Source organism: Coffea arabica, chromosome 1c (genome assembly GCF_036785885.1).
Source record: "Coffea arabica cultivar ET-39 chromosome 1c, Coffea Arabica ET-39 HiFi, whole genome shotgun sequence".
Taxonomy (NCBI): domain Eukaryota; kingdom Viridiplantae; phylum Streptophyta; class Magnoliopsida; order Gentianales; family Rubiaceae; genus Coffea; species Coffea arabica.
Genome location: NC_092310.1, coordinates 41,479,704 through 41,551,792, shown reverse-complemented (window position 1 = coordinate 41,551,792; position 72,089 = coordinate 41,479,704). Strand labels below are relative to the sequence as shown.

Genomic DNA, 72,089 nt, shown 5'->3' with positions numbered 1-72,089 from the left:
CAATCTAGTGCTGAAGGCCGTCGACCTAAAGCGCTAGCTAGGATTTATACATTAGGCTATTAATAGGTTTCTGATCCTGCTAAGGTCATTGAAGGTATAATTCTTGATTTTCATTATTTATCTAAGATTCTAAGTGACCCTAGTACGACATACTCCTATGCAAAACCCTAGATTCATGAGATTGAATCAAAATTTGACTGTTAATTGGGTGAATAGAAATTGTGAGATATGGGTTAGAGAGTGTAAATTATTGATTGATCTGATAAGTATGATTATTAAAGGGTATGATATTATCTTATGTGTGAATTTCAAGGACCGAATTCTCTTAAAGGAGGGGAGGATGTGAGGATCCGAAAAAAAATTTCTTATTTTTATCGTATATTACTCGGTATTTAAATATTTATTCACCCGTTTTTTTCATATAATTTGTTTCAACCATTTTAGATCCATTTACATGGAACTAAGCCTTACTTATATTTTAAAAACGTCCCGTTAGCAAATTTAATTTTTCGGAGACTCATTTAGTAAGGAAATAACTAGTACACTTTTTCGAGACAATATTCGCTCTGAGAGTGCAATGATCTTGAAAATTTGAGGACTCATGTTTCATTCTTAAAATAGTTATTTTTAAGATTAATTACCCTAATATTAGTTAGTTATATTATCGTCACATGAATTCGTTTTAATTTTCGCCTTATAGCGCGAATCGAAAGTTCACTTTTTCGCGTCAAATTGACCCAATGGAGACTTAAGAAATTTATTTTAGACTACTAAGAGTAAAAAATTATAATGTTAAGGGAAGTACATAAGAGGTTTAGTGCATAATTGAAATAAATCCAAGAGAAATCGGACAAGAAACCCTCGCGCGCAAGTACTATTCATAGTTGACTTTTGTGCAAATTTTAACCACAAAGCACCCAAGCTTCTCCAAGAAGCTTCATTCATCAGCACACTCTCTCTCCCCTCCCCTCAAGCTGGCCGAAACTCTTCAAGGAGAAGAAGAAGAAAAGTTCTTCACCACTTCACTTCAAATCTTGTTTCAAATCCTTAACAAATCACTATCCAACCTCAAAATTACTTGGGAATTCATTTAAACTAGAAGAAAGACTTCATCTTGGCGATTTTCTTGGAGTTTTAGTAATAAAAAATTCTGGCTTATCTTAAAACTAGGAGGTAACCATCCAATACCATCCAATCTTTCATTATTGGTTTTAATGGGTTTTATCCTTGGCTTTGAAGCTTGTAATTTCATTATTGTTATTATTACTTGGATTGGAATGGTTGAAGTGAGCTCTATGAATTTTCACCTTGGTTGTATGGGCTGATATGATGATATAATGCTTGATTTGAGTTGTTTAAGTGTTGGTTAAGATGATTATGGATATAGAATCGAAGGAAAGTTGAAGGAAAACTTCGCATGGTTGCTGACCGAAATTTATCCTATTTGTGCCGTGCATTTAGTTCGAATTTTCTATTCTCAAATGACTTTGAAACTGATGTATATATGTTGTATATGGTGTGTAGAAAGTTTCTACCAAAAATCATTTGAATTGGTTGATCAAAACATGAAAATTCGAAATTTAATCAAATCTGGAAACTGTGTGCGGACAACTTGAACAGTGTCCCTTTGATCGAACATATCTTTTTGTACAGACGTCAAAATCGAATGCTGTTTATGGCATTTGAAACTAGACAGTTGTAGCTTCCAACGATATTAAATGCACCATCTTGTTCGAACTTAGTGATCCGTAGTGATTCACCAAATTTTCCTGTTTTGTTCTGCTATTCTGTTCGAATGGCAGTGAGAAGCTACGACTTGTCGCTTGAATTCGATTACCTATGAACTGATTTTCAAAATGACTTCTTCTGATGAAATGTAGCCTTTTAAATTTAATTTTCAACGCCACGACCATTCTCAATTTCAAGTTGTATTGAGTGAGATATGGTACAATTTGTAAACTATAGCATAGCTGGAAAAATCCTACTTTTTGCTGGCCAACTGATTTGATTGTTTGTTAGATGCTTTGGTTTGAAAATTTTGATGTCAACCAACTATCAATTATTTTTTAAATGTTTTTTGGACTTGGGTTTCACAAATTTTTGAACCAAAATCGAACTGATTTCATGGTGCAAAGTGTTTGAAAAGGAAAAGAAAGCAAGAAGACAGATTTGTCTTGAAAATTTCTTGAATTTTGGTAGTTTTGTTAACTACCTTCCCGTACGAGTTTTTACGTGAAGTTGGATAGAGGAGTAGTTCTCATATGGAATTTGAATTGTACCAAATTTAGTGTTATTCTAAAACCATTTCGATGCCCAACTAAAGTCCCAAAATTTGTTTTCAAATCTGAAAAATTCACAGAACAGTCTTCAATTTTGGCCAACTTTGAGCTGCTATATTTTGGCACTCAAATCTCCGAATTTAGTTCCACTTGTTGTGTTTGAAACCTTGATTGGAATTATTATTGTGTTACAAATTTCAGAGGCTAGTTCACTTTTTGTGAATTTTGCCGAATTTCCAAAGTTTACCGAAAAACATGATCGAAACTGTCTCGTATGCTTATATCAGCCACTTTGGGCTGAAATTTGAATGCCTTTTGTTTAGAATCTTAGAAGGTGTCTTCTGGGAACTTTTAGTACTTTGAGCCAAGATTCCAATGGTATAAAGTTTTCTAATTTTGGACCTATTGATTGCAGGTTCTGATTTTTCTAAATTTGACGTGCAAACCTAAAATTTTTCAACACGATAGGAAATGAGTTTTTGGAAACTCTTCCCTACCTTTTGATAGTGATTGATTGTTTTAAATTCAATTTCATGGAGGAAATCAGTTTTTCTTGTCTTAATAAAAACCTCACTTTTGAACTTTTATTTTGATTGGTTAAGGTTCTTTGTTTGAGGTATTGACTAGTCTAAATGAGCGTACCTTCTTTCTTAATTAATACGTGATTGTTAGTGAAAAATACTTGTTAATTGTTCAAGTGCTCAAGGAAATTTCGAAGGAGATCTCGGTGCGGACACTTAAAGCTTTGTTTGCTCACTTACTTTGAATCGGTAAGTGTCAAATGCATGATTTGTCGTGTTTATTTGATTAAACTTACTTGTATACGTGAACATAACTTGATGAGGCGAGTGTATACTTTATCGCACTCGTTCTGCTTTATTTGACTTATACGTGTATTATGCGTGAACATGACTTGTATGTTGATCGAAATGAATCTCGTCGACTATTATACGTGTATTCGTGGGGGACGCCCAAATCTCATTGGCTAATCTTGCGACTCGAGCTGGCATGAGCTTGGTCGAAAAGCTTGATGAATCATGAGAATATTACAAAACAAAACTTGATCTTTTGAGATCTTATTCTGCATGTGTGTTTGGTTACGGATTCGAGAGGGTGGAATGGTGGATGGAGGAAGTAGTAAGTGAAGTTTCTACGGACTTAATACCTACCTGAATGACGGAGTGTCATCACGAGGGAATATCGGATCAAGCCTTGGCGAAGCAAGTGGAAATTAGCTCTTGAGAGCTCTTGTATCCTTAACAAGTGTGTTATATTATAAATTGCGAATTACTTTAAATTTCTGGTTTTAATTCTTGTACATATGTTATTGTTACTTGTTACTTGAACTACGTGTTCACATATGCATGTTTTATTTTTTTCTTGGTCTCACCAGCATCCGCTCACCCCGTTAGATTTGTTTTCCTTAACAGGAGGTGTAATGGAAGGAATTTTGGAGAAGCCTACTTGATGCTCTTTTGACTAGAATTTTGGGAATGTACTTGATTAGACATCTTATGGAAGTTGTTTACTTTGGAAAAGTGGATGTATTTTGCAACTTGTAATGTAAGATTGAATATCTATGTTTGGAAGTGACTTCTTTTCTTACGTCGTATGGTATTAATAGTTTTTATTGAATTAAGTTTGATCAGAAATCAAACCGAGTCCTGGCGAGAGTTGGGCAGGTGTTCCGTGGATACCCTTAGATTCGCTCTTAGGAGAAGTGAGGGCGTCACAGTTGGTATCAGAACCTAGGTTTTAGATCTTTGTAGTGTATCTTAGACTAAAAGTTTCGGATACCGGACCGTGGGATTCACTTGACTATTAACCTATTGTATTCCGATGGTTAAAGAGAATTAGTACTTGAGAGTTTCTTAAATGGCATTTGGTGACAAAGAGCCTAGATTAGAGATTTATTTAGGGAGATATCTTAGAAATTTTACACTTGAGAATCGGGATTAGATAATTTAATTACAACTTAAATCATGTTTAAGCGACTTAGTAACTTTAAATTTCTAACCTGGGAATTGTGGTTGTTTTGAAGGAATGAAGAATGGAAATGGAGGACCTGCTGCTAATGGTAATGGTCTTGCTAATGGCCACGTGGAGCCCCTTAGATCTATTTACTATAGAGCACAGGGTGGAGGAGCTCGTGTGCGTTACTCGTCTACTACTAGGTTTCCTCGATGTATCTGTAGGGCGACATACGCTTATCCGAATGACCTCGTATTTACTCTTGATGATGAGCGTCGCCAGTTAGTGAATACCAACAGATCTTTATTTCAGGAGGTTGAGGAGCTGCGCACCATGGTGGATGCTCAGGCTGACAGGATCGCAGAGCTGGATGGGGCTACGGTAGACGAGATGGTTAGGACTGAGACCGCACATGACGAGGTTCAGAGAGTTAAACCTTGACTCACTAGAATAGTCGAGGAGGTCCGGGATTGGGATTCTGAGATTCTAACCGATACCTCTATGCTGATTAAGGAGATGATGGATACTGTACAGAGTCCGGCTCCTGAGGGTACTCCTGAGTAGGAGGATCCGGAGGAGAACCCTGAGGAGAAGGTCCACCTAATAGCTCTACTGTGGACTAGTCCTAGAGTGACAGACTTTTGACTTTTGTGGTAAAAAATAGCTAGGGATTTTGCAAGGCTGCAAATTAATGATTTTCGTGCCAAGAAAATGGGCACTCCTAATCATCCTCTTGGACAAGCAGATAAGAGTGCCCCACCTTTAAAAAAGGTAAAAGGAACGGGAGGAGTAGAGACATCTAGTACACCAAAAGGGACTCAATCAAGAAGAGGCTACAATGGACGAGGTCAATCGAGGGAGACACCTCCAAGTGATCAGACTGTAGTTCCTCAAGTTATTTGTGGTTATTGTCGTAAGTCTAACCATACAGAGAATGAGCGCAGGAAGAAATCGGGAAAATGTTTGTATTGTGGCAGCACTGAATATCAGATTGCGAATTGTCCGAATATACCGAAGGAAGGAGATAGTTCCCAACGGCCAGACAAGTCGGTATTTAAACAATCTAGTGCTGGAGGCAGTGGACCTAAAGCGCCAGCTAGGATTTATACATTAGACTATCAATAGGTTTCTGATCCTGCTAAGGTCATTGAAAGTATAATTCTTACTTTTCATTGTTTATCTAAAGTTCTAAATGGCCCTAGTATGACACACTCCTGTGCAAAATCTTAGATTCATGAGATTGAATCAAAGTTTGACTGTTAATTGGGTGAATAAAAATTGTGAGATATGGGTTGGAGAGTGTAAATTATTAATTGATCTGATAAGTATGATTATTAAGAGGTATGATATTATCTTATGTGTGAATTTTGGGGGCGAAATTCTTTTAAAGGAGTGGAGGATCTGAGGACCCGAAAAAAAAAATTTCTTATTTTTATCGTATATTATTGGTTTATTTAAATATTCATTCAACCGTTTTCTCCATATAATTTATTTCAACCATTTTAAATCTATTTATATGGAACTAAGCCTTACTTATATTTTAAAAACGTCCCGTTAGTAAATTTAATTTTTCGAAAACTCGTTTAGTAAGAAAATAGCGAGTACACGTTTTTCGAGACAATATTCGCTCCGAGAGTGCAATGATCTTGAAGACTTGAGGACTCATGTTTCATTCTCAAAATAGTTGTTTTTAAGATTAATTACTCTAGTATTAGTTAGTTATATTATCGTTACATTAATTCCTTTTAATTTTCGCCTTATCACGCGCGAATCGGAAGTTCGCCTTTTCGCGTCAAATCGACCCAATGGAGATTTAAGAAATTTATTCTAGACTACTAAGATTGAATAATTATAATGTTAAGGGAAGTATATTAGAGGTTTAGTGCACAATTGAAACAAACCCAAGAGAAATCAAATACGAAACCATCGCTTGCGAGTACTATTTTTAGTTGACTTTTGTACAAATTTTAACCAAAAACACCCAAGCTTCTCCAAGAAGCTTGATTCATCAGCACACTCTCTCTCCCCACCCCTCAAGTTGGCTGAAACTCTTCAAGGAGAAGAAGAATAAAAGCTCTTCACCATTTCACTTTAAATCTTGCTCCAAATCCTTCACAAATCACCATCCAACCTCAAAATCACTTGGGAATTCATCTTGGCGATTTTCTTGGAGTTTTAATGATCAAAAATTCTGGTTTCTCTTAAATCTAGGAGGTAACCATCCAACACCATCCAATCTTTCATTCCTGGCTTTAATGGGTTTTATCCTTGGCTTTGAAGCTTGTAGCTTCATTATTGTTGCTATTACTTGGATTGGATTGGTTGAAGTGAGTTCTATGAATTCCCACCTTGGTTGTATGGGCTGATATGATGATATAATGCTTGATTTGAGTTGTTTAAGTGTTGGTTAAGATGATTATGGATATAGAATCGAAGGAAAGTTGAAGGAAAACTTCGCATGGTTGCTGACCGAAATTTGTCCTGTTTGTGCCGTGCATTTAGTTCGAATTTTTTATTCTCAAATGACTTTGAAACTGATGTATATATGTTGTATATGGTGTGTAGAAAGTTTCTACCAAAAATCATTTGAATTGGTTGATCAAAACATGAAATTTTGAGATTTAATCAAATCTGGAAACTGTGTTCGGACAGCTTGAATAGTGTCCCTTTGATCGAACATATCTTTTTGTACAGACGTCGAAATCGAGTGTCGTTTGCTGCATTTGAAACTAGACAGTTGTAGCTTCCAACGGTATTAAATGAACCATCTAGTTCGAACTGAGTGATCCGTAGTGATTCACCAAAGTTTCCTGTTCTTTTCTACTATTCTGTTCGAATGACAGTGAGAAGCTACGACTTGTCGCTTGAATTCGAGCTACCTATGAACTGATTTTCAAAATGACTTCTTCTGATGAAATGTAGCCTTTTGAATAGTTTTCAAAGCCACTAACCATTCTCAATTCCAAATTGTATTGAATGAGATATAGTACAAATTGTAAACTGCAGCAGGGATGGAAAAACCCTACTTTTTGCTGGCCAACTGATTTGATTGTTTGTTAGATACTTTGGTTTGAAAATTTTGATGTCAACCAACTATCAATTGTTTTTGAAATGTTTCTTGGACTTTGGTTTCACAAATGAATCAAAATGGGACTGATTTCATGGTGCAAAGTGTTTGAAAAGGAAAAGAAAGCAAGAAGATAGATTTGTCTTGGAAATTTCTTGAATTTTGGTAGTTTTGTTAACTATCTTCCCGTACGAGTTTTTATGTGAAATTTTATAAAGGAGTAGTCCTCATATGGAAGTTGAATTGTACCAAATTTTGTGTTATTCTAAGACCATTTCGATACCAAACTGAGGTCCCAAAATTTGTTTTCAAATTTGAAAAATTCACAGAACAGTCTTCAATTTTGGCCAACTTTGAGCTGCTATATTTTGGCACTCAAAACTCCGAATTTAGTTCCACTTGTTGTGTTTGAAACCTTGATTGGAATTATTATTGTGTTACAAATTTCAGAGGTTAGTTCACTTTTTGTGAATTTTTTCAAATTTTCAAAATTTGTTGAAAACATGATCGAAACTGTCTCGTATGCTTATATCAGCCACTTTGGGCTGAAATTTGAATGTCTTCCATTTAGAATCCTGGAAATGTGTCTTCTGGGAACTTTTAGTACTTTGAACCAAGATTCCAACAGTATAAAGGTTTCCAATTTTGGACCTACTGAGTGCAAGTTTTTATTTTTCTAATTCCGACACGATGGAAAATGAGTTTTTGGAAACTCTTCCCTACCTTTTGATAATGATTGATCGTTTTAAACTCGATTTCATGGAAGAAATCAGTTTTTCTTGTCTTAATAAAAACCTCATTTTTGAACCTTTATTTTGAGTGGTTAAGGTTCTTTGTTTGAGGCATTGATTAGTCTAAATGAGTGTACCTTCTTTCTTGATTAATACGTGATTGTTAATGAGAAATATTTATTAATTGTTCAGGCGCTCAAGGAGATTTCGAAGGAAATCTCGGTGCGGACACTTAAAACTTTGTTTGCTCACTTATTTTGAATCAGTGATTGTCAAGTGCATGATTTGTCATGTTTACTTTTTTTTTTTTTTTTTTTTTTTTTTGGCAAAACCCCGTACACGGGGAGGGGATGCCAGCCCCTAAATATTATTGAAAACGACAACTTAAACAAAGAAGGGAGACGCCTCCCCAATGTAAAGACAAGGCATACATAACCTAAACCCCTTCGCTAATCCAACGAACCCCAGGCACACTCCGTGAGTCTAGCACAACCGAGGCCCGGACGATTGCCGGCAACTCCTGGAACTGGTCATATTCCGTGACTTGATTAAACTTACTTGTATATGTGAACATAACTTGATGAGGCGAGTGTACACTTTATCGCACTCGTTCTCCTTTATTTGACTTATACGTGAACATGACTTGTATGTCGATCAGAGTGAATCTCGTCGACTATTATACGTGTACTCGTGGGGGACGCCCAAATCTCATTGGCCAATCTTGCGACTCAAATCAGCATGGGTTTGGTTGAGAAGCTTGATGAACCATGAGAATATTACAAAACAAAACTTGATCTTTTGAGATCTTGTTCGGCATACTCATGGAGTATCACCCATTTTGTGCGTGTTCTTAAAGACAAAATTTGATCTTTTGAGATCTTGTTCGGCATACTCATGGAGTATCACCCTTTTCGTGCCTGTTCTTAAGGACAAAACTTGATTTTTTGAGATTTTGTTTGGCATACTCGTGTAGTATCACCCTTTTTGTGCGTGTTTGGTTATGGATCCGAGAGGGTGGAATGGTGGATGGAGGAAATAGTAAGTGAAATTTCTACGGATTTAGTACTTATCCGGATGACGGAGTGTCATCACGAGGGGGTATCGAATCGAATCTTGGCGAAACAAGTGGAAATTAACTCCTGAGAGCTCCCGTATCCTTAACAAGTGTGTTATATTATAAATTGTGAATTATTTGAATTAATTCTTGTACATATGTTATTGTTACTTGTTACTTGAACTACGTGTTCGCATGTGCATGTTTTATTTTTTTCTTAGTCTCACGAGCATCCGCTCACTCCGTTAGATTTTTTTTCCTTAACAGGAGTTGAAATGGAAGAAATTTTGGAGAAGCTTACTTGATGGCTCTTTTGACTAGAATTTTGGGAATGTACTTGATTAGACATCTTATGAAAGTTGTCTATTTTAGAAAAGTGGATGTATTTTGAAACTTGTAATGTAAGATTGAATATCTATGTATGGAAGCGACTTCTTTTCTTACATCGTATGGTATTAATAGTTATTATTGTATTAAAATTGAACGGGAATCGAACCAAGTCCTGGCGAGAGTTGAGCAGGCGTTCTGCAGATGCTCTTGGGTTCGGCCTTGAAAGAAGTGGAGGCATCACATTAAGTACTTATTTTCTCAGAAAGAGTTGAACATGAGGCAGCGTCGATGGATGAAATTTTAGAAAATTATGACTATACGATTAACTACTATCCTGGGAAGGTTAATGTCGTGGCAGATGCTTTAAGTTGAAAGTCTCAAGTGGTTGGATTAATGATTAAGAAATGAGATATGTTAGTGAGTGGAATCCTCACCTGGAACGCCAAAAGGTGATTTTTGGAACTATTACGGTGAAATTCACTTTACTAAATCGAATAAAAAAACCTCAGAAAAAAATTCGGTGGTACAGAAGTAGATGAAAAAGATGTAAAAAGGAGAATTGCTTGATTTCAATTTGAGTCCCGAGGAAATTTTGAGATATCGGAACCAAGTAATGGTGCCAAATGATGAAATATTGAAAATAAATTTTGGAAGAAACTCATCGGTCCAAGTATACGATCCATCCTGATAGTAGTAAGATGTATCAGGAATTAAGAAGGTTATACTGATGGGATAACATGAAAAAGAAAATTACTCAATATGTTCAAACTTGTCTCGTCTGTGAACAAGTTAAAATCGAACATAAAAAATCCTCTGATTTATTACAACCCCTCGAAATCATTGAATGAAAGTGGAAAAATATCACAATGGACTTTGTCTCAGATTTGTCATGGACATCGAGAGGTCATGATGCTGTTTGGGTAATCGTTGACCGGTTAACCAAATCGGTCCACTTCTTACCCGTGAACATGAAGTATTCTATGAAAAAATTGGCTCAGTTGTATATGGATAAAATTGTGAAATTGCATGGAATCCCAGTGAATATAGTTTCATACAGGGATCCCCGATTGGTATTTCGATTTTGGCAAAAGTTGTAAGAACCCTTAGGGACCAAACTAAACTTTAGTACTACACACCACCCTCAGACCAATAGATAATCAGAAAGAACCATTCAAACCCTCAAGGATATATTAAGGATGTGTATTTTGAATTTTAGAGGTAGTTGGGGCTAGCATATGACGTTATTGGAGTTTGCCTATAATAACAACTACTATTCATCTATTCAAATGGCTCCATACGAGACTCTCTACGGAAGAAAGTGCCGATCACTGATTTACTGGGATGAAATAGGGAAAAAAAGAATTTTAGATTCAACAACAGTGCCATGGATGGAGGATACACATGAAAAGGTCAAACTAATACACCAGAGACTTCAAACAGTTCAAAGTCGACAAAAAAGTTACGCAGGCAATCGAAGAAAGGATTTGGAATTCGAAATTGGAGATCTTGTATTTCTTAAGATCACTCCATTGCGAAGTGTTACGGCGGGGAAAGGAAAGAAGTTTCAACCAAAATTTGTAGGACCTTTCAAAATTCTCCAACGAGTTGGAAAGGTGGCATATCAACTCGAACTACTACCAAGTCTGTCCAGGATTCATGACGTCTTCCATGTCTCAATGCTAAAGAAGTATCATCCTGATCCGACTCACATCTTACAACTAGAAGAAATTGAAATAGTTGAGTCTCTCACCTATGATGAGAAACCCGTGCAGTTGCTCAACCGAAAGGTTAAGAAACTGAGAAACAAGCAAATTCCCTTGGTGAAGATCTTGTGGAGAAATCATGGAGTAGAAAAGACAACCTAGGAAGTGGAGGAGGAAATGTAAAAGAAATACGCTGAGTTGTTTGTTAATCAAGGTGAGAAATTTCAAGAACAAAATTTTTTAAGGGGGAGAGAGTGTGAGGACCCGAAAAATTTTCTTATTTTATATTATTTCTTCTAATACATTTTCTTTACTTTACTTTATTACCTTAATTTTCTAGATATTTTTATAAGTGAGTCAAGTTTTTAAATCATTTTTCTTGTATAAATTAGTTCATGTTAAGTTCATAGCGCATTATAGAAGCGGGACCCACTAGTGAGTTGCGTAATAAATTTAGTGGACAAAATAGGTAATTATTTAAGAAGGTTTGTGTGACTAGAAGTGTTAAGAATGAACTAGAGGAAACCAATTTAGATAAGATCTTGAAGACAAAGGAAAGACAGAAAAAAAAGATCAAGTTTCAAACCCTAGGCCGACACTTATCGGCTATCTAGTTAGTCCTTTAACCAAAACTATTCTTGGCTTTATCTTGAAATTTTGAAGCAAAAATCCTTCATTCTTCTCCTTCTTGTGGCCGAACCATTGAGAGAAAAAACAAGAAAGAAAACTTCATCTTCAACCTCAAATTTCTTGCTTGAATCTTGAGTTTAACCATTAATCTTGTAAACTACTCCATAAAAGGTTTGTAAACTATTCCATAAAAGGTGATACTTAAGGAAGACTAAGGGATTTGGTGGAAAGATTTAGGAGGAACAAGGTCTTGGCAGCCTTTCTTCATAGGATTTTAAGATAATCATGCCTACAACCCATTAGATTTCTTTTATCTTGCTTGTGAGGAGATTTAAGACTTGATTATGGGTTATTATGTGAAAAAATTCATGATTAGTGTAGGGAATCAAAATTTTCAGCTTTAGTTGAGGAATATTAGTGTTAATATGTTAATATTAGATTTACTATGAATTTTTAACCATGCCATGTGATTTTTCCAACTTGTACATATTTTATTAGCTTGCTTATGGAAATTCCAACTTGTAGAGTTGAATTTTTACTTGATGGCCAACGTTGATGTGGAGACATGTTAGTTGAATGCTTGTCTATTTTCGGTGACTTTATGGTTTGAAATTAGTAGCTTGTATAGCCTATCATTTGTGGTCTTGATTTGGATGGTTTGGCCATGAAATTTTCTATTGAGTTTGGAGAGGAAATATAGGACAAAACAGGGGTTATGTTGTCCAAATTTTGGGGCAGCTTACTACTTTTGATTGTGGCTTGATTTGGTGATGTACTTGCCTAATATGCTTAGTGAACTTTTAAGCTTTACTTATGCGTTGCATTTTGGTTGAAATGGAAGGGTTTTCATTGGAATTTCTTCCAAATTGCTGGCTGAAGTGGTGCTTATTGGTTAAGTGATAGTGCAGCCTGTTATCTTGTTGTTTTTTCAACCTTTTCAAAATTGGTTTTGGCCAAAACTTGTTCCAAACATTGGTTGGGACTTTTGTGGGTGAATTTGAGTGAAAACCATGAAGGTTGGAAGGTGAAAAACCTAAGGATTTTGCTTGTGTCATGGCTGGAAAAAAATTCTGGTAGGAATGGCATATTTGTATTTTACTACCCTTTAGCTTCAAAGTCTTTAGTTTTCGAACTTTTGGAATAATCTTGCTGACTTCACTTGCTAAAACCTTGAATAACAAGTGTATGTTGAATTGGAGTGAATATCATAAGTATAAAGTGGTGAAACATCTTGTTTCTTTCACTATTTTGCCGCTGGAAAATTTCCAGCCATGAAGCGTAAGAAACTTGTTGGTTATTCATGTTTTCTTGAATCCAAAATGCTCTCATTCACTCCAAAACCTTACTTGAGTTTTTACCCTAACATATATTTGGATTTTTTCTTGATTTGCATTCTAAATCTATCCGTGTATGTTGGATTTTGGAAATTTAACTTGGATAAGCATACGACTCATAGTCGAGCCTAAATTGTGAATTCCATTCACTTGGCATTGGATGTGGGGACCATAATTATTTTACCTTGTTGATCTTAGGGCTTGTCGGTGATCAAGGGCGTAATCCAGGAGGAAACTTTTGACGCTATTTTTGCTTGAACTGGTGAGTGTATCACTTACATGACTTGTTGCTTAATCGATTTACTTGTGCTTGAAATTTATGACTTAAATGACTGTGATTTTAGTTCATCCTGGATGGATGAAGGTGTACTTTATCACACTCGTTTCCCTTGACTATCTGACTGGTTAACTGTGTAATTTGGATCTGTTACTTGTGTATGAATTGATGTCGTTTAGAGGCTAATATCCAACGACCTTACTGTGAAATTTGAGTTCAAACCTCATTGGTAGTCAATCGAATCGAGCCAATAAGGGTTTGGTCGAGATAAACTGCCGAACCATGAGAAAACTGTTACTGATTCAATGAATATTTCTGATATCTAGTATACTCGAGTATTACCACCACTGTTTTTGTTTGGTGTTCGGGTATGTTCAATGGACAGAAATTGGTGTAAAGTGAGGATCTACAGTCATGATTTTGCTTCTTTAAACGTTGACAGAGTGTCAACGGGTTTGAATCAACTTAATGCAACGGGGAACTTGACTCTTGAGAGTCATTTGTATCATTTTACTTGAACTCCTTTGTCGAAGGAGTAGTGTTTACTTATATCTTTATTTGATACTTATATGTGATCGATTAAAATTGTAATTGTAGGATTCTTGATTACGTGACCCTTTTGGTACCTTATTGGGCGAAAACTCACTTCGTTACCTTTGTTTTCCTTACAGGGGGCAAAGTTTTGGGAGCGTGAATTTTGAGGAAAGAGTTGAGCTAGTTATAATTTGTTTTTGTTAAGTTTCTCTGTATTAGTAAACCTCACTTGTATTTGTATAAGTTTGGATACTCTAGCTTGTACTTTACGTTGAATCATTAGAGACTCTATTGTATATAGTATGGATTGATTATTCAAAGTTAAATTGCACATTTGGGTGTGGTAAATGTGAATTTTGGCTTAGTGATTCTGGCGAGAGTTGGGTAGACAGTCCGCTAACCTTTGGGGTACGTCCTAAGGGAAGGTGGGGTTGTCACATTCTACTCATGTTCAAGGTCTAAAATATCAAGAAAAAGTTAAGATCTTAACCATCCAAAAGAGTTTTCATCATCCTTGGCCCTTAAAGGTAACAAACATGAAAAGGAAACCCCCTAAGATGCATTCAAAAGGAAAAAAATATAAAGACCAAAGTTTGAGAGTATCTACCTAGATGTACTAGTCACAAATTTTTGAAAGATGAACGGATCTCGAAACTAAGAAAAAGCTGAATCCAGGCCTCCAATATAGGCACCAGAGCTATTTTTTCCCAACTTTGATATTGAATTTGGTGAGTTTATAGTTGTTTTCTCAAGAATTTGTACACAAAAGTTCTTCTACTACATCTATAGGGTGCAGAAAAAAGAATCACTCAAAATGGAGCTAAAATGAAAAAGAAACTGGTGTTCAAACAGGGTTGGTCAGTCAGCCCTATTTTTCTTTCTCTCTCTATTTTTTTGCTTTGAGTCTCTCTCTAACTTCTGAGACTAGTGAGTATCTACTTTTCTAAACCCTAAAATTCTCTAAAGATGGTATATATATCAACCCATACTAAGAAACAAAACTCTAAAATCTAGAAATGATGGTTAGGATGATTGGGATGATGTGTTCCCTTCTCTTCCATTTGATGAATTTTTATTAGGTGTTAAAGGATAAAATTTCAACAAAATGAGCTATATTTGTACCAACAAGACCTGGGAAAAAAGAAAGAGACAAAAAAAAATCTTGCTAAAAAAATTTTCTCGCACCAGTCTTGTACTGTTTTTTTTGTTTGCCACTTGCACGTCATGTGAGGGCTCCATTTTTCTTTTTAAGTAAAAGAAATGAAATGGGCTAATAGGCCTCTTCTTATTTTTCTTTCTTTTGGGATTTGCTCCTAGGTTAGAGGTTGATTTGTTGGGTTATTAGAACTATTTTTCACTTGGTTTTTGTTGGATTTTGAGTAGGTTTATTTTAGGGTTTAGGAATTGGGTTTGGGGTTTTTATTATGTTTAAAGCAAACAAAAGAAAAAAAACCTCTACTATTTTTCTTGATTTTTGAATATTCATTTCATTTTTGTTTTTGTCTTTTCCTTTTGTTTCTTTATTTTTTTTCTTTTCTTCTTTTTTCTTTGTTCTTTCCTTTCTTGCACAAACCTACGAGACAAAATTAAAATAATTACTTAAGCAATTTTATTGCAAATAAGTAAAAATAAAGATAAAATAAATAAGAAATAAAAAATAATAGTAAACTTGAAATAAAGAAAAATATTCCTGAAGTTTAATTTATGAATCCTGCATCTGTTGTAGAATGTAATACAAACAATGTAAACTAATAAACACATGATCAATTAATATAAAGCAAATTTAGATTGTTGTCTTCTATTCATAGTTTGTCAAGCAGTTTTAGGAATAGTTTGATGCCTTGTAGTACAATCTAGTCATAGACAAACACAAGGTAGGATGCTGGTTGCCTACTATGTAGTGTAATACTAAGTTACAATTATATAATATTACATATTATGATCTATTAAATTTTGAAGTAGGAGAGACTTTTAATGGATCTTAATATCATGCCAAAAGAAGCAAGATCAATAGTGCAACTATATAACACTGACAAAAGATTAATAAAAATTCTTCATGAAAGTTTATAATACGTCATCATGCTTTTTCTTCAAGGGAATTTCATTTTTTTTGACAATTTTTTAGTGAAAAGACATTATCACCCTTCAAAAAATTTCATACAACCTAAAATATTTCGTAAATTCAACCACTTTTGTGGGCATAAGGATAATTCTTAATAATAATATATTAAAAAATTAAAATTAAAAAACTCAATAAGACTCGATGAGCCTTTGATTCTTGTTACTGGATACTCAAACTTGACTCGTTAAGGTCTATCGAGCTACTCGAACTCGGTCAACCCAAGTTTGAGTCGAGTTTTTGACCAAGTTGCTTGCGAGCAGCTCAGTTCAATTACAACTCTAGTGGCTATAGTGGTGGATGGTGGGATAGGTGCAGCTATCTCTACAGTCACTGAATCAGTTTCATGAAGTATGACTTAAAAAATCAATGACTTCTTTGTTTTGGTCACTGAAGGAGATGTTTTGATTGTAGCAATAGAAGGCTCAACAATGGAATCAAGCAATTTTTTTTATTGATGGAGTGAAGAATTCATCATTAATAGGAGGTTACTGAACGAGAATCAACAGTTGCAATTTTTTTGCTGGTTTTCAGAGCTGTGATTGCTAGTGAAATTTGGGCTAATTCCTGAACAATGTATGCTTTAACAATATTGTTCCTGCCTTTCTTATTGCCTTGGTAATTTGTCTCATATTAGCAAATGAAACAAACTATCGAATATTTTTTGATAGCAGATCCTAGTTCCTAAGAAAGCTGAATTTCTTGCTTTTTTCTTGTTTTAGAATATATACAATTATTAAGCATGCTATGATAGATAAGTGTACAAAAGAATTGTATGTGAAATTGACCATTTAGTGCAATAGTTAGTGTATGATATTTGATTGATATAATTTTTAGTTATTACTACAAAATAGAATAGACTTTTGTATCAAACTAAAAAACAAAACATTGACTTAAATCTATAGACAATCTAGCTACTTTTCACCACAATTTTTCAACCATAGCCTACAATTATTCTATTTAGTAGAATGAAATTTAGTTGATTAGTTAAATAGATTATCATGTGATAATTATTCCCAATATAGTTTATGAAGTCTAGGACTTACTTTAGTCATCATGTTCTTTAAGTTGAAGTCAACAATTCTTTTAAATCATCTGAATACCTTGCTTGAAGTATCCTTCTGGAATGATTAATAGAAACGTATTATATGAAAAAAAAAGGAACCATATTCAAGACAACATGTGTAGTTATGAAACAAGATATAAGATCTTCATTAGTCAACTACTATAGACTAATTCTCCTTATGTACTTATACCCCTTGTTTCTTTTGTTCTACTCTGAACAACTTATCTTTCCTTAAAAAGGTGAGAATACTAAATCCATCCCATCACTATCAAACAGTTTTCCTATTCATCACTCATTGGTTATTTGTGACTAGAAAATAAAGCTCAGTTAATATTCTAAAATAATATGATTATATAGATACGATCCATTGCACATACAACTAAGCATATATATTGGATTCCACAATGTAAATTACTGGTTTCGTAATACAACTAATATCAGAAAATACAAATTTTGCCGTTTAATAGTCATTTACTTAAATGACATGCAACACTGCATAAGTACAAACCTCCCATGACCTTTTGTCATCACTATTTTTATAGTCTTGGGTCTTGAATTTTGGTGCATCCATTAAAAAAATTTAAGCATCATTAAAAGCATTTAAATGTATATTACACGAAAAATACTATCATGGTTGTTTACATACTCAAAGCAGTGATTGAACGTAATTTTGTGCTAGAATAACACTTGCATTCATAGTAACTCTATGCTAGAAAAATACTTGCATTTAGAGAATCTAAATGAAGGAAATCTTCATCAATCAATGGAGTTTCAACTGTTATATATAGTCATAAATCAGATGGACTATCCTAATTCTAGAATTCTCATTTGTTGCTAAAGACATAAATTTAGAAAGATTCTCATTTGCTAGTTAAGCCATGTGAAATGGCTAAAGCCATATGCCAAAGAGAACAATAGCAGTAAAAAAAGGAAAATTGCAAGATAACACATGGCTAAATAAAAAAAGGAGAATTTACGTAGAGAATAAGTGAAAAATATTCATAAATAGAATAAATTAAGGCCAAAAATGAACATTTTGACTTCGAAGAAAACTTCCATTTGGTTAGGATCCACCGAGCAACTTCTCATGAATAAGAAGCGTGCAATTGTAATAATACAAAAAGAACTAAAATGGCAGTATTACAAATATTTAATGGACAAATTTTTTTTAAAAAAATACATAAATGAAAACTAAAATAAACCAAAAAACTAAAGATGTATTCGTCTAATCCATCTTGCATGTCTTATCATATTTAGTGGTCCTATAAGGAAGCTAAACTAATAGGTGACAGTTATACTTCTTCTTGCCAACTCTGAAAAAGAGTTATTCAAACTATCATTTCGGGTATTTGAAACATATATCATAATATTATCTAAAATTCCCATATAGGAAAGACTATATTACAAAATGATATGATATTTTGCTTCCTTTTCATTTACTATACTAAACCGAAGAATACTAACATCAACAGTTGGCAGTAAGCAGAATTTGATAGGGTAAATTTTCAAGTAAACTTCTAAAAATTCAAGAAACTTAAATTGTTTAATATAATTACAAATAAGATACAAAGGATTACAAAAAAAATTAGTACAATAAGTAAGAAAGCAAATGAAAAAGCGCAAAAAAGATGACAAATCTCCAAATGCAACTAAGGGCCATTGAGCTAGAGAATCTACAAAAATTAACCAATTCATACTTAATGGTAAACAATGCAAGTTAAAAGTTTGAAAAATAAACTTTCAGTAGAAAGAAGAAAATAAAACTTCAAATCTGACGAGAATAAAATAAAAGAACCTGATATTAAAATGAATTAGGATTTTAGTGTCGAAGAATCTAATATTAGAACCTGACATTACTTATAAAATTTGATCATTAATCTTTTGTTTTGTAAGCAAAATTAGAAATTCCATATAAGTAAAGTTGAAAAAATTAAATTTAGAGAGAAATCATAATAAGAGGAAAGAAACATGAGAAATTAGACAAAATCATAAAATGCTAAGAAAGGGAAGAGAGAAACATGGAGATAAGGAAGAAATGGAATGGCAGGAAATGTGATGACTCGCAAAATTTATTATTTTAAAATCCATTTCGAGTTTATTTAAATATTTAATTGCCCATTTATTCCGAATATTATTTTCTAACATCTTTAGACCTAATTACATGGATTTATAGGTTCGTTATATTTTTAAAGTGACTTGTGTCAAAATTTAATTTTTGGAAACTCGTTAAGTGAAAATAGTGAATACGCGTTTGGAGATTATAGCTGATTTGGGGTGTAATAAGCTTGGAAAATTAGAGACTTACACAATGGTCCTAAAATAGGTAATTTTATGTTTAAGTACTCAAGTGATAGTTATTAGTACTATCGTTATAAGAAATTCTTGGAGGTCTCGCTTTATCGCGCTTAAATTGGAAATACGCGTTTTCACACGCGCGATTTAATTGAGGGACTTTAGACCCTTATTTTGGGACAATTAAGAGTGAATAATATTTATATGAATGTAAGTGCATTAGAGGTTTAGTGCACTAGTGCAACAAACTTAAGAGGAATCGAACACAAAATGCGCTCGTACGCGCACTATTTGCGGTTGACTTTGGTGCACCAAACACTTAACCTTTAAGTTACCTCTAAGGAGCTAGTCCATCAGATTTTTTTGCCCTCTCTTCCCTCTCTCATCAGCCGAGCAACACAAAGAGAAAAGAACACTCCAAGCTCCAACATTCTTCTTCAAATTCCTCCATCAAACTTCCTCCAATTCACTTCAAATTTTACCCACACTTAGTTTATTACTTGAAGATCATATTAAGCTACAAAAAGGGGGAACTTTTCACGGTTTTCTTGGCCAAGGAAAGGTGTGACGCCCCGAAAACTAGGAGTATGAGAAACCGAAAATTTTTATATATTTTCTCGACATTATTTTGTTTTCTTGTCTCTAAGTTTGTTTTCTTCAATATATTAATTTTTTTATACATTTCTATAAGAAAATATAGTTTCCAAATCATTTTCTTGATCCAAGTTAGTCCACGTTAATTTTGAAGTGCGTTTTGAACGTGGGACCCGCAAGTGCGGTAAATGCATTATATTTTTGACAACTTGTTAGAATTTTGTATTAAGTGATATTATTTTACAAGGTGTTAAGATATTTGTATTGAAAAGACAAAAAGATAAGTTTTAAACCTAAAGGTGACAAGTGTCACCATCTAATTTACTCTTGACTTTGACCATTTGACTTTACCTTTACCTTTACCAAATAAATATAAAAAATTGACCAAAATAAGCTCTTATTTCAAGCTCTCTTGGCCGACTTTCTTGCTCAAAGAAAGGAAGAAAACTCTCCACAATTTTGGTCTCCAATCTTGCTCAATCTCTCAAATCAACCGTTTAATTTTGCATTTGTTCCATAAAACTTCTTCTATTAGTGTTTGTAAGTTGTTTGGCGGAGTTATTTGGAAGGTTAAGGTGCCTAATTGTTCTCTCTCTTCTATTGCTAAGGTGAGTTGTGAGGAACCACTCTCCTTCCTTAATTGATGCTTAAATCATGATTAGTGGTGGTATAAGGTGCAACTTTATGGATTATATTGTGATTTTTGGTTGAGTTGGTGAAGTTTTATAATTATTGGAGATTTTTCTGTTTTAATATGAACATGATTGTGTGGCTATATATGATGATTGGAAATGATGTTTAAGGATTCTATGAGGTGGAAAAAGTGGTTAATTGCAAACAATTTCTGTTTTGGAAGAAATCTTGGAAAGTTAGGGTTTGATGTTCTTCATTCTGCCCGAATTTGTAGCTCATAGATAGAGGCCGAATTGGCCTTGGCTTAAAACATAAAAGTTGTAGATAATGACATTTTAAAGGTGTCTACGAAATTTCAGGTCAATCGGAGTAGTGTGGAATGAGAAAAGTAGAAATTACTATTGCTATTCTGGTTTTACCCGAATGTAAGAATTGCGCGTGTAATTGGTTGTTTTGGCTGGAATTGCTTCCGAATTGGTTGTTGAGGCCTTCTAATGAAATTTAGCCCTGTTTCTTAGCTTTCAGCTGGTTTTGAAATTTCTGGATTTGGACTTGGATAGCCTGATTTATGATGTTTCCGCTAGAATACGTTCTGTGAATCTGTTTTTCCGGTTCTGGTGTAGTTTCTTGCATTTTGACCTGGTTACACTCGAAACTGGGTTGAGTGACCTTCTGCAATATTGTAACCCTGTCTCTTAGCTTCGAAACGGTGGGTCTTGCACCTTCATCCGACAATCGTAACGCCTTTGGTACCATTACCGCAAAATGACGTCAAAACTGTTTTTCTGGTTTTGAGCTTAACTTTCATTTCCGAACTTTTCCCTAGCTTGAATTGTACTCGTATTACTTGGAGCTTGCTGAATGGCTATTGGATGAACTTGTTGTTGTGTGTGTACCTTTGGGACTGGCTGAAGATATAATGAAGCCATGATGGCTGGGAAAGTAAGCAAATTTAGGGGAAGTGCTGTCCGAAGTTTTAAAGGGTTTGATTGCTTTGAGTTTGTGATCTAAGACTTGGATTTGAGCAAGGCAATGTTATATGATGGATGATTTCTGAGCCATGGAAGTGAGTGACCTCAAACTATTTCTGAAGTTATTTATGAACCGTTTCCTGCATTATTTACTTTTGAACTGTTTCCAAAGTTACTTTTGTACCGTTTTCTTGCATTATTTACCTTTAAACTGTTTCCAAAGTTACTTTTGAACTGTTTTCTTGCATATCATGCGTGCTTGCATATGAGTGTTCCTTATTTACTATATTTTCTTGACTTCATGACTTGTATTATTGATTGATAACGTGTTAAGTGTTTTGAATGATTTTCAAAACGAGCTTTCTAGGCGAGTGTGTACTTTATCGCACTCGACCTAAATAACTGTGCAATTTTCAAGGATTTAATTATTGAAATGCTAGTTGCGCATGATGTAAGCCTTTTGGGCTGAACTGGCCATTGCCCCTTGTTACCGGTCGTCTCGAGCCAGAAACGGTCTCGGTCGGGCGATTAGAGACTTGGGTGAACGTTTGGTATACTCGAGTATTACCTTTGTAGGTTGGTGGAGGTTGGTGGAGTCTGGTGAATGAAATGAATGATCAAATGAGCGAGGCATTTATTTATAAAAGAAACGAAAATGCATTTTTCAAAAGTTTGAAGGAAGGAGGAAATGTCAGGAGAACGAACGTATCTTTTTCATGAATGTTACTATCGCTTTCCATTGTAAATGTTTCTTGAATTATTGATACTCCATATTTACTGTTTTGCAAATGTTGTAGTTGTTTCTGGACTTATCATTTGATTTATGACATCATTGATATATGACATCATTGAAATGAACTATTGTGAAACCGATTTGATTACTGATTTTTCTGGTTACTCGCTGAGCTTTTAGCTCACCCCAAAACTATTTTATTCCCCTCCACAGGGCTCGTGGCGAAGGAAGGACTTGTAATACTTGTTCACGTGACTGGATGGCATATATCTTGTATAATTTGGATTTGGAATCATTTTATGTATAGTTGAGAATTGTTCCGCTTCGCTTATGACATGTAAATATTGGAGATTTATATTGTAATATTTGAGGTTTATTCTTGTAATTCATTTGAGAACTGTAGTGAACGACTGAATCCCAGTGAGAGCTGGGCAAGCGACCCGTCGAACCCTCTGGTTCGCCTTCGGGGGAGGTGGGGCCGTCACAAAAGGACCGAAAATTCTATTCTTGCACACCAAGTGAAGTAGGTAACGATCTAACCTTCAATCCTTGTTTTATGGAATAGTAATGCACATTTAAGAGCATGCATGCATATGGGTAGCTTGGATATGTTGAAAAATTGTTGTGTGGGCTCTATGAACTCCCACCTTGGATATATGGATTGATTTGTGGTATTTTACTGGTAATAATGTTTATTTAGTGCCTAAACTAGTGGATTAATGTTGGGTTGTTGATAGAAACTCAAGGATGGTGCAATAACCAAAAGTGACCATTTTGCTCCTGCTTTGTTCGAGCACTTTGGTGCAAAATTTTGAGGTTCTAATGGCTTGTTTATGTTGTTTACATGTTATATTGAGTGTGTAAAATGTTTCATTGAAAAATAACTTGATTTGGTCGCACAAATGTTGGAATTTCGGAAGCTTAGAAATCTGGAATTTGTTCCCGTCACTGCCCAGGCAGTCATCTTGTTTTGGCTATAACTCATCGCTTCGATGTTGGAATCGAGTGCCGTTTGCTGCACTGGAAACTAGACATTCCCATCTTTCCGTTGGTATAAAATGCTTGTCCTGGTTCTACTTGACCAAGCCAAACCATTCGTTTGAAATTCGTTGTCCTGTTTCGTTGCTTCCTGAAAGGCAGCACATGAGCTGTAACTTGATGCTCACGAACAAGCTAGTTATGGATAGATTTTGAAAATGGTTTCTTCTAAGAAAATGTAGCCTTATGAGTCTATTTTCCAACGCCATTAACCATGCTCAATTTCAAGTTGAATTGAGTGATTTATGATCAAAATTTGAATCTGGTCTTGTGAAGGAATACCTTGCATTTGGACAGATTTGAAACTAACAATGATTTGGGACTTGTTATCTGAAGCTTCTTAGTGTAAATCACCTATCGAATGTACCTTGGACATATTTTAGACATTAACTACTGGAATGGACCATATTTGAGATGTTTCTTGACCAAATGTTTGGAAACAGCAAAACGGAAGTTCAAAGGCAGATTAGCCTTAGAATTTCTTGTGATTTCAACGGTCTCGTTAACCGATTTCCGTACATATTTTTCTATGAAATTTTACAGGGAAATAGTCTCTATATGGTATTATTATACTGCTAAATTTGGTACCATTCCGAGGCCGTTTCGCTGCTCAACTAAACTTCCAAAGTTCAAGATTTGAGTTTGGAAAACCCTTGATTAGCAAGGAAATTTTAGTAACTTTGAGCTACCATATCTTGGTGTTCAAAACTCCGAATCTTGTTCAGTTTCTTTTGTTTTAAACTTGGAGTGCAAATCTAATAGAATTCCAAATTTCAGAGGTTAGTTCGGATCAAGTGAATTTTGCTGAATTTTCAAAGTTGGCCAAAAACCAACCTAAATCTGTCTTCAATGCCCCAGAACAGCTACTTTGAGCTAATTTTTGAATACCTTCCATTTGGAATCATGGAAAATTGTCTTCTAAGAACTTTTAGTACTTTCTAAGAGGTTTTCAACGGTACTAATTTTTCTAATTTTGGACTTGTAAAGAGTGAGATACGATTTTTCAAAGATCTCATATTAAAACTGAAATTTCCGAATCTTAAGGAAATGGAGTTTTTTCGAATTCTCCTTATTCCTTCGATATTACTTGAACTTTTTATACTTGATTTTAAAGATGAAAACTCAATTTCTCTTATACCTTAAAAACCACTTTTGAGCCTTAATTGGCGAGTAATTTAGGTTCATTTTAGTGAAATTTCTTAGAACTGTACAAGTGTGCAATCTTTCTCGATAATTGGGGTTTATAAGTAATTGTTCACTATTAATTGCTCAGGCTCGCACGAGAACCTTCAAGAGGATCCTACGGTGGACGCTTGAACTTCAAGCAATATTTCTCCTTGATTGACTTGGTGAGTGTTAAGTGTATATAAACTTGTTATATGCTTAACTGCTATTAATGATTGGAGATTTTGAAAATAGAGTCGCGTGTGTACTTTACCGCACTCGTTCTCATTAGAAATGATATTTAAGGATTGAAATGTATTGAATGAATGAATGAAATGTAATGGTATGCTATGGCTGCATACGTCGCTGGAGTGAATCTCCTCGACTTATAAATGTTAACCGGGGGACGCCCAAACTCATAGGCAAACCTTGGACTCGAGCCGGCATGGGTTTGGTCGGGAATCTTGGCGAGTCATGAGAATTACATGATAAGATTGATCTATTGGAGAGATCTTGCTTGGCATATTCGTTGAAGTATCGCCTTATAAATGACGTTCGGACCCGGTGGGGGTATGTACGGTGGACGGATGGAAGTAAGTGATAATCTACGGATTGGAAATACCAACCCGGTTGACGGAGTGTCATCGCGGGAAGGTATACGAATGACCTTAGTGAAGCAAGTGGAACTTAACTCCTGAGAGCTACCATATTCTTGAATTGTTTCTGTTTACATCTTATTGGAATTATCAATTACTTGTACTTTATCAATTGACCTGTTATTTGGGCTTGTTACTTGGACTATGTGCTTGCATGTGTGTTCTTGGCCTCACGAGCGTTTTGCTTACCCTGTAGATTTGTTTTCCTTAACAAGATTGGTCATGGAATGGACTTGGAGAAACCCTTTTTGATGTACTTTAGGCTTAGGATTTCTAATGTAATTTGGGTTAGACCTCTTACTGGTTGTACTTTTAGGAACCTAATGTAGGATATTTGATGTATCTGGATGTTGTATATTTAGGCATTGAAGTATCCTTTGGATATTCGATGTAAGGCTTGGATAATTATTATAAATAGTTAAGTTGAAGGCTTCCGCATTATTTAATTTGTCTTATTTAATGGTGATGTCTAGTATTGCATTAAGTTTGAATGAAAATTACTTGAGTCCTGACGAGAGTTGGGCAGGCGTCCCGCGGATACCCTCTGGTTCGGTTTAGGGAGAAGTGGGGGCGCCACAGGAAAAACTAAGGAGAGTGATTAAAAAGCAATGAGTAAGGAAGTAGAAGAAAAGTGGGGTTTTTAATTGTAGGCAAAAAGACTGGCTAAAAATGTAAAAAAAGAAAAAGACAAAATGAAATAAAGTTGGCAAAGCTCCAAAAAAGAAGGAAAAAAAAGAAAAAAAGGTCTATTGAATTATAGGGGAGTGACGTGGTAGCCAAAAGAGCTAATACAATAACTTGGCTAACTTCTTACATACAAGGTAGATTTAAGTTGTGTTTTATTTAGGTAGAGTAACATTCATTAATAAGAATTACAAATATATACCAAAGAGATGCATATCAAAAGCATAGCAAAACAATGTATAGTGAGTCAATTAACTAGTTATCTACATAGCACCTAGCAAAGAATCAATTAACTAGCTACCTATATAGCACTTAGCAAAATAAAAATTAAAAATTAAAACTCAAATACATAGGCACAAGAAAACTATATGCAATAAAATATTTTTTTTATTAAAATGCCAAACTGAACTCAACTCCCAATTAACTTTATATCTTATCACCTCTCTCTATGAAGCAATAATATTTTTGACATTAGTAATGATTTGCTACTATACTATAACAAAAGGCAAATATACCCTTAACATAATTTGTTGCTACCCCCCCTCTAAAAATGAGAAACAAAAGTGGCAAAGCATACTTTATGTACTTTCCCAATTAAGAGTTTGAAATTGTTGGCCCTAGAACAATCTAGTTAAACCAATTAAGTTTTATAAGAAATTCAATAAATAGGAAGAATTAAAATTCAAGAATGATAAATAAACTAAAGAATGAGTCACAATAAAATATAAAGAGAGTAGGAAAGAGAAAAGCAAACACAATCAATTTATAGTAGTTTGGCCACTATTCTTGATGCCTACATTCACTTTAGAGTTTCATCCAAATTTCAGTATTTCTCTACTATTAACCTCTTCCAATCATTGAGGTAACAACCTAATAAGTTTGCAAGTCAACTTTTCTCTTTGAATTCAGTAACGCTTATTGCGCTAAGAGTTTTACACTCACTCAAAAGTAATACCTCAATGTAGTACAAGTGAGGATCACTTTGTCTAAAGATTTTACTTCTCCTCAATCAGTAATCTCATACAAACATACAATTGGTCTATAGTACAAGAAGAACCAACACTCTAATAGTGTGGATGATGCAAATGATAGTTCAATTACACCCTTAATGGTGTGAATTTACAAAGATAAGCTCTTAAAGGATGGATAATTAAATGAAAGCTCAATCTAAATGAATAGTAATGACTTGTAAGCTCTTGGACATATTTCTTTACTCATTATGGCTTGATATTAAAGTTGTGGCCTTCTATAGATGTCCTAAATTGATAGTATATATGCTCTAATGCCAATTAAAATTTAGAGTTTTTCATATGTATCTTGATTTTTCATGTTATAATAAACATGTTTATCATTTTGATTACTGATGTATTTACATTTGAATGATAAAGTCTTTAAAATAAACCTAATCTATGAAATCATAATAATTATGATGGTGAAATTCATTCAATATCTATATGGTTTATTCTTAAATATCTCTAATCATAGTATTAACAATATAGAACATTGTTTATACAAATAGACTAGCACATATACTATCTCTCTTCCTATAGAAGAAGTAGTATACCTCATCTACTATGATATATAACATTTAAGATAGTATATGGGTGTTTGATAAGATGGTCAAATTCACTAATTAATCTGCATAGAGATATCTTTTGAAGTATCAAATGATTATTCTCTAAGTGATAGGAGTGTAAGTAATCCTTAGATTTAAGATTATTATAGTATCTTGAATGTGGATTACTATCCTTTGACTCTATTTGATTTCTTCTCATAAATGAGTAGCTCAAATCGCCAGTGATTGAGTATAGTATAAAGTATGAAAAAATTGTGAAAAATCCATAAGGATATATCACTTTTATATTATAGGAGTTATCTCATTATTGACCACTTGTAGAAGTATAACTCAAGAAATCTTAATACTAGGTGGAAAGATCTTAAAAAGGTGTGTTTCAATACTTCTTTATTAGAATTACATTTTGGTACAAGAGAATAATATTAGTCTAAATAGAGTAGGCACATATTCCAAACTTTAAAACTAACACGAGATAAGTATGGTACAGGATATTAATTATACAGTGAACATTCACTGAAAAGTGAAGTGTTATTCTCATTACTTAGATGGTTATGATGTATTCCTATATGCTAACATTGATCTATAAGAATAAATTAAAAGTTCAGTTGAATTAATGATGAGTGAACTAACTCTACTGTACACTTCTAAACTTGTATCACTCTTTCACTTTGCACCCTAAATTTCAATTTTAGACACTTTGCATCCTAAATTCTTAAGTCTATCACATTTAAAATCTAATCAATGACAACATTACCAAAATTAATGGCATAGAAAAACCTGCAAATCAATGATAATTTACTAAAAGTGGTCAAATCTAGTCAATGTATTACAATTAGAACAAAATGATACATTGTCATTAATTTACACTATTTTTTTCTTGTAAAATTTGCTAACAATATTAGTAATTCATACCATACAAATCAATGACAAAATGCTGAAAACAGTCAAAAGAAGCCAGGAAAACAAAATGATATATTATCATTAATTTGTACCGCCATTTATTTTGTTAATTTTGATAATGTTGTAATTAATTGGACTTAAAGAGATAAGCTTGAAAGTTTAGAAAATAAAGTGTCTAAAATTGAAATTTAGGATGCAAATTGAGAAAATGGTACAAGTTTAGGGGTGTAAAATAGAATTATTCCATCATAAATTAAAGGAGTTTAATTTATTTAGTTCTTATTTATTGAACATTATAACTTATTACCATCTTATATGAGAAACTAATGGGTCAAACATTCTAATACCTTCATTAGTTAGATTAAAAGAAATTCAAGTGGGGATTTGAATGATAAGTTTTATTAACTTATACTTTAATTTGCAAGACAGATAAAACTTGATGGACTTATAGTGCAAATAAGGTTAAATCATCTAATACACGAGTTATATTGGAATAAAGAAACTGCTTCTAAATGAAAACACATTTTTAATTTCTATATAGATACAGTTAATCTATTTATATATAAATACGCTCATAGTTTAAACTAGCAAGACTAATCAATGTTAATTGAGTTGTATGAAATTTTGTGACAATCTAGTAAGAAAAATTGGGTGAAAAAGTGAAGAGGAAAAATCATTAATTTCTCTCTCATTGTTGGTTGACTTTAGGGTTCTATAAACCCTAGTATTTCTTCATCCTTTCTTCAACAACTTATGCATTATAGTTTTGGTTGTAAGTTAGCACTTTTCTAGTTTGGATAATTTTTACCTTAGAAGTTCAAAACTAAAGCAACTTGTGCAAATTACTATTAGAGGTTGTGCACAAGTATAGCTTCAAGCGGATTACCAACGACTTCACACACAACTAAACTACATTGTTTAAGAAGATTTTCTACAAATTTTGAGGTAGTCTTCTTAAGCTACATCACAGTCACATGGATTTAATCAAAGATGATGTATAAGAAGGAATAAAAAGTTCCAGATTTCGAGTGCATTTACCTATATAATTCCCTACACAAAACATGTTCCTAATAGTTAAAATTATGGTTATTAAAAACTAACCTTTAGGTTGTTCGGACTTGCATCTGAATAAGTATGCCAAACTCTCTATCTTTGCTTCAAACGGCTGAACCAATAGAGTTCATTTGATCCTCTATGTCCAAAGGTCAAATGTCACTTTTGGCTTTTTTTTTTCCCCTTATCTATGCATTCCTATTCCCTTGAGTTTATTCTATCATATTATTCCACCATGAGTCCATTTGATCATTTATTTTGTTAATTATCAAAACAAGAGAATTAAGGATTTTAGGGTCTTTATAGGTACAGTGCATACTAAGCCATGGTAACTCAACACTCCATAGTAAGTCCCCCTTATGAATTAAATTTAAGTTTAGCACTTCTTCCAAAGAGTAGTAAGAAAGAACTATTCCAACAAGATGTTTATCGATTCTTCAATAGATTGATAAGAAAAACAGCTATCATTCTAGATAAGACCCTTTTTTCGGTTAGCATGTAATCAATCTTCCCTCTCAAGCTAACTTTAATGCAAAAGAAAAATCTTGGAATTCTTTTTCTACACAAGAGAAATTGGTACCAACTGAGTGTAGGTCCTAAAACCCTGAAATTATGCAAAAAATTCTTTTAAAAAGTAAAAAACTATGAGATACCTCATTTATTTGGATCCTCCATACATGTTGTTTAGGAAGAAAAGAAGAGGGAGTGACAACAATTATCTTTTAACCTCATAAGATATAATTCTTCCACATGTTCAAGCCAATTTCCATCTACTATAATATTATACTATTGTGAAAAAAACCATTACCAAGATTAGTTATCACTCTAGAGGTAAAACATTCTATCAATCTTCCTAAGGGTGCCAAGCATCAAATCAAAATAAAGTGAATTCCTCATCACCAACATTTTCATTGAATAATAAGCCTCTCTAGATGTCGCAAATGCAAATTATGCTTCCAACTCTAAAAGTATCATTTGGAATCTTAAATTCCTAGATAGACTATAAATCTATTAAATATACACTTCACTTATAACTTGTATACTCCATTTTTTTTTACTGTTTTACTTGAAAAATACTGAAATCTACATAAATTTGAACTCCTCAAGTTCCCATACAAAAATAGTGAGTTTAGGAATTAAGTCCATTTTAATCTTTCCATCTACTAATAAATATAACCCCTTGTTTGTCATGATGGAATGGGTTGAAAAGGAAAAAACCTTTCGAACTTATCCATTTCATTCTAGTGTTTGGTATAGTTCATTTAGGTAGGAATAACTTCTCTGGAATGCTTATTCTAACTTTTTCCTAAAATCCTAATAAAAAATTTAAGAAAAACTCTTTTCATCTTCATCCTAGAACACCTAAATAATAGGATTTCAAATTTATCCTTATAAATCTTTATACTATATCACTGTATCTTGGGCTTTTTGCAAGTTCAATTAATATATTAAATGTAATTTTTCATAATAATTAATTTTTCTTATATTAAAAATAAATTTTCTTTTATTATAGGAAACAAATGTTTTAAAATACTATATTCTTTGACTTTTGAACAATTGTGCTAGAATTTTTTTTGAATCACATATCAAAATTGAAAATAGATTAAAAATAAGATATAATTGTTTGACTTCATGTAATTTATATTTTATATTACTAATTACATTGCTACAAAATGAAAAATGTTAACTTAAAAATCTATATAATAGAATGAATCAAATATAACAATTGAAGAATTTTGATATGAGTCCTAATTTATTTGTAAACTAAAAATATCAAAATTTCACGTAAATAGACAAATACCATTGTAGAACAAATAAAGCAATATAAGCTAATCCAAGGTAATTAAGTCATATTTGTATTTAGTATATTCCATTTGGATATGTAAATATAATTATACCAAATATTGACAGTGAATAAACATTCAATTTTGGCTTATTTACCAAACCATGGAATAATAATTTTTTTCCTACCATTCTGGATGGAAATATATTGTTGGTGGAACGATCTTTCCATTCTAAACATTCTTGCATATCAAACCAGAGGTAAAAGTAATAGTATAAAAAAAGTAAAAATTGAACACATGATTTAAATTTAATCGACGCTGTCGAAATTTTCAACTCTAAAGTCAAAATAGAATTTCTTATATTTAAAACAAAACCTACACATTTAGACGTACATCTTAGAGTTAAAAAAATACATATACAAATGACAATAAATAATTCAAACTTGCGTTCTCATTTTTAATTAAGCATAAAAGCTAGTTCCTATCACAAATTTCCTAAAACAATTGTTTCCTCTCCTTTTCTTTTCATCTTTTCTTTTGGGAAAATTGAAATATTTTCTTTTGGGAAACATGAGGTAAATTTGGGTAAATTATTAAAACCCTAGTCAGAACTTTTGTCTAATTCAACACTCCACTTGACATAAAACAGGAAAAAAAAAAAGGAAAGAAAAAAGAGAGTGGTATTGAATAGGTAATTAATATGTAGACAAAAAGTCAAAATTGGCAAGTGAAAAGAGAGAAGAGAGAGAAGAACTTTGTTCCAAAGTTGACGACGTCATATGCCCATTTTCCTCTTTCCATTTCTCCCCATTTTCTAATCCGGGTTTCGCTTTCTTTAGCCTTTCGTTTCCGGAAGAATAAAAAGAAAAGCACAGCAACAGAGGAAAAAAGAAGCAGGAAAAAGAAGGAAAAAAGGCTTCAGAAGTTTAGTCACTGATTTTACTGAACTTCAAAAGAAGAGGAAGAAGGAGAAGCAGTGGCTGCTGCAGTAATTAGTTTTGAGTACTGAATTTGAGTTGGGTGGGTGGGCTTTTGATAAAAGAAAAAGGGAAAGGAAAAGGCAAAAATTCTGGGCTTCTGATAGATTTTCCTGGTTCAGTACTTCTTCTGACGGTAAGTTTTTGTTTCCTCTGTGGTTAGTTTTTGATGCCCAGTTGGTTGTTTGCTTGATTGGGTGTTTGTGTGATTTGTGAGAGCTAATTGGGTTTCTATGCTAGTGGGTTTTGATTTAAATTCAAAAAGAAGTAAAAAGAAAGAGAAAAATATAGTGCACTTTACTCCTTTTTTTACCCCTTTGGTGATGGTGGTGGTGATGAAGTATGTTTTTTTTTAGTTTGATTTGTTTGTTTGATGAGAACCCATATGAGACAGGAGTGTATGTTGGGGTGGTAATAGAGTTTAAGAACTTGAATTGGGGTTTAAATTTATGTATACTTCATCTATTTTTTGAGTAGAAGCTATGTAGATGTATATTTGAAATAAAGGTTTTGTTTGTTTGTTTGTTGATAAGTTTAGTATTTGATCTTCACGGGGCAGAATGTGTAAAGGGATCTAGTTGTTGGTTCAGCATTGGCTTAAGAACTGTTAGCAGTTACCTAATTGCAGTGTTGGGAAATAAGATGCTTTTGTATTTGTATTGACTCTGGTCTTTGAAAGAAGCTGAATTTTTGCCTCTAGTTGAATTTGAGGAGTTAGGAAAGGCTGATTTAAATGGAAAAGGGTGAAAGGATGGTAGTTGAAACTGTTTTGCAGATTTATGTACTGTAATTCTTGAATACTCGGAGCTTAATAGCTGATTGAAGAAGATCGAGTAGCAGTGCTTTTGTTGGAATTTTATACACCCTTTTGAATATTGTACGAAATATATCCTGCAAGTCCTTTAGATGTGTATGTAGTTTGGTTTTTTAACTGGTGGATACTGAATTTTAAGGAGCTAGGAAAGGTAAATTTAAATGGAGAGGTGTGAAAAGATGGTAGTCAATACTGTTGCACCGTTTTACTTAATATAACCGTTGACATGGATGATTACTTGGAGCTAAATATCCGATTGAAGAAGATTGAATAGCAGTGTTTTGATTGGAGTTTCATATGCCGTTCTGCAATTTGTACAAATTTATACTCCAAATCCTTTCGATTCATGGGTCAATTGTTGGCTTTAGCAATATTTTGTTTCTTATCATATCTGATATGTACAGAGTACACAAAGTGTTGGACATCTAGCTTTGGCATCTAATAAGTATCCAGTCATTGGGTTGTTCTGTTTGTGAACTACATTTCTAGCTGAGTAACATCTAATAACTTGTTAAACAAAAGACATTCATCTTGGTAGATGCCTGCAGAGCTCCTAAAACGGATGGGAAAAATAGTTAACTAGCAACCACCTGTAGGCAATAGCCAATTGTAAGAGGGCTTGAGCATCTTCAATAGAGAGCAGGAATAAAGTTTTGTATGCCATTTCATCGGGTAAGGGGTTCAGGCCTATTGGGTTTTCCTTTCTATCAGTGCTTTATTATTGAAGAAAAGGTATAGAGCATGTAAACCATAAACTCACTTTATGAATGCATGATTATGATTTAAAAGTTCTTCAATTTGTTTGATGATATTCAGTGAAATATATCTTCAGAGGATAACTAGAAGCTGTTAAGGCTACTGAATACAATTAATACAGTTTTATGCTTGAGAAAATCTCCAAGAGTTAAATGAGTTAAACCGTTAGTTTGATTCATATCTTCAGCATTGCTTCTATAACAATCTGTTGTAAAAGCATTATAATTGAATGACTGCCATGCTTGCTTTGCAGAGTGACAAATTCAATGAAAGTGGGTTTTACTTTCCTGCTGTCACTGGGAGTCAGACTTTTAGTCCAAACTGAATAGTTGTATAAGAAGTTGAGAGCAGAGTCCGTGATGGCAGATGTCAGTCCCAGGACTGATACTTCTACTGATGCAAGCACTGAAGATAAGAACTCAAGGGTAATGATCGTTGCCTGTTGAATTGTATTCCTGTACTAGAATTGTGGTTGTATGATCATATTATTCCACAGTTTCACTGAGCCATTTAGTGTTGGATATTTGGGTTTTCTTTAGCCAAATATTAACATGAATACTTGCTTATTCTGGACACAGTTCCACAATAACCAAGGGCTGGCTGTTGTGGCTTCTGATGGGAGTGACAAGTCTAGAGATCAAAAGGTTGTCACCATTGAGTTGAATATATTCTTTTTAAACTTTATGTTCAAAATATTGACCACGTGACTTTGGGTTTCAAATACGCAGACTCTTCGTAGGCTTGCACAAAATAGGGAAGCTGCAAGAAAGAGCCGTTTAAGGAAAAAAGTGGGTTCTCTTTTTACCTTTATATATATTTGGTTCTCATGACCTGTTTCTACAGCGTCTTATTAAATTTTTTTGCATGTTTAATTGAATTTGCACTGCCCTGTTCAATGTGATTATGTATTAGTATCTGGTGTGTTATTCGGCAGAACAATGGTTCAACATCTAAATTAGTAATCTCTATTTGCTTTCTTTCATTTTAATATTGGAAAATGAACATGAGACATCTCATGAAATTATGGTTCTGTCACAGAAAATAAAATCATGGTATGTATCATAAAGTTTTTGGTAGGAAAGATATTGTAAATATGAAGCAAGGCTCAACTCTTGTGATATTTTTCCTGTAGCACTTTTTCCTTTACATTATTCATATGAAATCCACGAGAGACTTGTCCCTATAGGAAAGCAATCCATATCTGTTGGTTTGAAACAGGAACTTGTGCTACTTGTTGATAAAAAAATGTTCTCTTCGTGACTGCTTGTTCCTTCAACATGTATGCTTTATTCCAAAGTCAATGGAATGGGTTGGTTTATGATTTCCAACAATTATATGGATATATAATCACTAAACTAGACATTCTTATTCCCTGACATCTTTCGGGGCACATATAAATTGGGACTTTTGATTAGTTTGCATACCCCCCAATGCAACAAATTCCCCTTTCTCCAGGAGTTAATTTGCCAACTTCAGGTTTTACTTTCTCAAGTCAAAGTTAAATTTCATTTATGCTGATTTGAAAAGTTTAGGGAGTTGAAATTATTTTCTTTATCTTTCCAGCAAGAAAGGGTTGAAACCACATCTTTAAAGTTGCCAGCAAAAGGAGTTTAAAATAATCCGCTTGCATATTTCGTGAAGTTCTTATCCAAATGAAGGGGTATGTGGGGTTATATATGTGATCTAATTATGGGTGTAGTGATTGCTACTGGCTTTTTGTTTCCTTGACCAACTTTTCTTTTACTCCTTGTGCATTAGTTTGTCCTCTTTTATGGTTGTTCCATGACCATGCTTTCTTTCACTCGTTGTGCACTAAATTATCTTCTTTTCTGGTCATCTAGGCATATGTTCAGCAACTGGAGAGCAGCAGGATGAAGTTGACACAACTTGAGCAGGAGCTGCAACGGGCTCGGCAGCAGGTTTGTCTTGGGTTACTTCTTGATTTTTTTTCTTCTTCTGTCTTTTATGTGTACTCTTGATTCAACTAAATCTATTTTCTTCGTGAAGGGGATATTTATTTCAAGTTCGGGAGATCAATCTCAATCTATGAGTGGGAATGGTATGGTTATCTCTTTCAATTCAGAACTCATTCTCTTGTAACATAGCATTTCAATGATTGTTTGTGTATTTGTGGTTGGTATGCTTGGAATACTTTCTCTCTGATATACATTGTCTATTTAGAAGAAATGAATTTTACAGTAGTGAAGGTTTCTGTGTGAGAGAGCTGCAGGAAAAATATTGAAAAAGTTTATAAGGTGTTTTGTTGTTTTGTGGCAATAGTTCTTAAAAATAAAAAAGGATTTTAGCAATACATACATGTGCTCTCTGTTCGTCTTCCATGGGGAAAAAAGGTTCATTCTCACAAACCAAGTAGAAAACACTTAGGCTTTACATCCATTTTATTCAGTTTTCAGCCCTACAAATCATCTGAAATGCCTATTGGCTCTAACTTCTTTGAGCTTTGCTGACATGTGAAGAGATGTTGATAAGTAATTTGGTCCAATCAAATATTAGCAACATTTTGTTGAGAATTGGGTTAAACAAATGAAATTGCTAATTCTGTGGTATTCATGGTATTGTCCAATTAGGCATTTTCATCTGGCATTAAGTTAACACAGCATGAAATATGTATTCACATATATTGAAATCTACTATAGCTTAATTGTATGAGTTTGCTGTGATATTTTAAGTTCATTTATCCTACTGTCATGTTCTGAGCATCTACTTCTTGCCTAGATTTGGTTAAAAGAAAGCACTGACAACCCTATTCTTTAGGAGCCTTGGCATTTGATGTAGAGTATGCTCGATGGCTGGAAGAGCACAACCGTAGAATAAATGAGCTAAGAGGAGCTGTCAATTCCCATGCTGGTGATGGTGAACTCCGCATCATTGTGGATGGCATCTTGGCACATTATGATGACATATTCAGGATTAAAGCGGATGCTGCTAAGGCTGATGTCTTTCATATTTTATCAGGCATGTGGAAAACTCCTGCAGAAAGATGCTTCCTCTGGCTTGGTGGATTTCGTTCATCTGAACTCCTTAAGGTGAGGTCATACATCATGATTTACTTTTTTGGGTAGAACTTTTTCAGATGATTGGTGGGTAAATAATAGGCGCTCCTCCTCCTACTCCCCTCTATCTCTCTCTCTCTCTTCTCACGACAATTGTTGTATGCATGTGCAATGTGTGGTTTTCACAATAGGGACAACTTACCTCCCCGGAACATCATGCATTTTAGTCTTGCATGGAATCATGCTACGTCAGTTGATCTGATCCCTATAGCTGTTTTCTTAGTCTGTGGGTACTGATGCTCCATCGATATGTTAAGTTGTTGATGAAAATGATAAAAAGAAGGTAGATAGGATTATTTGGCATCTTTATTGTTCATGCTAAACTATAAATATGAAAGTAATTCTTCATTAAAAGAACAAAGTGGAAAAACGGAAATTTAGGTAACTCTTAGTTACCCATAGATCAAAAGGAGATGTAAGCTTAGGATCAATTTTGAACCATTGTTTCAAATGTTCTCGACTCAAGGCTTTTGGTAATCATAAGATCCTTCTGAGCAGAAAAAACAACTTTTGCCTCCAGAAAGGGATTTTGTGAATGTAGGTGCATTGCAAATTGAAAAGATATAAACTTTTAATGTCCATCACTTTGCAGAAGTGTAATGTGCTTGGCATTAACATGATCTTTTATTCTATATCCTCTTCTGCGTTTATGTACATGATTTGGCATGGTTTGTAAATATTGATGTAGTTTTACATTATGGACCTCAAATTAACATGCAAATCTTGCAAATTGCCTGTATAAATATCCAATATTTGTCATCACCTCCTGTCCTTTCCTTATTCTCTTTTATTTTAACTTCCTCTTATCAAAATTTTGTGACTGTTTCTTTTATGGATGTCGTTTTTATCTCTCTGTTGATTGTCAAACTTAACGAGGCCGTCGATCCATTTTAGTTAGAACGTGGTTCCAATCTAACAATGGTTTAGATTTAGACCCACAGGAAAATTCTTTTGTGCTCTGATGCTTTTACTAATGATTAGCTGATGGCTCAACAGTAACGGTGTATCATGTCCACGGAGGATGGTTTTGGAAGACATGGGCTTGTGATACACTTGAGAAAATTAATCACAATCATTATCTGATACGAGAGTTGGGCACAAAATGAAGTAAGGTGGCATTGCAATGTCATGGTTAAGAGAATAAAGATAATGTTGTGAAGTTTGTGATCTGGATAACTGCTTTTTTCTTTTTTTTTTTTGGCGAGAGATTTTTACTTTTGGATTACAGCTGTGTTTCAGCCCAGGATTTATATGGGTTGGCTGACTCTCATGCAAATTGGAAGTGGAGAACGATCAATAGCTAATCCTTATTTTTTCCATCATATCTTAGACTTATCATTAGGAAATAGTTTTGGTCTTAAAAAGTTTCAGAGATGGATAATTGGATGCTCTAAATTATGTTCATATCATGTGATGAACTGCTGTGATTGCCTGACAAAACTGCAAAAGAGTAGTATTACTTGTTGAATATCAAATTCCTACATTCAAGTTTGTTATCAAACATATCACAACAGGTAGTTATGATAAGAGTCATGTTGTCTGTTCTCATTGGTTTTTGCTTTCCTGTCAGGTAAATTTGTCTGACTCCATTTTAATTTTAGTCTAAATTACAGATGCACCCTCTTCCACACAACCCCATCCCACACTCCCCCCCCCCCCCCCCCCCCCAAACCAAAAAAAAAATCCCTTAACACACCATTACAATAGGAAGGTGGATACCAGTGCATTCAAGCATATCATCTTCATACTAAACATCTTTGTTTGGTTGTAGACGTACATTCAAGATCATTGTAACTAGTCAAACCCGACACTTTTATCTTTTATATTATCAACTCAAGGGAGGCTTGTGTAATTTGCATTCTTGTAGTCCACCTTTTGGAGAAAGGAGAAGGGAGGGGCTGCAAGAAGGTTGGTTTTATGCATACGTGTTTTATGGCAATAGGCAACAGCGGCATAACTGCTGATGAAATGATGGTGCAGATTGTGACAATAAGAACAAGTGTTGTCGGATTTTCCTATGTTCAGTTATTGATTCACTGCACTAGCTTTTGTTTTATGTCATATTAGAACTTCAGGGCCAAAGATGGATTTGATTTTTTCATTTTTGGTGTCCTCGGTTATTAAGCTTGGTTAGCTGTTAAAGTTTATACAATCCTTATAAAAATTTTGGTTTCCAAGTCTTAATTTATGTACACCTATGAGTGAGCTTAGCTTTACATAGAGATGGAGTGCAGCAGTTAGTATGAATTTTTCCCACTGGATACATGCACAAGTCTAGAAATGTGTGTGCCTCTGTGTGTGTGTGTTGAGAGAGAGAGATCCATTTGAGAGTAAATTGATGGTTAAATTGGCACTACTGAGCGCAGACATGAACAACAAAGAGCAACACTTAACTTTTTTTTTTTTTTTTTTTTTTCTATTTTCCTTCACTGGGTGCAACTCCAAAGAATTGCTTTGCATTTTATCATAGCTCTGATGATCCTGTGGATGCTCGAGTGCTTGCCATGCTTCAATGTTATTATATGTGTCTTTTGACCGTTCTTGTATTTCTTGGGGTGAAGCCACTGCATTTATTGGTAGCTGTCTGGTAGCTATGAGCTGTAGAGATCTAAGTTGTGCATGAATTCCAAGTATATGTGATCCATTTCCATTTTGCATTTCCTTATTGGATGAAGATTTGACACTTGGAGTGCATGCATCATTCGTTAGCTAAAAATTGACTATTCTGTTTACAGCTGCTTATAAATCAGTTGGAGCCATTAACAGAGCAACAGCTATTGGCTATAAATAACTTGCAACAATCATCACAGCAGGCAGAGGATGCATTGTCACAAGGAATGGAGGCATTACAACAATCATTGGCTGAGACCCTGGCTGGTTCTCTTGGACCTTCAGGTGGTTCAACGGGGAATGTGGCTAATTACATGGGTCAAATGGCAATGGCCATGGGAAAGCTGGGAACTCTCGAGGGCTTTATTCGTCAGGTTGGTCTTTGAATAAATTTTAAACATGTTGATGGAATTCAGTTTGTCTCTTAAGCGTTTGTTTTGATTAACTTGCATTCTCCTTATTTTGCAATAAATATATGGAGTGCTTAGAGCTATAAGTACAGTGCCAATAGCATAAGTAAAAGTTGTGTTTAATAACTTAGCAAATCAGCTAAACGAGCATAAGTCAAATGTGGAACGAGATGATATTAAAAGATTCCTTCCTCAACCCCATGCACAGTGTGGAAGGCATCATAGAGTTATGGAGCTGAACATGTATATTTATTACCTAAGGCTTGTAGCTGCTGAGTGTTATAAACTTGTTTTAAGTTCTTCAAATTCACGAGTCATGTTGCAATATTCAACCTGATTTTTATTATGTACTTTTATTTATGGATTGCTTAAATTTCTGGTTCTTTATCTTCTAGTCTCGTGGAATAAATATTCATGTCCGTTGTTCACTTGTTTCTTCAAATAATATGCTTAGAATGTTTCATACTTTTATTTTCTTGTTTAATTTATAGATTTGTGCAATAGTTTACAGTATCAACTTACACTTGTATTAAATTGTACCACTTTATCGTTTCTTGTGTGCTTTGGCATATGAGAAACTTTTATTTGTTATCTCATTTTAGCCCTCAGGATGGACTTTTTGCTTTAATAAAGTCCCTCTGTGCAACTGCTTCCAGAAAATTATTATTGACCCATCCAACAAAGGGCTAATGCATACTACTCATGAAAATGGGAGTGTGATTTAGGTATTTCCACACTTGTTTTTTCTGTTCTCTTACCCCTCCTATTTCTTCTTCTTTCTTGGTGTTCACCCTGCTCCTCCCCCCAAATTGGCAGCCTGTATCTGCATAGCAACCTCCCATCCACCACTTTCTCCAAGCTACCTCCAACTTCAGTCTTTTCGTGCACTGTTTTACACAGCCCAAAATCTGGCCCCCTCTGAAATTGCACCTGAGACCTGCCTCTCCCTCTGATAAAGTTGTTCATTGAACCACGTCTACTCAAAAGCCAACTGCAAACATGTCCTTCCGTTTTTTGAATTACCTTGTGGTCATTTACTTTGTCTAGTTCATATTCGTAGGATTTAAGTGGCTTTGGTGCCCTGAAGACTTTAGGAAGCTTCGGGTAGCATCAATTTGTATCTTGAATCTAGAGGGGGTCTAGCACTTTTCATTTTTGACGGATTAGCAGTTTCTTTTATTGACTGAGAAATAGTTTAGCATGAAAGTCATAGAGTTTAGTAGCGATTTTTGCAATGATGGAGGAGTTGCTACGACTGCTATGGGTTTTTTTTCTTGACATTTTGACCTGTGTTTTTTCTGTTATTAGGCTCTTAAACCCTTGCTATGTTTTAGTTGGAAGGATTGGTTCAATTGAAGCAATTTTCATACACAGAGGGCAAAATTGAGAAGAGAGTGTTTTTGGAGAAAGGGGGGGGGGGTTCTGAATTGACAGGATAGCATAGTTCAGAGAGCCAAATGGTATAAACAAATGGAATAAACCTCACTTTCCAATAGGTTTTTAGGTGGCACGAATAGATTATTGTAAATCATGTGGATGTCCGATGTCTTTTATTTAATTGTACTTCTTGTAATTTAGTTCTGTTGAAACAAGCAAAGCTGCAATAAATGAGCAAAGTTGTTCTTTAGAGGTCTCCATCGAATAACCAGAAGAGTCTTGATGACCTCTACTGCTTTTATTGTAATTACTGATTACTTTCAGGTGACAAATTTCACCATATCATGCCCAGTCACCAAAAAATGCTCGTCACCTGCCCCACCACCACAACACGCACCCCTCCCCCTCCCCAAAAAAAAAAACTGTGGGAGATAGGCACTGGCAGTCATCATAATCTCTACTCTATAATACATGATTGGCCTTAGATTTTGTCTGATCTACTGTGGTTCCTGTTGTTGCACCCATTCAAAGAATGCTTCCTACTTCCTGGCTACACTAGCTATCTATGTCCAGAACTGCTCCAAGTGCTTTTGCACAACAGTGACCTCTGGCGATTCAATAGCCCTGTTCTTCCATCGGTAACTGAATCTTTATCAGATGGACCTAGTATTGCAGATTTTGACAGTAAATGACATCCCTTGATCTTCTGGATTGCAGTAATTGTGAAAATTTCTTCTTTTTTTTTTTTATCGATTGAAAAGAACTAAATCTTTTCACATCGCAAAACCTTGTGTAACTTACAAAAAACTTAATAGGAGAGAGGTCATTGCAATTGAAGAAATGGGGAAATTTATTAGGGAAATTCGACAAGGTGTTAAATTGAATTATAGATGAGTTTTGTTGGATTGGAAATATGTAAGGTCTGCATAAGTGTAACAATTTTTATGGATGTTAATGTGATGTATTAATTGGGATTTGATATTGCTTGTTTCTTGTTACTATGCCTTGTTTGAGTGTCATAGTTTACTTATTCTTCTTAAGAACAATGTGGAAGCAATTGGATCGTGTTGAGATTCTAGTTGTGAGTTTTGTTTTCTATGCTGGTGAATTTATGTATGCACCTTTTAAATCTCAGGCTGACAATTTGCGGCAGCAGACGTTGCAGCAAATGCATCGGATATTGACAACTCGGCAATCTGCTCGGGCTCTACTTGCAATCAGTGACTATTTTTCTCGGCTGCGAGCACTTAGTTCCCTGTGGCTTGCTCGCCCGAGAGAGTAAGATCTACAATCTCACTTTCTGGTACTGATTTGAAAGCAGAGTAGATCTTTCCTAGTGATTTATGTCTATCAAGATTCTCCCTGGTGCATATATTGGATTATTTCCTTTTTTTTGTCAAAAACTCTGGAAGGGAGCTAGCTATTCATCTCTACAAGCTTGTAAGAATGAGTTTGAAAAATTTTTCCTTTTCCATTGGGTAAAGTTAACATGGTCAGTGAAGTTTTAGAGTCTGTAGCATATCAGTTATGTAATCAAGGTTAGTCAAAGCGTAACTGTAATCTATCTGGGTACTGTGCCAGAGTGCTGACCTTAATTGAGTATTGCCATTAAGACTAACTGGCACTTTTGCATTGCATTCTCCTTCTTGGTATTCTATGCATGCTCATTTTCTGTCTGGACTGCAGGGTACTTGGTCATTGTTCGTTTTGGCATAATTTGAGCAATTGCGGCTGATTCCTTCAGATTATATGCTTTTAACATCTTTTCAAAGTTTAGTCTGCCCCTTTGAAATTGCCTGAAATGATGGTTTATAATCGCTCTCTTTCAGGCCTAGTTGATAGGAAAGAAGTGAAAGTTGTGAAAGAAAGGTAGCGGAGATCCCCATCTCTCCTACGAAGTTTCCCATGTGAAAGAAAATGTTCCCTTATTCTATTGGGATAATTTGAGAAACCTCCCCTGAGGTTTCTAATAATTTCACTTGGCTCCCCTAAGGTTTTAAAAATTACACTCACCTCCCTTGTCCATTTAAAATGATAATACTAACCTTAATATTTATAATAAAACTCTTTTGTTGTCATGTTTATGCTAAGGATGGATTTTATAATTTTTTTACCATTTTCTTTCTTATTCATTTTTCTTATATTCCATTACAAGTATAGAAGAATTATCAATATTGTCCCTACTATCTATTCAAATTAAACATTAAACTAGTAATATTTTTTGATAATTTTTAGTATCCTCCAATTTTTTTGTAGCTTTTTTTGTTTTGGTATCAAAATCAAGGATAACTCAACAATGATTAAAAACAAATTGTTCAAAATCATTACCAGATTATGATAGTTCCACTACTAAATAAGTCCATAAATTTTTATTAAAAAAATAGTTCATAAATTTTAAAAGAAACAAAATAGCACTTTCTTCTCTATTTTAAAAAGAATTTATATACCCAATATAGTACTATGAAAAATATCAGATTATAACCAAAGATTTATTGTTATAACTGATTATTAAATAATAAATATTAGTATGAAAAAAACGACACTTTTTTTGTTTAGAAGAACAAATTGAACTTTGCAAGATAAGAGCATGTTAGGGTATTCATTAAATTTTTTACTCTATTTTAAAGTTTGGTTACCAAAGTGCTAAATTAAGGGAGATAAGTGTAATTTTCAATACAACAAGGGAACTAAGTGAAATAGTAAGATACCTCAAGGGAGGTTTCTGAAATTATCCCTATTTTAGGATAATTTTAGGATAATTTTAGAAACCTCCCCTGAGGTTTCTAATAGTTTCACTGACACTCTTTTAACTTTAAAAAATATCACTTGCCTTCCTATTTTTAATTTCTTGTAACATTATTAACCCATTTTAAAATATATTATTTAAAAATTCATTTTTGGATAGAGAAGATGTTTTCATTTCAAAAGGACCCTTTGTTATCTATTTTGTTTTTCAAAATTGAAAGTATGTAACAGAAGGTTGAAAATAAAGACAAACCATGCAAATATATAATGTTGATGGAATTAATATAACAGTGATATTTTAATGTACAAAAAAATGGTTTAAGAACATATTCAAAGTGTTTTCAAGTAAAAAATGATTATTCCATTATTATAAGTTTTCGATCAATTTGAGTAGTTTTTCAAATGTTTAGAATTTTCAAAATTTTCTGAAATTGTTGTCTGAATTGATGGCTTCAAAAAGAAAAAGACCATTGTTTATGTTTATAAACTCATTTGAGGTTTTATCAAAGACCAAAAATTATTTTCTTAATTTGTAAGTGTTTGTGCATGAATTTTAAGGATTTATGAATGGAGTACAAGCCTTTTGAAATTTCTATTTTTTTTATCCAAATTAATGGCTTGAAAACTTGAAAAAATAAAACTTTTTGAAAGATGTAGGTTAATTAGTCCTTGATTTTAATGATTAATGAAACAAAATGATGGTTTAAACTAATATTTTAAATGATTTTTGTCATTAGTACAGGTGCTCAAACAATTGGCAAAGTAAAGGAAGCAAAACAATAAGGAATAAAGTTTTTTCATTGAGCATCGGATGCACACCAAATGGATCGGACGTCCACCAAATGGATCAGACATCCGAAAGATAAAGTGAAAATTGACCCTAATGATTGGACAATGGGCCAGATGCATAGCTGAACTATCAGACATCCAAAATTTTAAAAGGAAATTTTGGAGCTCTCTATTTCTGCCGGACGCATCTTTTGGATGTTATATCGAATGTTCAAAATTCCTAACAAAAACTCACTCAACATACTTTCAAACGTAGTGTTGGAATAGCTATTGATAGTTTATTTTTTTTTGGAAGCTAAGCTAGTTCCACCTTGAGAGAATACACCTTGAGAGAATTAGGGTTCATACGCCGCCATTGTGATCTTATGGCTGCATGTCCCTCCTCCGCTGTGGGGGAGGGTGTACCGCCTTCGGCAAATACAAAGAATGGCCTTCGTTCGTTTGCGGAGGTGGTTTCGGCAAAGCAGAATCTGGGGTTCCAGTCCAAGTCATTCGCTTCCCTTTTGTCTCCTGCCGCTAGAGAAACAAGGGTTCAGGCTGTTACGTCTACTCATAGAGGGGAGCCAGCAGTGTGTTTTTCCGTGGAAGATATCAAAAGGGTTGCGGTCCCTTTCCAGTTTTCATTGGTGGGGAAGTTCTCTAGGGGTCGGCCTTCGATGGAGGACCTGTGTAAATTTTTTCGTGCACTAGATTTGAAAGACGATTTCTCGTTGGGGCTGATGGATCGTAGGTATATTCTTATCAAGTTATCAAACGAGGCAGATTTTTATCGTATCTGGTCGCGCAATATCTGGTATATTCAGGATGTTCCAATGAGAATTTTTAAGTGGTCGACGGATTTTCATGTGGACAGGGAATCCTCGGTTGTGCCAGTCTGGTTTTCCCTGCCTAAGCTGCCGGTCCATCTCTTCCACAAGGAGTGTTTATTCTCCATTGTGGCATGCCTGGGCAGGCCGTTGTGCGTGGATTCGGCTACTGCTGTGGGTTCGCAGCCAAGCGTAGCAAGGGTGTGTGTTGAGGTGGATCTGCAGAGGGAGATTCCAGGAAGGGTCTGGATTTCAGTGGGGGATAGGATGGGCTTTTGGCAGGTTTTGATGGCAGAAAATCTCCCAAAGTATTGCGGGTTCTGCTTACACCAGGGTCACAACGAGGCTGATTGCAGGCTTAAGCATCCTGGGCCACATCCTGACCAGATGGGTCGCTCGCAGGTAGGGAGGACATTGCATGGAGTGGGCACAGCTTTGGGCAAGGGAGAGTCTGAAGGTGGTGCCGCAGTGGCGGTGGGGGAGCATGGTAGTGAGGCGGCTAAGAATGCTGTGGGTCGGACGCAAGTGTTGGTGGAGACAGCGACAGCAGTGGATCCATCATCAGCCGAGGCGCAGGTGAGTGCGGGTGCGGAGGACTATGTCCACAGACCAGGCAGTGGGCATGGAAGGGTCAGGTACAGTGTGGGGGCCGCCCCTGAGGGGGGAGTTGTAACACAGGAGGAGGCGGGGGAGGTCGCAGCTACTGATCTAGCAAGGGGCATGGTGGGGGCGATGAGCAATGGGGAAAGCCGTGACTTGGTTGACGTCAACCGTTCTGTGATGGAGACTTGGGTGGAGGAGGCAATGGAGAGAGCTGCTGACAGGGTTCTGCAAGACATGGCTGATCGTGTCATGGCAGAGGATTCGGCGGCAGTGGAACGTAGTGAGCAGCAGGGGGAGTTACTGCTAGAGCACAGCGAGGCCGAGCATATCCAGCAGCCACTAATGGTAACTACGGACAGGTTGGATGAGCAAATGGATGTTGAAGCGGTTGAAGGGAGGGTTTTTGAGCTTCCCCAGATTGCAGGGGATCTGTCACCAAGGATGGTTGTAGTGCCTGAGCCCAGCTCGGCATCTTTATTTGTGGAGCTGAACATTGAAAATCCAGGTGATGCAGGGAAGGGGTTCAGACCGGCAAAGGGACGGGGAGCTAGGGTCCGGATCCCGTCAGACAGGCAGCTCAGGTCAGCAACTTGTCCTCCAAATTCTTCCCATTGTCTTCATCATGATTAATGTCCTTATATGGAATATTAGAGGGGTTTCTAGAAGCCCTAACCTACGTAGATTAATTCGCTTAGTGAGAACACATGGCATTTCAGTGGTAGCTATATCTGAACCTAAAATGAATGTTGCACGTGCCGAGAGCATACGGATGCGTCTAGCTTTTGATTCGGTTGTGGTCAACCAGTCAGGGGATCTTTGGATTTTCTTTAATGGCCCTTTTGGTGTGTCAATTGTGGGGGATTCTACTCAGCATATCTCATTAGCTGTACATCACCCGTGGTTGCTAGAGCCCTTGTTTTTTTCTTTCGTCCACGCAAGGTGTTCTATGGTGGAACGGCGGGAGCTGTGGGCTAGTTTACTAAGGGATAAACCCCGGGCAGCCCCATGGTGCATTGGGGGAGACTTTAACGTCATAACGGCATCTCACGAAAAGCGTGGAGGTCGGCCTTTTGCCATGTCTGACGGGGTGGAGTTTTTGTCGTTTATGGAGGAGGCAGGGGTTTTTGATGCTGGCTTCTCGGGTTCAAGCTATACATGGTGCAACAATAGGAGGGGGCGAGCACGGATATGGAAACGGTTTGATAGGCTAGTATTGAATGAGGAATGCCTTGGGGTGGCTCCAGCCGTGTCAGTTGTTCACCTTGCTAGGCACCCGTCAGATCATTCTCCTCTAAAGATTTCATTCCGTTCTAGGCTTGATAATAAACCACGGCCATTTCGGTTCTTGAACATGTGGACAGAAAGGACGGACTTGTTAGAGGTGATTCGAGAGGCCTGGGAGAGGGACTTCAGGGATCCCCCTTGCGGATCTTTTGTGCAAAATTGATGGCGGTGAGGAGGAGTATTCAGAGATGGAATAGGGAGGTCTTTGGTAATATCTTTGATGCGGTCAAGAGAGCGGAGGCAGGGCTCCTAAGAGCCGAGGGAGTTGTTGAGACTGATGCCACTGAGGAAGCACAGATGGAGTTACACAGGGCCCAAGCGGAGCTAAGACGAGCACTAGCAGTGGAGGAGCAATTATGGCACCAGAAGGCCAGGGTACGATGGTTACAGCATGGGGACCAGAACTCTAAGTATTTTCATGCGTTAGTAAAGCAGAGGCGGGTGCAAGGGTTGATACATAGGGTGAGGAAGGCTGATGGAGTATGGGTGGAGGATGATGTTGACATTGCAACCGAGGCGGTTGCATATTTCACTAGTTTGTTCTCGGGTGAAGCTACGTCTCAATCGGAAGGATTGCTCAACTTGATCCCACAGTTGATAACGGAGGAGGACAATGGGGTTTTAGAAGAGGTTCCCACCATGGAAGAAATTAGACGAGTGGTATTCTCCATGGATGGGGAGAGTGCTGCGGGCCCGGATGGCTTCACAGGGAAGTTCTTCACCTTCGCTTGGGACGTCATTGCTCAGGATATCTACAGGGCGGTTGGGAGTTTCTTTTGTGGGGCGGAGATGCCTCGTTTCATTACCTCTACATCCATAGTGCTAATTCCCAAGGTTCCTAATCCCCAAGATTTCTCGAAGTTTCGGCCCATCAGTCTGTGTAATTTTTTCAATAAGGTGATTTCCAGGATCCTGGTGGACCGGATTGCTCCGATTTTACCAAGAATCATCTCTCCCCAACAAACAGGCTTTGTCCAAGGGCGTAATATCACGGAAAACTATTTGTTGGCCCAGGAGCTAATCTCGGGCATGGGGAAAAAGTCAAGGAGGGGAAATATAGTGCTAAAATTGGATATGACAAAAGCCTATGATCGAATGTCTTGGGTACACATTACTTCGGTTTTGCGGAAGTTTGGGTTTGGGGAAAGGTTTATTGACATAGTATGGCGTCTTCTGGCAAATGTTTGGTTCTCAGTGATCATCAACGGGGCGTCCCACGGATTCTTTAAGTCTAGCAGGGGTCTTAGGCAAGGGGATCCTCTGTCTCCTGTATTGTTTGTTATTGGAGCAGAGACGTTATCCAGGGGTTTGAATAACCTAGCTCAACAGAAGGGTTATTTGGGGTTTCGGGTTTCGAGGGCTTGTCCCAGAGTCACGCACCTTGCTTTTGCAGATGATGTAATGATTTTTACAAATGGGGCTACTGCGGGGTTAAAGGGCGTCATGCACGTTTTAGGGGCATATCAGCAGTCCTCCGGCCAACTGGTGAATACGCAAAAGAGTGGCTATTTAGTTCATCCGTCGTTGACCCCAAGCCGCAGAAGGGTGATTGAAAGGGTCACGCAGTTCACACATCAGGAATTCCCTCTCCGATATCTTGGCTTTCCCTTATATATTGGACGGTGTAAGACATCATATTTTGGGGACGTAGTTCAGGTGCTCTTAAACAAAATTCTGACCTGGAAATCCAGGTTTTTGTCCACGGGGGGAAAGTTAACCTTGATTCGGCATGTGCTTTTGTCTGTTCCGGTCCACCTGCTCTCGGCTGCGGTGTTACCTGCTTCGCTTTTCAGATTGGTGGAAAAGGTGTGCGCGAACTTCCTATGGGGTGCTTCGGACGAAGGCACGAGGTATCACTGGATTGGGTGGTCTCAATTATGCTACCCGGTTGAGGAGGGAGGAGTGGGTCTCAGAAGGTTACGTGACAGTTATATGGCTTTTTCTTGTAAATTGTGGTGGCAGTTTAGGGCCGGATCATCACTCTGGGCGAGCTTTATGCGTGCTAAATATTGTCGAGACCTCCATCCGTGCGAGGTGGAGCTGAGTCGTCACGACTCCGGCACTTGGCGGAGAATGGTAAACATTAGTAGGCAAGCAGAATTTTCTGTGAGTTGGCGGATCTAGGGGGGTCTTGCCATTTTTGGTTTGATAACTGGATTGGGACAGGCGCTTTGTTTCATAAGGCTACGGTGGCCCCAACCCTCTCCTTTACTGACTTCATCGTTAACGGAAAGTGGAGCTCAAGTTTACTCTCCCTAGCTCTTCCCCCTGACTTAGTTCCTTCTGTTGTATCACTCCCGATCCCTTACGGTGGTCGAGCGGATGAGCCCATATGGAGATTGACTTCGTCTGGCGAATTTTCAGTGGCTTCGGCTTTCGAGGAGGTTCGACAGGCTCGTTGCCCTTCTTTCGTCCATTCTCATCTCTGGCATCCTCGCATCCCGTTGAAAATCTCTCTCTTCATGCTGCGGTTGTTGTTGGGGAGGTTGCCACTCCCTGATGTGTTGTGTAAAATGGGGTTTCAGATGAGGCCATCTAAATGTTGGTGCTGCCCGGAGGGAGCGTGCGAGACGGTGGAACATGCATTTTCTGAGGGGCAGGCGGCTAAGGAGGTGTGGTCCTATTTTACTGGTTTGTGCGATATTATGTATGGCGGGTCGTCTTTGCGGGCGAGGGTCGTGGCTTGGTGGATGTCGTCTCCGTGTTCAGCATACAGGCGGCTTATCTTCAGGTTGCTGCCGAGTTTCATTTGCTGGCACATTTGGAGGGCGCGGAACGCATCGATGTTTGAAGGGGTCCGGATGCACTCAAAAACCATTTGTTAAGCCGTTTCGTCCGACATAAGGTTAGCGATGGAGATTCATTTTCATAAGAGGCTTGGTTGTCTCTCATTTCCTCAGCTCTACGAGTTGTCCAGTAATCCAGCCAGTAGAGTTAGCTTTCACATAGTGCGGTGGTCGGCAAGGCCAGGCTGTTTAATTCTGAATACGGACGGGTGCTCCAAGGGTAACCCAGGGTGTAGTGGGGGAGGTGGTATCTTGCGTGACGCTTCTGGGGGGCCTATCCTGGCTTTCTCGGCTTTCTTCGGCATACGATCGAGTTTACATGCGGAAGCCCTCGCAATGCTAACCGGCCTTCGGATGTGTGTGAAGCAAGGGTTTGTAACAGTAGATCTTCAATCGGATTCTCGGGTGTTAGTGGGGATTATCCAGCGTCGCTTCCGGTGTCCGTGGCAGATCCGGCCTGAGATAGAGCAAATCTGGGACTTGGCAGCTACCGGAGTGAGAGTCTCTCATTGCTACAGAGAAGCCAACCGGGTGGCGGATATTCTGGCCAATGTGGGTGTTTCTCACCCACAGCAGGGTTACATTATGTATGATAGCACTAGCATAATTTCGAAGTTAGCGAAGGGGGAGATTCGTTTAGACAAGCTAGGCATGTCTTCTGTTAGAAGGATAGTAAGGGAGGTGGAGCGGTCAGACCGGGTGCGGGACTCTGTGTAATTCTGATTATGGTTTTGCTTCATCAATAATAATTCAGCTATTCTTATAAAAAAAAAACGTAGTGTTGGACAAAGAGCAATTAGATTGGACATCCGACACACAGGATTGGACGTCCAAACAAGTCCAACGACTAGTTTTTAATAGCTAGTTTTTTTGACCATTAGAAAGACTTTTAGGGCAAATTTTTAATACCTATAAATACTCCTAAGTATGAGAAAAAGAGAGACTTTTGCCTACACAAAATACAAGCTTTCAAGAGTGATATTTTGGTAGAAATGTAGTTTAGTTATTGTATAGATGTGAAAAAAGTGGGTTTGTGAGATTTTTGAAAGAGGAGAAGTAAAACCTTTCGTGAAAGTGACCCTCACTTGTAAAGTAGTTCCTAATTGGTTGGATAAATTTTAAATTGTAGTTAGTTGAGTGTAAATTAGGAGAATTGTAAAATTCACTGGCTAAACTTAAGGCTTTTAGGGTGAGGAAGGAGTGAGCTTTTACTTGTACAAGTTAGTTAATATTACCATCAATTGAAGAAGCTATCAAGTTGATTCAACTTCAAATTTGGCGAAACTTGGAAGTATGTTGGTTTGCATTTTTGTCTTTTACCTTTTCTTTTTACTACTTAATTGTGCAATCTGTATTGAGTTTTCTTGAATTAATTGAATCATTTGTTATATCATCATGAGTTTTATATGAAACATTTTTATTGGGTGAATATTTGCATTACTTTCTTGATTTGCAAACAACCTAATTTACCCCTATTTTAGATTTTTTGAGCCTTATAATTGGTATCAGAATTTGGTCTCATAGAGGTTAAATTCAATCAACTTAGGAGTAAAGATGGCAACCAATAATGTTTTATATTAAGATAGTCAATCTATTGTTATACCATTTATGTTTAGCGGCTCGCATTTTAGTAGTTAGAAACAAAGAATAGAAGTTTTCTTGCAATCTATTGATATTGAGTTTTTGTATACTACTATTGATGGTCTGTATGAAATTAAAAATAATTCATGCTACAACAAATTCGAGTATATTAAAAACTAGGCAGGAATTAGATGAAAATAATAAAATATATCTTTCTGTGAATGTTAAGACCGTGAATGTGTTATATAATACTTTAGATACTTATCAATCTAGTAGGATTAAAAGTTGTAAATGGGCCGAGGAAATTTGGGATAAATTGTGTGAAATACATGAAGGTAGTCAAGATATTAGAGATGAAATAAATTTTTACTAGTTGCTAAATATGATTCTTTTAAAATGGAACTTCGTGAGAATGTCAATAAGATGTATTGTAGATTTAGTGATATTAAAGATCTTGAATTGCTTGATAAATAATATTCTTTGGGTGAGAAAAATAGAAAGATTATGAATGCTTTATCTAAAGAATAGGAAACCAAGATTACGGTCATAGAGGAAGCTAAAATTTTGAATTATATGCCCATTGATTCTCTTGTCAACTCGCTAACCTCTTATGAGTTGAAAATAAAATCAAAAGTGCAAGATGAAGAAGAAGTTAGAGTCAAGAGAGGTAATGCACTTAAAACTTCTTAAGAAGAAGAGGATCTACTCTCAATTGATGGTAAAGATGTGAAATTTAATGAAAGTGATATAACTCCTATGACCAAAACCATCAAGAAACTCTTTAACAATAAGAAAACATTTAGAAGAGGTGGACCAAACAATAACTAATTCTCAAATTTCACCAAAGCAAGAGAATATAGAAGACAAAACATCAACAACTTCCAAATCACATGGAATGATTGCAATTCGGATGGTGAAATTGAAGAAGAATATGAAAAGGCCTAAATAGCATTGATAGCTATTAGAACTGATGGGGTAATTTCTAACTATTCCTCTAATGATGAAAATGATGATGATGTGTGACGACCCCACCTCCCCCTAAGGCATACCAAAGGGTTCGGCGAACCGCCTGCCCAACTCTCACCAGGACTCACTCACTCGTATCTTATGCATACATCCATAGACAAGAAATAACATCGCAATTCAAACTTGTAATATACATCGATGCACAAATCCAGATACAAAACTTCTATACATCCAAAGTACTTCTAAGTGTATACAATCCAAGTACAAAGCATCCTAAGCGAGTGATAGCGCGAGTATAAATCAAAAGTCAAAACAACTAGTCTAAGCTAGTTTGTACACGTCTCACGCCTCGCTCGTACCCCTGTAAGGAAAACAAAACTAAAGGAGTGAGCTAAAGCTCGGTAAGGTTCCAAATATCAAATTGTCCATCAAATAAAGTAAAAGTAGCATAATAGTAAAATAGCGAGCAAATCAAGTCAAGAATTGAGTAATAACACTTCATATAGCCAAAGAACAAATATTTCACATTTCTTATGTAAGGATACAGTTGCTCATATAGATAAAACGTCATTTAAGAACTTGAAATCAACTAGGGTTCATGTTTCTTTCAAAGAAAATCAAGTAATTGAAACTCATTTGGGGAATATTCATAAAACTCATGCTCGCTCTTAAAACTTTGAAACTTCGAAGCGATTAAATTTTGAAATTCCCATTTGAGTCGAAAAGATGAGGAAAACGTATTTCTATTAGTCGTTACTTTTATTTTTCCAAGGGTACAAGGTTCGACTGAATTCTAACTTATATACCTCTATGAGCAAAGACTTGAATACCCTAGATGATTCGAGTTAGAGTCGTCCTCAAACCCTTACTCAAGTCGTGAGTACATCTACCTAACTTTCGAGTGAAAATTTAGGCAGCACGCTTAATTTCGGAGTTCTGATGGGATCCGGTGCATTAGTGCTGGTATGATCGCACCCATGTCAAGATATGTAAACTATGGAATATACATAATGCATGAAGACATAATCTAACAAAATTTGAAGGAGAAATGACCCAAAAATTGCAGCTTTTCATCATCGGGTAGCATGTAGTAACTTTGAACAGAATTTTCCAGCTTTGAAGAACTTTTATCAGTGATTTCATTCCTTTCTCAGTTCTAATTCATTCTAAGACATTATAAACCAAAGGTAGAAGGAAAATAAAGAAAAACTTAGCTATTTACCTCTTGTTCCTCACGATTGTGGGCTGGAAATTTTGTGCCTTCACTCTCTCGATTTTTCTTAGCTAGAAGAGTTGAAGTTTTCCTTATTCTTGGCTGATGTACATGGTTGAAGAATGAAGAAAGTCCCTAGTTTACTCTTGTGGCTTTCTCTCAGTTTTTTTTTCTCGGTTTTTTTTTAGCAATCGAAGGAGGAGGATGAATTGGATTCTTCCTATCTCTCTCTCTCGGTTGTTTGGAGGGGAAGAAAGAATGAAGTTGTTTTCTCTCTTTCTCTCGGCTATAAGGGGTTGGTTTTAAGACTTTTGTCTTGGTCAAATATGTTCGGTCAAAAATTGTGGCTGATCATGCAATGAGCAAATTATCTCTCTCTCTCTCTCTCGGTTGAAGGCTGGTCTAGGGAGCTATTGGTCAAGATATTTTTGAGTCACAAGAGTTTTAGTCAAAACTTTATTTGACAAATGGACTAATGGCACAATTACAAATTAAGTCTATCCCTTTATCAATAATTCACCTTAATATCTATCTCGCATCTCATTAACTCTTAACATCTTGTAGTACAATGACCCTTTTGTACAAATTTCCCTCTAGTTCACAAAATTTATCGCACCTACCTCGCTAGTTGGACTAATTGGTTTATTACCCCAAGAAGACCAACGTGCAAAAACATTGAATGAGGCAATAGACGAAAAATCACGAGTCAATCGTTAGATTAACCAAAGATTCAAGGCAATTAGATGAGAATACAATATATATATATATATATATATATATATATATATATATATATATATATAAATTTTAAGAAATATAAAATATAAATATAATTATATTAGTAATGCTTGGACAGGTGTGAAGGCAAGTATCTTCCACGTTTTCTTTTCTTTCTTTTTCTTTCTTTTTTTTTCTTCTAATACCACAACATATTCTAAATAATACTAACGTTTTATGGTGTAAATGATATAATCCTCCTAAGATGTATATTGACTCACTCATTTATTAAAGGGACAATTTAGACCTATAAATCATTCAATAACAAAAAGAAAATAAAGTGGGACATGCAATAAATTTTAAATAACACATGAAAATTTTCTTACGTTCATCTAGTAGATTCTCACACATTTAACTTTAAGAAAAACTTATTAGACATGTACTTATTGAGCTATATAATATATGTTATGTGTCTAGTAATATTTGCAAATGACATAAATTATGATATGCATGCCATATATTTATTTAATTCATAAAATTTTTCTACTCTATTCTAGGAAATTTTCTAAATTCTCAATTTTATAGAGATTCAATTAGGCATGTAATTTAATCATTTATTCGTTATATATAATAAATATCAAAGTAAATAAAATGAAATAAATTCAGGGGATACACATAATTTTCTCGGGTTCTCACATTCTTCCCCTCTTATAAAAATTTCGTCCTCGAAATTGAAACCTTTAATCACGAAAAGTTTCGGATACTCCTTCTGTATTTCCTTCCAACCTCCAATCATTCATGTTTCCACCTAATCTTAACCAAAGAAATTGGTGTCTTAGCGTTTTCACCTTTCCAATTTAAGTATTGTATCGGCTACTTTCCCAAGTATATAAAATTCAATTTCTTTAGTTATACAATTCAACTAGGCATTATACCTAATGAAACAAACTATACATATGCTAACATTTTAAACCTGACATTATCGTTCCCTAAACTCTATATCTCTCACAACTAGTCGATTTACAAATATGTAATAATCAATTATGCATGCATACAATTGGAGGTAGCTGTAACCCAGAAACACATTCACTCCATATATATCATTAATACAAAGCAAATTCATGATCAATTAAATTACACCACATAACAAAGTCAATTACAGCATATATCAAACTCAAGTACACTTTAATAAGAAGTCAAACAAGTCTTTTTAAGTATATTCAATATCCAAACATGGCAAAGTTCCGACTCAATCATCCCAACCTATTGGTTTCTATCCATAATAGAGCTGGTAGATCCCTGAAATTCCTACCTTTATTCACAAAAGTTCAGTTTTTTTTTGGTCAAATATCCCAATAATATCATCCCATTCACTAGATCTATCAAGTCATGGTTTCATCATTAGTCCATCCTTTCTTCTAAACGCATGAGCTGACAAATAGATCAAATTTACTAACTTTAACATATTATTCATGTTCTCACCCTTTCCTGCTTCTTGTTATCAATAATTGTTATATCCATAACTTGTAACCATGTTACGATAAATATTTCTTTAGACTCATAAACTGCAACGATAACATCATTGCCCTAATAATCACCACCTACTCCATGTATTACATTTCTCTGAATTCCACTGCAAAATAATTCATTTTCTTATTTCATCCATCTAAGCCTTGCCTTAATAGTTAAAGCACCATTAACCTGAGTCTTGACTTACTCTTATCCATTAATCACGTAGAGCTGGTGCAAAAGTTAGAAAGACCGAAGCTAGGAGCAGGAGCAATTTGCAACTATTAAAACTTAACGGAAAAAGGTAAGAATCTTGTAACCACTCTTTCATTTCTGGAATATAACTGAATATATGGGCTGCATGTTAGTTTTTAGCAAAGAATAATAAGTTTTAACTGAGGAGAAATCTGATAAAGGAGTGAAATTGAAACTGGACTGAATCTATTGTGCCTTGAGTTGAAAATAAAGAGCAACCGAGAGGAGTAAGCTGGAAATGGTAGAAATAGCTGCTGGAATTCTGTCCACTTCAACCGAGAGAAGGGAAAGAAACTTACCGGGCTTCCTTATGAACTTTGGCTCCAAAAATTCCACCTTGAGACTTGATTTGTTGCATAGTATTTTAGCTACAGCTTGCTTGGAAGATTTTTATCTAGAAAATGGTAGAAAATAAAGAAGGAAACTTGCTGGAAAATGTTGTATTTTAGTGAGGGAATGAGTCTTAGCTGAGCATAACGTTGCTAAGTAACCGACTAGAAAGAGAGAGGAAAAGAAACTAGCAACCGAGAGGAGTAAGCTGGAAATGGTAGAAATAGCTGCTGGATTTGTTGCATAGTATTTTAGCTGCAGCTTGCTTGGAAGATTTATATCTAGATAGAGAAACTATGAAAAGCTTCCTGTTGCATAACTAGCTACTGCAGGAATCCCTTTCAATATTGGCCGAGAGAAGGCCTGGTTCAGCTATTGTTTCAGTCCATTAGCTCTAAACTTTACGTTGCCGTAGGATACTGTGGCCGAAGTTACCATTTGCATGATAAGTGGGAGTAAGGAAATGAAGAAAATGAGAGGGACCATTCTACATTCGGAATAGCCGAACCGCAGGACTTGCTTGTGACTGAAATTTCTTAACAAAATTCTGCTCCTTTCTTGCTGAATTAACTACGAACATTTGGACTGCTACATTGCTTAAGGATGTCATGAAGAAATTCTTGCTTAAAAGCTGTGGGCTGCCAAAAAAATTATCCATCATGACCGAAATAGAGAATTAAATTTCTGATCAGCCTTTCCTTTGAAACCTTAACTGTAAACTTTTATGTGTGTGGGTTAAGGCTACTCAGTAGCTTAAAAACTATCTTTTGCATGACGAGTTGGAGTGAAACCAAAGAGATTGGGGAGGAAAGAAACTGCAAACCAAGCCGCTATGTCACTGGAAAAGTTAATGATAACACAACTGCTAATAACAGATTTAGTGTGTGACTTTGATCGAATAAATTGTTGAACTTAGGTATTATTTTCACTGGTTTATGCTGAACCAAATGTATATTACATATATAGTGTTTGAAGCAAGTAAAAATGGAGTTCTGCTGAAAATTGGAAGTAATATTGCTGAAATTTTTATTGATGGCCGAGATAACAATGGAATGAGTCCTATGGTGTTTTAGAGACTCCAAAGTAACTCGTTACAGCTATATACCTAAAATGGCTTATAATCACTTAAGCTTGTTTTCACAAGTATTTTAAAGACTATAAAACTTGAGAAGCTCGTGTAGTGAAATGAAATTTAAAGTGCACACAACTTAGACTTTGGCAAGATAAAAGGAGAACCAATGGAGTGTTTCTAAGCTTGCATCTTAGGATTCTGAGTGGAAAATGGGTTACAGCTAATTTAAATACCTATAAGATTATAACCTTACAACATATGTATAATTCTTGGTTTAAATGATAAAATTAATAAGTTTCAAAATAAAATGAAGGATAAATAATAAATAAAGAATACATTTGTGTTTCAAGGTCAAACTTGATTTTAATAGTTTAAATAATAAAGTAAGAATGATAAGTGATCACTTACGAATTATATATTTACCTTGAAATTATTAAATTGCCCCAGGAAGTAGCGGTGAGCTAGGAAACAAACTCGAGACTCGTGAATAGTTCATTGAATCTTTGGTGAGTGTTTTCCGAATTTATATGTTAAACTGCTTATGTGTACTTAAGTGAAATTATGTGACAAATGTACATATTATGAAATATTGCTAAGTGATCCATTGCAAAGTGTATCTCAATTGTCCCTCGCCTTCTAAGTCGGGAGTGTACTTTATCGTACTCAGCTTAGTTGACTTTGAAGGTTAATAATTGATCAAGTGATATTGTAAGTGTGCATGACTGTAAGCCGTGTGTGTACTTTATCACACTAGCTGAACTGGGCCCCAAAATCCTCTATTTAACGGACTATTCGAGCCAGTAAAGGGCTTGGTCGGGTAGTGATAAGAGTTTATTTTACGTATTTTTAAGTGCATTTTATTAGTTAATTTTGAGTTGATTGTTTAGTTTTATAAATAAAATAAAGAGGGTTTTGGTAAAATTATATATTTTTGGTAAAAGTGGATAATATTGCATTTTTAGTGATTTTAATGGTAAAAACTTCATTTTTATGCAGGAATGATGATTCAATCACCAAAGGATGTCAAATGAGATGAAAATAGAAATTTGGTGATGAATTCAAGTGATAACCAGAAGAATGAAGTGAAAAACGTTCAAGGAAATGCAATACAAATCAGTGTTGACACTCTTCGGTATTTTGACCATATCTGGAGCTACACTTATCGGATTAAGGTGATCTTTATACCATTTTAAATCTAAGAAAGAGACCTACAATTCGTATGAAGACATCGAAATCCAATTCTGCCATTTTCATGGACAAAAAGTCGGAATACAGAAGTTGCACTCTGTGGTCGGAATTGGAAACAGAGGTTTGACCAGGTGATAGTATTTCGACCATATCTCAGGCTGTACAACTTCGATTTGGGTGATTTTTATAGCATTGGAAAGCTAACTCAAAGGGCTACAACTTTTGTGTTTTGCACAAAAGCCAGTTCGGTCTTCATCATGGAGAAAATCGCAGTTGAAATAAGGGTAGAGTGAAAACACGAGTATACAAAACGCGAGTTTATGCCGCGTTTTGTGTAGGCGCGTTTTGTAGCCGAAAATTTGCAATTTGCTCAGCCATTCCTCTTGTGTTCAGACTACTTTCCAGCTATTTTGAGGGACAGAAATCGGTGGCACATGCTTCTGCAACAAAAGAGAAGACCAAATGAGTATGGACAAAAGGAAATATCATATCTTTGACTTCTTTTTACAAAATCTGAGTGAAGGAAATTATGAAGTGGGAGGAATGGAATTTCTCCCACCTTTTATGCAGAAACACAGAGGAGAAGCGGGAGCCATACGTAGCTTAGCTTCTTACAGAAAAACATATTCTCTCTAGCTAGGTATTTGCAAGGGGCAATTGAGGTTTCATCTTGTAATCATCTAAGTTCAAGACAAAGGAGATTTTTGGAAGGCTTCACCATATCTTGGCTAAGACTTTCTTTACTCTTTTTGTATTTGTAATTCATGATGATTTGCATTAATGAAGTTCTGAGTTTTTCATCATTCATGAGTAGCTAATTTCCTTAATCTAGGGAGTAGATGAAGGTTATGGTCAAGTGATATGAAGTGATTGTGATTTATACTTGTTATATCTTGTATATATTAACCTATCTACTTGTGTATGTTGGATTACTTGTTGTTGTTTGATCACCAATAGCAGGTTTGTAGTTGTTTTTACTCATTGAGAAATGGTAAAAATAATGGAATGACATAAGTAGAGCTTGAGTAGTATATTCATGAGAATAGAAATACATTCAAGTGGATGAAATTTACATTTCCTGTGTGCACAAAACAGATTTAGTATTTACCAAGAGATTAGGGAAAACTAATCTGTTTTAACCCATTATTATCATGAGAATGTGATTTTGGTATTGTTGGAAATGAATCCTTGGTTAAACAAGAGTAGTAACAAGTGTTAAATTCATTCGTTTTAGATCTTTTGTATTATAGGTGGAATCTACATCCCTAGATCTTAATATTTAGTGAATTCTACTCCTATTGTGAATTGCATTTATCTAGCTAAGAATTTTTGTAGTTGAATTAAATTCTGAATTTTCTGCTCAAATTTATTGTGAGTCTAAATAATAGAGTAAATTAGTATCTAATAATTGTTTTAAATTGCTCCTCGTGGGATCGATCCGATACACATCTCGTACTACAATGGCGACCTGTATACTTGCAGTCCAACGGGTGTAAATTCGGAATTAAACTTGCACTTAAAGTAAAAAAACCCGTCAAGTTTTTGGCGCCGTTGCCGGGGAGTGGCAATATTAGAGCCTAATCAACTCTATTAATTTAGACAGATTTATTTTTATTAGTTGAGCTGACTATATTTAATCTTTTATTGTAATCAGTTTTTGACCATTGAAGTTGCATAATATCCCTTATTTCTGTTTGTAGTGTATGCACCGGGAGTCTCGAGAAGTCGCACCCTTCGATCCAGAAATTGAGAGGACACTACGTAGACAAAGGAGGCACACACAACAGCAAGAGGAACAAGAGATTTGGCAACCAATAGAGGAAATTTTGATAGAACTACCGTTTGAAGAAGAAATGGCCGAAAACGAAGCAAATAGGCGAGTTCTACGAGATTTTGCTCTACCGGGAACACAAGGATCTCAAACAAGCATAGCAAGGCCTTCGATAAATGCTAACAATTTTGAGATTAAACCATCACTTATCCAAATGGTTCAACAATCTCAATTTGGAGGTAATGCAGTAGAAGATCCTAATACACACTTAGCTACATTCTTGGAAATTTGTGATACAATTAAAATGAATGGAGTTAGTGATGATGCTATAAGGCTAAGATTGTTCCCATTTTCATTGAGAGATAAGGCCAAACTTTGGCTACACTCTCATGCTCCTAATACTTTCACCGGATGGGATGATTTATCAAGAGCATTCTTAAATAAGTATTTTCCACCAGGTAAGACTGCTAAGCTAAGAATGGATATCACTAGTTTTAGCCAAATGGAAGGTGAATCATTATATGAGGCATGGGAAAGGTTTAGAGATTTGCTTCGGAAATGTCCACATCATGGACTGCCGGAGTGGTTAATCATACAAACCTTCTATAATGGTTTAGTTTTTTCTACTAAAACTATAATCGATGCAGCTGCAGGTGGAGCTTTAATGGGTAAATCACCCCAAGAAGCTCATAATTTGATAGAAGAAATGGCAGCAAATAACTACCAATGGGCCAATGAGAGAGGTAATACAAGACGTCACGCAGGTATGATAGAAATGGACACTCTCAATATGCTGAGTGCTCAAATGAATAATGTGATGAAGTTGCTAAATAGACAAGGTGGAGTTAGTCCAAGTTCATCTAATGCACATGCAGCATGTTGTTCTATATGTGGAGGTGAACATGATACTAATGAATGTGTTGATTCTGAGCAGGTACAATTCGTCAATAATTACAATCGTAATGCTCAAAATAACCCCTACTCGAATACTTACAATCCGGGGTGGAGAAATCATCCAAACTTTGGATGGAAGGATCAAGGGAATCAACCAAGGCCAGCCAATCCACCGGGATTTCAATCAAGGCAACAACAAGCTGAAACTAAACCTGGTTGGGAAATGGCAGTGGAAAAACTCGCAAAAGTTACTTCAGACAGATTTGAGCGAGTAGAAGGAAGATTGGACCAACTCACTACAATGTACAGGAATGTAGAGGTCCAAATTGGTCAAATTGCTAGTTCTTTGAATAATCGTAATCAAGGAGAATTACCTAGCAAAACGGAGGTAAATCCTAAGGAGCATGTCAAAGCCATTACTCTTCGTAGTGGTAAGCAATTAGAAGATCCTCCAATGATGGAAGTTGAGAAAGATGAGAATGAAAAACAAGAAGAAAAGCAGAGGAACCAAGAGGCGATAGTGGAAGAAAATAGCCGGGAGAAATCAAGAGAAAATCAACCATCATCTTCCGCTACCATTCCAATACCTCCTGCGGTTCCATTTCCACAAAGATTAAAGCAAAATAAGTTTGATAAAGATTTTGAAAAATTTGTTAAACTTTTCAAACAATTGCACATTAACATTCCTTTTGCTGATGCTATTTTGCAGATTCCGTCTTATGCGAAATTTCTCAAGGAAATCATGACTAGAAAAAGAAAGTTGGAAGACTGCGAAACAATAGCATTAACGGAGGAATGTAGTGCAATTATTCAAAACAAGCTACCACCGAAGTTGAAGGATCCGGGGAGTTTTTCTATACCTTGCACCATAGGTAACGTTGATTTTTCTAAGGCATTGTGTGATCTTGGTGCTAGTGTATCATTAATACCTTTAACGGTGGCTAGACAATTGGGTTTGCATGAGTTTAAACGCACTAATATTACTTTGCAACTAGCGGATCGGTCTATTAGATATCCATTGGGAGTGTTGGAGAATGTATTGATAAAAGTTCAAAAATTTATCATTCCAGTGGATTTTGTGGTGTTAGATATGGAAGAAGATGTATCTATGCCAATTATTCTTGGTAGACCATTTTTAGCTACTGCAGGTACTATTATTGATGTTAAAAATGGCAAGTTGAAGTTTCAAGTAGGTGAAGAAGAGGTAGAGTTTAATTTGCATGAAATGGGAAAATACCCTTCTTTTACCGATCATGCTTATTCTATTGGCACAATTGATAAACTAACCCAAGAGATGAGTCAAGTCAACTTGGACTTAGATCCTCTTGAGTATTGTTTAATGAGTTTAGGTAAGCAAGAAGATGTTTGTGAAGAAATTGAAGAATTGGCCAAGTACTTGGATTTTCAAGCACCTTATAAAAGGGGAAATTTGTATGAAAGTCTTGGCCAAAGAAAAGGGTTTTCACAACCTTCAGAAATTGAACCTCCAAAGTTAGAGCTCAAGCCACTTCCGACTCATCTAAGGTATGAATTTCTTGGAGAAAATAAAACTTTACCTGTAATTGTTAGTGCTGACCTTGATGATGAGCAGTGTGCAAAATTGTTAAGAGTTCTAAGAAGGCGTAAGAAGGCAATTGGATGGACAATTTCAGACATTAAAGGTATAAGTCCTTCTATATGCATGCATCGCATTCTATTGGAGGACGGTTGCAAACCAGTGGTGGAAACACAAAGAAGACTCAATCCAAACATGAAAGAGGTGGTAAGAAATGAAATTCTTAAATGGCTTGACGCAGGTATAGTTTTTCCTATCTCCGATAGTGTTTGGATTAGTCCAATTCATGTGGTACCAAAGAAAGGTGGAATGACTACAATCGTGGGTAAAAATGATGAATTAATTCCATCTAGACTTGTGGTAGGGTGGAGAGTGTGTATTGATTATCGTAAGTTAAATACGGTAACAAGAAAAGATCACTTTCCCCTACCATTTCTTGATCAATTATTGGAGCGAATAGCTGGATATGAATTTTACTGTTTTCTTGATGGTTTTTCAGGATATAATCAAATAGCTATAGCTCCAGAGGATCAAGAGAAGACTACATTTACATGTCCTTATGGCACTTTTGCCTTTAGAAGAATGCCATTTGGTTTATGCAATGCTCCTGCAACTTTTCAACGATGCATGATGGCTATTTTTTCTGATTATATTGAGAAAATTATGGAGATATTTATGGATGATTTTTCTGTGTATGGTTCATCTTTTGACCATTGTCTTCATAATTTGGAATTGATTTTGCAGAGATGCGAGGAAACAAATCTTGTGCTGAATTGGGAGAAATGCCATTTTATGGTAAAAGAAGGAATTGTCTTAGGACACAAGATTTCCTCCAAGGGAATTGAGGTGGATCAAGCCAAAATAGAAGTTATCGAAAAATTGCCACCCCCAAGCAATGTCAAGGGGATAAGGAGTTTTTTAGGACATGCTGGCTTTTATAGACGTTTTATTAAAGATTTTTCTAAAATAGTAAAGCCATTATGTGACTTATTATGTAAAGATACCCCTTTTCAATTTGATGACAATTGTTTGGTTGCATTTGAAAGGTTGAAGAAGGAATTGATTACGGCCCCAATTATAACTTCGCCCGATTGGTCACTACCATTTGAATTGATGTGTGATGCAAGTGATTATGCGGTTGGAGCAGTTTTGGGACAAAAGAAGGAAGGACGGTTGCACGTCATTTACTATGCTAGCAAGTTGCTAAATGAGGCACAACTCAATTATGCAACTACAGAAAAAGAGCTATTGGCAGTGATATTTGCTTTGGATAAATTTAGATCTTATTTAGTAGGATCTAAAGTTATTATATATACGGACCATGCAGCTCTTAAATATTTGTTACATAAAAAAGATGCAAAACCAAGACTAATTCGGTGGATTCTTTTATTGCAGGAATTTGATGTGGAGATAAAAGACAAAAAGGGAACGGAGAATCTAGTAGCGGATCATCTATCACGCCTAGAATATATTCCAATCAAGGATCAAGTTCCTATTCAAGAGAATTTCCCGGATGAGTTTGTCCTAGCAATTATCAATTCTCCATGGTATGCTGATATTGCTAATTTTTTGGTAAGTGGAGAGATTCCAAGGGGAATTAATTACCATCAAAAGAAGAAATTCTTACATGATGTCAAAAGTTACTTTTGGGAGGAACCATTGCTGTATAAGCATTGTGCCGATGGTATGGTACGTAGATGTATTCCCGAAAATGAGGTACATAATATTTTATATCATTGTCATAACCTTGAAACAGGTGGTCATTTTAGCACTTCAAAAACTGTGGCAAAGGTATGGCAATCAGGGTTTTATTGGCCAACTATGTACCGAGATGTTCGGGAATATGTTAAAAGTTGTGATGCATGCCAAAGAACTGGAAATATATCTCGAAAGAATGAAATGCCCCTAACTACCTTCTTAGAAGTTGAATTATTTGATATATGGGGTATAGACTTTATGGGACCATTTCCTAGTTCTTTTAATAATAAGTACATCTTAGTAGCAGTGGATTATGTTTCTAAATGGGTAGAAGCAATCGCTTCACCTACTAATGACTCTAAGATTGTACTTAGATTCCTTAAAAAGAATATTTTCAGTAGATTTGGTATACCTAAGGCCATAATAAGTGATGAAGGAAAACATTTTTGTAACAAACAACTGGATTCCTTATTGTTTAAATATGGCTGTAGGCACAAGACATCACTCCCGTACCATCCTCAAGCCAATGGACAAGCGGAGCTAGCTAATCGTGAGATAAAGCTCATTTTGGAGAAAACTGTGAATAAATCACGCAAGGATTGGGCTACAAAGCTAGATGACACACTATGGGCTTACCGAACGGCATTTAAGACTCCTTTAGGGATGTCGCCGTATCGTTTAGTCTATGGAAAATCTTGTCACTTACCTGTAGAGATTGAACATAAAGCTTATTGGGCTATTAAAGCAATTAATATGGATTTTAATCTTGCAGGTGGAAGGAGATTACTTGAGCTGAGTGAATTGGAGGAACACCGGTTACATGCATACGAAAATGCCAAAATTTATAAAGAAAAGATCAAATATTGGCATGACAAGCACATTATTCCTAAACAATTTCAGGTAGGGCAAAAAGTGCTTTTATTCAATTCACGCCTGAGGTTATTTCCAGGAAAATTGAAATCAAGGTGGTCTGGACCATTTGAAGTCACTCAAGTATTTCCCTATGGAGCGGTTGAAGTGGCAAATTCAAGAAATGAAAGGTTTAAGGTCAATGGACAACGATTAAAACCCTACTTGGCAGGTGAAATCGTACCCAAGGGGCTTATATGTCTTTTGGGTGAACCCTCTTCAATTTAAGAACCCTAATATGTGAGTCGAGCAAACGACTATAAACAAAAGCGCTAATTGGGAGGCAACCCAATGTTTATGTTATTTGTGTTAATTTTTTTGTGATTTTTAGACTTAAATAAGTGTTTTAGTTAATTTGTTGTTTTTGTGTTATAGGGTTGGCAAATGGAAGCAAGAATGACCATTTGAGGTGAAAAGGGCAAACTTTGATCAAGCAACTCAACCCCTCGATTTGTGTTAAAGGTGTTTTTGATTCATTATAAAGGGGTAAAATGCATGTTGTTATCATTTTACATGTGCGCACATTGATAAGATTTGGAAACAAATGATCCATGATGCATTTTGAGTGATTGGGGTACCAATGGTAATTTTTCAAAGTTCATTTTCTGCAAAAAAATTGCAGAAGAAAACGCACCAAGCATGAAAACGCGCTTATGAATCGCGTTTTCATCAAAGCGCGTTTCAAATTCTGCAACGAGACTGAAGAAAACGCGCTTAAAAAACGCGACACCAAGTCGCGTTTATCAGCTAAATCGCGTTTTCAAGCCTGGATCATAATCCAAAAACGCGACTTCAAATACGCGACTAAAAGTCGCGTTTTATAACACAGCCGCGTTTTGTATCCTGCAAGATTTGTACATAAAACGCGACTTTAGAAACGCGAGTTGAAGGCGCGTTTCTAGTCGCGTTTTCTGTGTCCCTATATAGGCTTCAGAAACGCGATTTCAGCTTCATTTCTGCCTCTGTTCTTAATTTTCCAGGCGCGTTTTTCTTTTTCTCTTCTACCCAACTCACAAATCTTCCATTTTGTTGCATAATCTTGCTAGAAAACATCCACCCAACACCTTTTGAGCTTCATACAACCTTTTTAACTGATTAAAATCAAGAAAAACACCTCAAATTCAGTTTTTGAAGGATTGAAGGTTAGGGTTCTTCAACTCTAATTTCTTCAATTGGAGGTCAATTGGAGGTTGTTTCATAGGGCTTTTTGCATTTTTAGCATCACCAAACATCCTTCTACGTGATTGAGGTAAGTTTCTTCATCGAATCTTTTGATTTTTGAAAGTCATATTTTTTATCCTGAGCTATCTGACATCTTTTAATGTCGACAATTTGATGATGTATTTGACTGTTTTTGAATTTATTCATGCTCATTGAGATTGTTTAAGTATGTTTATGAGTTTAAATGTAGCAATTTGTTGGTCATTATTGCTTTATAAATTCATAATTGCTATATTTGAAGGAAATTGACAAATGAAGTTAGGATGTTTTTGAGCCATTGGTGATGTTTAATTATGGTTAAGAATGGCTAGTTGGTGATGTTTGAGCATGTGCATTGTGTATAGTGAATAATTTGGTTGATTTGGTGAGTTAATTGGTTTAATTTTTGCTTAAACATGATTATAGCTATAAGTATATTTTTATTGTTAAGTTTAAATAGTTATAATCATAATTGTTGTTAATTTCACTGATTGGGTTATAATTATTCAATATCTTGTTTCAATTGGTGATTTTGAGAAATTTTTGGCATAAATTATGGCTTCTTCTTGATCCGGTCTTTTACATTAGTTATTGACGAATTGTCACTTGTAAGGACACATTAGAGATTATTTGGATCATTTTAGGATATTCATTGCCAAATTGTGCATTGTGTCTAAATACATGTGGTTAATTGCAACATTTTCTTTTAGGTACTATGCCAAGGGGAAGAAGAGCGGTACTTTCATCCTCTAGTAGTGAGGAGAGGGAGGTTAATGAGGAGATGGAGGTGACTGAGGAGGAGAATTCACCTTCTCCTCCACCAGTTAACCGACAGCCTGGTGAGGGCACCTCCCGTGGAGCGGGTAGATCGGTATTTGACGGTGCTAGGTTCAATAGTCGCAGGAATCAAGAATGGCATGAGGAGCATGCTAACTTGGAGTTCCTATTTGAGATGCATGTCAACCCAACAGTTGAGATGATGTATAACATCTCAGAAGCTTTTGCTCAGTTGGGATGGGCGCCGATTCTCACCCTACCAAACCATTACTACCCCGACTTGGTGCGCGAGTTTTACGCTAACATTGAGAGTAAGGCGCGTCATAGTGGAGAAATGGTTGAGTCCTGGGTACGTGGAAGAAGAATCAACTTGTCATGTCAAGATTTGGCCGCTATTTTGGGGTGTATGGATGACGGCCGTCCAGTAGATTTGAAGAAGGAGTTTGTTCCCCCGAATAGGAGGTGGGATCCCTCGCTGGCCATGGCCAGGTTTGGTCTTGAGTACCAACCTTTTCGCTCTACAAGGAAGGAGACCATTTTGGCGAATGTCTTCGAACCTCGTCATCGGCTTATCATTTACATGATGGCTCACAATGTCATCCCAAAGAAGACGGGGCATACGGAGGTTCGCAAGAGCGATATTTACTTCCTTGATTACATGTTCCACAACCGAACTTCCCCGTATGCTCGAATTTCATTGCCGAACATCATCATCAGCCACATTAGGTCTACGGCGAGGCGTAAGACAACTTCCTTCAAACTTTCATTTCCTCGTCTACTGACTTTAATCTTCACCCGTTTTGAGGTTCGATTGGAAGGTATGAGGCGGGAGAATGTTCCTCCACGTGCTGAGATGACTATCACTACTCTTCGCCGCCTTGGTATTGGCACGGGGAACGTTCCACGTCCTGTTCAGGAGCGGCGACAGAAGGCTAGACATGGTCGCGATGAAGCTGGAACATCTACTTCAGCACCACCTCCTCCTCCGCCACAAACCAATTGGCAGCGGCTTTTCGGTCGCTTGGACGACATCGACCATCATTTAGCCCGACTGGATACTCGCCTAGACCACATTGAACATCATCTAGGCGTACATCCACCTCCCGTCAATGATGATGAAGATGACGATGAAGAGGATGATTGAGGCTGCCCTTTGGCTGGCTTTTCTTTTGTTTGCTTGTTTGCGTGTTATTTTTATCTTTTGTTTGAAAAATGTTAACTTACATTCCTTATTTTGAATATTGGAACTTGTGGCAGTAACTAGTAGATCGTTGACTGTAGATGGTTGAGCGGTCGATGGCTCATCATTCAAGGCTTCACTGGAAGCCATATCACTTGGGGAGTCACTTGTTCCTTTCTTTTGTTTCTTTTCTTTTCTTTCCCTACACATTGAGGACAATGTGTAATTTAAGTGTGGGGGAGAAATATGTGTGGTACTTGTGGATTTAGTTGTGTTTGATATAATTCTTGTGCTTAAAATTGTGTTTCTTGTGGTTGCTGGCAGGGAGTTTAGTCCACTTTTAAGGGGAGACTCTGTCAAAATTTTTCCAAAACCTTATACATATATATATGTTATTAACCATAATAAAATAAATAAAATTTTGTCACTTATCCTTTTAAAATAAGTATATGTGGTTTTGAAATTTCTTTTCTCATAGAATTTGGAAATGATTTTTATGTGATTATAATTTTTACATCTATAGGAAAGTATATCTAGTAAAGTGGAGAAAATTATACCTACATTTTGCATATTTGATGAAAATGCTTCTTTTTATCTGATTTTATAAGATAAGAAATTAATATGGTCAATAAGTGTCATACTTTTCTCATGATTATTCTTAGAGGGAATTTTATTATATATATATATATATATAATAATAATAAAAAAAAAGGGTTTATTCTACTCCAATGATTTTTGTACTTAGTAACCGGGAGTCTTCATTTACAAATGTCGATTTTCGCGTAAAATGGTACTTAAATTAAGAGTATGAAAAGTAACTTGAGTATGTGAAATGTTGAGTAACCGGGGATCTTCATCTAAAAATGTTGATCTTCGCGTCAAAAGGCATTTTTCACAACTTAAGTAATATTTAACCCTTAAAATATATACAAAAAAAAAAGAGAGAGATGAGTAAGTAAAATAAATCCCTCTTTAAAAGAAAAATAAGAAGTTGATCATGAGATTAGTTAGCATCTTTATTGACTATAGGAGTTGCTTGCTTGCGAAATTGGATAAAAATAAGAAATTGAGTTGAATTGATAAAAATTATGGTATATTTAGCTCCTCTTTGCTTGATATGATGAGTACTTAAGGTTAATTAAAAGATCACATAAGGGTTATTTACCTTGATTTAAGGAAACGGAGTTGAAATACTACATATGTTTATTTTCAAATTTTTGGATCATTGATGGTTGGAATTTTATATTGCTTGAGGACAAGCAATGATTCAAGTGTGGGGGTATTTGATAAGAGTTTATTTTACGTATTTTTAAGTGCATTTTATTAGTTAATTTTGAGTTGATTGTTTAGTTTTATAAATAAAATAAAGAGGGTTTTGGTAAAATTATATATTTTTGGTAAAAGTGGATAATATTGCATTTTTAGTGATTTTAATGGTAAAAACTTCATTTTTATGCAGGAATGATGATTCAATCACCAAAGGATGTCAAATGAGATGAAAATAGAAATTTGGTGATGAATTCAAGTGATAACCAGAAGAATGAAGTGAAAAACGTTCAAGGAAATGCAATACAAATCAGTGTTGACACTCTTCGGTATTTTGACCATATCTGGAGCTACACTTATCGGATTAAGGTGATCTTTATACCATTTTAAATCTAAGAAAGAGACCTACAATTCGTATGAAGACATCGAAATCCAATTCTGCCATTTTCATGGACAAAAAGTTGGAATACAGAAGCTGCACTCTGTGGTCGGAATTGGAAACAGAGGTTTGACCAGGTGATAGTATTTCGACCATATCTCAGGGTGTACAACTTCGATTTGGGTGATTTTTATAGCATTGGAAAGCTAACTCAAAGGGCTACAACTTTTGTGTTTTGCACAAAAGCCAGTTCGGTCTTCATCATGGAGAAAATCGCAGTTGAAATAAGGGTAGAGTGAAAACGCGAGTATACAAAACGCGAGTTATGCCGCGTTTTGTGTAGGCGCGTTTTGTAGCCGAAAATTTACAATTTGCTCAGCCATTCCTCTTGTGTTCAGACTACTTTCCAGCTATTTTGAGGGACAGAAATCGGTGGCACATGCTTCTGCAACAAAAGAGAAGACCAAATGAGTATGGACAAAAGGAAATATCATATCTTTGACTTCTTTTTACAAAATCTGAGTGAAGGAAATTATGAAGTGGGAGGAATGGAATTTCTCCCACCTTTTATGCAGAAACACAGAGGAGAAGCGGGAGCCATACGTAGCTTAGCTTCTTACAGAAAAACATATTCTCTCTAGCTAGGTATTTGCAAGGGGCAATTGAGGTTTCATCTTGTAATCATCTAAGTTCAAGACAAAGGAGATTTTTGGAAGGATTCACCATATCTTGGCTAAGACTTTCTTTACTCTTTTTGTATTTGTAATTCATGATGATTTGCATTAATGAAGTTCTGAGTTTTTCATCATTCATGAGTAGCTAATTTCCTTAATCTAGGGAGTAGATGAAGGTTATGGTCAAGTGATATGAAGTGATTGTGATTTATACTTGTTATATCTTGTATATATTAACCTATCTACTTGTGTATGTTGGATTACTTGTTGTTGTTTGATCACCAATAGCAGGTTTGTAGTTGTTTTTACTCATTGAGAAATGGTAAAAATAATGGAATGACATAAGTAGAGCTTGAGTAGTATATTCATGAGAATAGAAATACATTCAAGTGGATGAAATTTACATTTCCTGTGTGCACAAAACAGATTTAGTATTTACCAAGAGATTAGGGAAAACTAATCTGTTTTAACCCATTATTATCATGAGAATGTGATTTTGGTATTGTTGGAAATGAATCCTTGGTTAAACAAGAGTAGTAACAAGTGTTAAATTCATTCGTTTTAGATCTTTTGTATTATAGGTGGAATCTACATCCCTAGATCTTAATATTTAGTGAATTCTACTCCTATTGTGAATTGCATTTATCTAGCTAAGAATTTTTGTAGTTGAATTAAATTCTGAATTTTCTGCTCAAATTTATTGTGAGTCTAAATAATAGAGTAAATTAGTATCTAATAATTGTTTTAAATT

General features: G+C 35.7%; 3 protein-coding genes, 1 long non-coding RNA gene and 1 other non-coding gene across 7 annotated transcripts; 3 read left to right on the top strand and 2 right to left on the bottom strand.

Moving 5' to 3' along the window:
• The first annotated feature begins 32,019 nt into the window (after window positions 1–32,019).
• On the top strand, window positions 32,020–43,269 carry LOC113723718 (transcription factor TGA2.2-like). Of its 3 annotated transcripts, XM_072067751.1 has the most exons (10): window positions 32,066–32,286; window positions 33,974–34,145; window positions 34,299–34,364; window positions 34,449–34,508; window positions 35,562–35,639; window positions 35,728–35,779; window positions 36,496–36,767; window positions 39,530–39,778; window positions 42,327–42,469; window positions 43,021–43,269. In XM_072067751.1, the coding sequence occupies exons 2-10, from the start codon at window positions 34,080–34,082 to the stop codon at window positions 43,028–43,030; spliced, it is 996 nt and encodes a 331-aa protein (XP_071923852.1). In that variant the 5' UTR covers window positions 32,066–32,286; window positions 33,974–34,079; the 3' UTR covers window positions 43,031–43,269. The 3 variants fall into 3 exon arrangements, with proteins under 3 accessions (XP_071923866.1, XP_071923852.1, XP_071923909.1); XM_072067765.1 differs by lacking the exon at window positions 43,021–43,269 and having other exon boundaries at window positions 32,020–32,286; window positions 42,327–42,828; XM_072067808.1 differs by lacking the exon at window positions 34,299–34,364 and having other exon boundaries at window positions 32,146–32,286; window positions 43,021–43,109.
• Window positions 43,270–47,580: 4,311 nt separating this feature from the next.
• Window positions 47,581–50,243, top strand: LOC113739671 (uncharacterized). The gene is made up of 4 exons (XM_027266958.2): window positions 47,581–48,963; window positions 49,110–49,268; window positions 49,381–49,494; window positions 49,602–50,243. Exons 1-4 carry the CDS (start codon window positions 47,581–47,583, stop codon window positions 50,241–50,243), a joined length of 2,298 nt encoding a protein of 765 aa, XP_027122759.2.
• A 27-nt stretch (window positions 50,244–50,270) lies between these two features.
• On the top strand, window positions 50,271–50,921 carry LOC140005313 (uncharacterized). Its single transcript, XM_072046136.1, has one exon. The coding sequence runs from the start codon at window positions 50,271–50,273 to the stop codon at window positions 50,919–50,921; it is 651 nt and encodes a 216-aa protein (XP_071902237.1).
• Window positions 50,922–52,916: 1,995 nt separating this feature from the next.
• Window positions 52,917–54,109, bottom strand: LOC140006500 (uncharacterized). Its single transcript, XR_011814152.1, has 2 exons — window positions 53,974–54,109; window positions 52,917–53,112 (listed from the first exon to the last, which is right to left on the bottom strand). It is a non-coding gene; the product is annotated as an uncharacterized lncRNA (long non-coding RNA).
• A 7,166-nt stretch (window positions 54,110–61,275) lies between these two features.
• On the bottom strand, window positions 61,276–61,382 carry LOC113687523 (small nucleolar RNA R71). Its single transcript, XR_003447774.1, has one exon. It is a non-coding gene; the product is annotated as a small nucleolar RNA R71 (small nucleolar RNA).
• Between the last annotated feature and the right edge of the window lie 10,707 nt (window positions 61,383–72,089).

Bases quoted from the DNA above. Each gene is read 5' to 3' on its own strand.
- LOC113723718 (XM_072067751.1), top strand. From the start codon at position 34,080: ATGGCAGATGTCAGTCCCAGGACTGATACTTCTACTGATGCAAGCACT. The intron at 35,640-35,727 runs GTTTGTCTTGGG...TTCTTCGTGAAG, and splicing joins TGCAACGGGCTCGGCAGCAG to GGGATATTTATTTCAAGTTC. The intron at 35,780-36,495 runs GTATGGTTATCT...CCTATTCTTTAG, and splicing joins TCAATCTATGAGTGGGAATG to GAGCCTTGGCATTTGATGTA.
- LOC113739671 (XM_027266958.2), top strand. From the start codon at position 47,581: ATGGCGGTGAGGAGGAGTATTCAGAGATGGAATAGGGAGGTCTTTGGT. The intron at 49,269-49,380 runs GTATCACTGGAT...TTGTGGTGGCAG, and splicing joins GCTTCGGACGAAGGCACGAG to TTTAGGGCCGGATCATCACT. The intron at 49,495-49,601 runs GTAAACATTAGT...TTGTTTCATAAG, and splicing joins CCGGCACTTGGCGGAGAATG to GCTACGGTGGCCCCAACCCT.
- LOC140005313 (XM_072046136.1), top strand. From the start codon at position 50,271: ATGGAGATTCATTTTCATAAGAGGCTTGGTTGTCTCTCATTTCCTCAG.